Here is a 72,089-nt window from a genome sequence, read left to right on the forward strand (position 1 = left end):
ACTTTGTAATACTTCCTACCTCTTTTTTGGTCATAAATTCTTCCTTTCCCCATAGATTTGATAGGTAGATTATTCCTTGCTCTTCTAATTAGCTTTTGATGTCACCCTTTATGTCTAAGTCATGAACTCATTTTGACCTTATCTTAGTTATATGGTGTGAGATGTTGGTCTATACCTAGTTTCTGTCTTACTCTTTTCTAGTTTCCGTAGCAGTTTCTGTCAAATAGTCAGTTCTTATCTCCAAGGCTGGGGTCTTAGGGACTATCAAACACTAGGTTACTATCGTCATTGACCACTATGTCTTGTGTACCTGATCTATTCCACTGATCCACTACTCTACTTCTTAGTCAGTACCAGATACTTTTGATGATTACTGCTTTATAATATAATTTGAAATCTGGTATTGCTAGGCTGCCTACTTTTATATTTTTTTTCATTAATTCCCTTTATCTTTTCTTCTTCCAGATGAGTTTTGTTATTTTTTCCTAGCTCTATCAATTAATTTTTGATGTTTTGATCGGCTTGGCACTGAATAAGTAAATTAGTTTAGGCAGAGTTATCATTTTTATCATATTAGCTCGGCTTACCCATGAATAGCATTCTTATGCTCTCTAGTGTTTTTCATTGGAATGAGTGTTATATTTTGTGAAAAGACTTTTCAGCATCTATTATGACAATCGTATGACATCTGCTGGTTTTGTTATTGATTCGGTCAATTATGTTGATAGTTTTCCCAATACTGAAACAACCTTGCGTTGCTGGTAATATCCCACCTGGTTGTAGTGTATAATGCTCTGATATGTTGCTGTAATTGCTTTGCTAGTATTTTGTTCAAAAATTTTACATCAATATCCATTAAGGAAACTGGTTTATAATTCTTTTTCTCTGTATTAGCTCTTCCTGGTTTAAGTACCAGCACCATATTTGTGTCATAAAAGGAGTTTGGTAAAATTCCTTCACCTATTTTCCCAAATAGTTTATATAGCATTAAAATTAATTTCTTTAAATGTTTGGTAGAATTCACTTGTGAACCCATCTAGTGCTGGGGATTTTTTTCTTACGGAGGTCATTAATGGCTTGTTCAACTTCATTTTCTAGGCTGGGTTATTTAGGTATTCTATTTTCTGATCTGTTAATCTGGATAATTAATATTTCATAAATATTCACCAATTTGGCTCAGGTTGTCAGACTTATTGACATATAATTGGGCAAAATATTTCACAATGATTTCTTTAGTTCCTTCTCCACTGGTGGTTATTTCACCCTTTTCATTTTGATATTGGATATTTGGTTTTCTGATTTCTTTTTTTTTTCTAAATCAAATTAACCAATGACTTATCTATCTTATTTTTTTTTTAATAAAATCAGGTCTTGGATTTATTTGTTAACTCAGTAGTTTGCTGTTGTTTTTAACTTTTAGTCTTAATAATCTCACATTTGATTTTCAGGATTTCCAATTTGGTGATTAATTGGGAATTTTTAATTTGTTCTTTTTCTAGTTTTTTTAAGTGTCATGCCCAATTCATTGATTTGTTCTTTTTCTATTTTGTCAATGTAAGAATTTAGAGAAATAAAATTTCCCCTAAGTATTGCTTCGGCTGCACCCCCTAAATTGTCGTATGCTGTCTCATTGTTGTCATTATCTTTAAGGATATAATTCATTTTTTTTCTACAATTTGTTCTTTGACCCATTTATTCTTTGGGATTAGATTATTTAGTTTCCAATTAATTTTCAGTCTGTCTTTCCAGTGCCCTTTATTGAATGTATTTTTATTGCATTATGATTTGAAAAGAATGCATTTAATAGTTCTGTCTTTCTACATTTGATTTTGAGGTTTTTATACCCTAATACATGGTCAGTTTTTGTGTAGTTGCCATGTGCTTCTGAGAAAAATGTATTACTTTCTGCTCTTCAGAAGGTGACTGGATGCCTAGATGGCCTAGTGATACACATCCTATCTCTTCACGCATTGGTATTTCAAATGCAATCCACTCTTCATTTAAATTGTAATTATAAATTTTTGACTTCAAAAATATGAAATACTTATAGTTTTATGGCACCACTAGTTTAAACCTACAAGAGACCTGAGAGGCCATCAGGTCCAACCTTCTCATTTTATAAATGAAGAAACTAAGACTACAAAAGTGTCAATAACTTGCCCAGGGTCATTGTTATAGAAAATAAAAACATCAAGCTATATCCAAACAATGATTTATTTAGCAATGCATGTGGTTGCTGAAAAAAATTGGGTCCAAGGCTCTTGGTCAGAGTAAGAACCTGGAGGCTGATTGCTTTTTGACTTTTTTAATTTATTTTTTTAATTTTTTTCTCAATTACATATAAAAATCATTTTAACATTCTTTTCAATTTTGAGTGCCAAATCCTAACTCTCCCTCCTTTTGATCCCCTACTTGAGAAAGTAAGCAATTTGATATAGATTATACATGTGAATCATGAAAAAACATGTTTCCATATTAATCATGTTGCGAAAGAATGGACCAAAAAAAAAAAAGAAAAGAAAAAGAAAGTTTATTGAATACCTTATGATTTCTCTTTCCTATTTATTTTTTTTGTTTCTCTTGAATCTTGTATTTGAAAGTCAAATTTATATTCAGCTCTAGTGTTTTCACTAAGAATTCTGAAATTCCACTATTTCATTGAATGCCCACTTTTCCCCTGGAGGATTCATCTCAGTTTTGCTGGGTAGGTTATTCTTGGCTATAATCCTAGATACTTCATCCTTTATAATATCACATTCTAATTTAGAAGCTGCTAAATTTGGTGTTGTTTTGACTGTGGCTCCATGATATTTGAATTGTTTCTTTTTGACTGCTTGCAATATTTTCTCCTTGACCTGAGAGCTCTGGAATTTGGCTATAATATTCCTGGGAATTTTCATTTGAGATCTCTTTCAGGAGGTGATTGGTATATTCTTTTGATTTTGATTTCTGGTTTTAAAATATCAGGGTAATTTTCCATGATAATTTCATGAATATGATGTCTTTGTTCTTTTTTTTTTATCATGGCTTTCAGGTAATCTAATAATTGTTAAATTATCTCTCCTTGATCTCTTTTCCAGATCAATTGCTTTTCCAATAAGACATTTCACATTTTCTTCTATTTGTTTTCATTATCTTGATTTTGTTTTATTATTTCTTGATGTTTCATGAAGTCATTAGTTTCCAATTGCCCAACTATAATTTTTAAGAAATTATTTTTCTTCATCGAACATTTGTCCCTCCTTTTTCATTGGCTAATTCTATTTCTTAAGGAGTTCTTTTCTTCAGTGAATTTTTGTACCACTTTTTCCACGTGACCAATTCTGCTTTTTAAGGACCTAAGGATTTTTGTGCCTTTTGTTTTCTTTTTGGCCTATTTCTTTTTTTAAGGTATTATTTTCTTCAGTATTTTTTGTGCTTTTTTTTTTTTTACTGAGCTGTTGACTCTTTTTTTCATTATTTTCTTGTATTACTCTCATTTCTTTTCCCAATTTTTCCTCTACCTCTCTTATTTGACTTTTAAAATTCTTTTTGACCTCTTTAAAAATTCTTTTTAAGCCCTAGACCAATTTAATTTTTTTGAGACTTCAGATACAGCAGGTTTGACTTGTTTGTCTTATTCTGAATTTGTGCTTTGATCTTGCCTATTAACATAGTAACTTTTTATGATCAGGATTTTTTGTCATTGTTATTAGTTCATTTTTCCAGAATATTTCTTTACTTCTAACTTCCTGGGGTGGAAGGACCATTGTCCCAAACTTTTGTGTGTGTGTGTGTGTGTGTGGTAGCTGTTTTCAGAGTTATTTCTAGGCATCTGTAAGTTTTCAGTTCTTCTAGGGTTGAATGATCTAAGGAGAAGTGTATTTATTACTCTCCTCCTGTGCTCTTGCCTGTGAGCAACAATAAAAACTCTTTTTTGCCCTATAACTGTGACCAGGATTCCTGCTCCCCTGTAGCTGCAGGTTCGTGTGTGCTAGTGCCCTTCTTTCCCTTGGACTGCAACCCTAAATGGTACGGGTTATGCAACAGAGTATTACACCAAATGTCATCAAAGGGACCCTTGCAATCTACTTCTGACCAATTGTTCAACCACCTTACCATCCATGGGATAAGAGTTCCAGAAACTGCCATTGCTACAGCTGATTCAATCACCCCCAAAACTTGCTATTGGTTTGCTGGGACACGGTTGGCACTGGTTGCAGCCTGAAGTGGGTTGCACTCTACTCTCACCCGGTGTGACAGACTTTTCCTGCCAACCTTGTAAGTTGTCTTGGATTGGAAAATGGTTTCATCTCATCCTTTTCTGTGTTCTATCACTCCAGAATTCATTTTGAGGCATTAATTAAAGTTGTTTGGAGGAGAATGTGGGGAAAGTTTAGGTGAGTTCCTGCCTTTTCTCCTCCATTTTCCTCTTTAACTTTTTTATATAGTGCCAAAGAACAGGATTGTTTCAGCCAAGCTGCAATTAGTTCAGAGCATGAGTTGATTTCTAATGAATGGGAGGATTTTACAGCAAACATTTGAAGGATAGGAAACTCAAACATGTCAATGTTGAGAACCAAAACTTATAATCACAAAAGATAGGACTAGTCACAAAATAGTTTGACCAATGGACTTCACAAAGTAGAGTTCTAACAATATCCCCCTTTGGCCCTAGGGCTCAAAGCAGAGAAAATTTGATCTAAGAAGAAAAGATGAAGCGGGGAGTAATCTACTTGCACAGACATTAGAGGAGTGCAGTCGGCCGTTCTGGAGGAAAGAGGTGAACCGCAAATAAATAAGAACCTGAAGAAAATTGTAAAACCCAGGACACAAAGCAGGAGTATGGTGCAACTAAACAGGGAGCCCTCAACCAGGACAGTCACATGGGTCCCACCGGGAAGAGAACTGAATGCCGACAAGGGATTCATCAATAACCTGCTGGAGAATGTGTAGGGAAGGTTGAATGTCCCCAGATCTGTTGATATATGAGCAACAAGTTTGGTTAATCATAGCACAGACACACTCTCAGAGGCAGTAATAAGGTTTAGCAACATGCAATTCTGCAGGATGACCTGGGCAAGGAAATAAACTTTGATTTGGGGACTAGAAAGAACCATCCATTGTTCTGGACAATCTATGCCATGGCAGGAATGCCTCTGAATGGAAGAACAGTCCACAGGAATTTAATCCTATCTCCATGTTCAAACATGGAGGTTTTGGAGTTCCTGTTTCTGGTGGTACCATCAACTCCTTAAGTTGCTTGCAGAAGGATAGCCCAGCTTCCCCAATGTATAGTTAAAAATGAAAACTGAGGGAATCAGATATGGAATTCCAGAGGAGCCAAACCATTCAGGGAAAGGGAAATGAAGACTGATGACCGCAAATAAAAAACTGCCCCAGGGTTAACACACTGAGTGGTCTAATATCTAGAGGAGGAAAAAGGGTACTGGAGAATCTAGTTTTTGCTGCACTTTTATAAGGTGAGAAAGTGAGTTTGGCAAAAATGGGTGTTCTGAGAGGTATGATCCATGCAGCTATACCTATATATAGTGAGTAGTGTTCACAAATAAAGGACTTCACAGTTATGCTATCAGTCATTGTGATCTGCTTGAAATGAAGGAAGTTCCACAGGAGTTTTTTTCTAACAATAGATATAATTAACCTCTACAGAGGGGATTTTAATGCCACCCGACCTGGATTTGTATGCAGTGGAGGTATTACCTATTTCTACAGGGTATTGGATAGGCTGTGGAAGGTTATGTTAATATGTGAAGAGGCATTGGCAGTACAGTTAGGGAAAAGCTTATGACACTGTTCCATAAAGAAGGGAAGGATGGGCTGGAGGGAGAGTGCAAAGGAGGCTGAAAGAAGTTTCTGATCAGTAGTCAGGGTGCCATTTGGGGTTACTAGTTGTACATGCCAGGGTTTGGGTTTCCCACAAGTTGTCCTTGGCAGGTCAAGGAAGAACAAAGAGAGGTTACAGGTCAAGCATATTTTCAGGGTGAAATTATTAAGCAGCCAACAAAACCACTTTGTAACTGGCCAGCCTCTGGTTAGTGAAGGCCTGAGGCTGTTGGTGCAAGCCCTCTACTTCATGGAGACAATACACTGTGAGGAGGTTGTCCAGCACAAGGTGGTAAGGTCATGTATCCTTTAGACAACTTTTGGGCAGACCTAATTTCTGCAGGCCTAGATTCTTTTAGGAGCTTTACCCCTGGAGTTTTTGCTTTGCTGTAATCCTAAATACTCCACCTCCTTTTTGCGCCCCTGTAATTTACTTTTGGAAACTTTGTGCCCATTTTCAACCAATCAGTTCATCAGATGGAGGCTGTCCTCTTACATTCTTGTTCAGTCATTGAGGTCAGGAGGAAGTCATCGGCATATTGGACGAAAGTGGATACAATTGCCCAGGTAATGGAAGGTAGGTCTTCTTTTAAGATTTGGGAAAACAGGATGGGGTCTCTACATATCCTTGTGGCATTACTGTCCAGGTTCATTATTGGTTCTTCCAAATGAAGGCAAACAGATATTGGGCATCAGGGTGTACTGGAATACTGACAAAGGCTGAACAGAGGTTTACAACAATGAAATAGGTCACAGTAATTGGGATTAAAGATACTATGGTTGCTGCGTTGGGGAGTACAGGGTGCCTAGGAACCACAAATGTGTTAAAAGCTCAGAGGTCTAGGACAAACTGATACATAAATTTTCTGTCTGGCCCCCTTTTTGGTTTCTTTACAGGTAAGAGAGGGGGTATTGCAAGGAGATTTGCAAGGGATAATTGTTTTCTATGCTGTTAAAGATTCTATTATTGTGGCAAATCCTACCATTCTTTGCAAGTGAGTATTGGGGAATAGATAGTGGCATCCTCTTTTTAACATGATGATTACTGGGGACGCTCTTTTCAACAGTCCTACCTTAGTTGAACCCTGCCCCAACAGAATTGCTGGGATTTGGACAGGCAATTCTGGGTGGGCCACCTAGTTCCCATTGTCTAAGGAGACAGTAGCACCTTCTGGTAGGATGGGGAAAATATGTAACTTAGATTCTGGGGATCCTGGGTGTGAAGGTGTGTGGGACAGAGACCACTACTCAAAATCAAGACAAAGACTTAGATACCTTGAAAGCAGAAAGGAGTTTATTGCTTTCTCATGAGAAAGGGTACTGCCCCACATTGCACTAATGGCGCTGGCCAGGGAGTACGAGTTGGTTACAGAAAGCAAGGCTTATTTATACACTAACATGAGGTCCTTCACCCTAACGCTTTTTCCCTTATCCCATTGGCTGGGATTCAGGGGGCACAATCTATTCACAGAAATCTTTCCCAACAGCAAAGAACAAAGGCAGTTACACAAGTTTGCCCAGAGACAAGAAAAGGCGGGAATTCTTGCAGTTTAGGTTGGGGATAGGGCATATACTGTTCTTTTTGCTACGTACTTAAAAACAGGGTCGGGGGGGCAGGGCAGAGTTTGACAAGATCAGAAAGGAATGTGTTTCAACAATACAACTAAATTCCTTGAGAAGGCCATCTACAACAGGTGCCTCCAATTTCTCTCCTCTCATTTTCTTCTTAACCTCTTACTATCTGGCTTCTGACCTGATCGTTTAACTGAGACAGCTCTCTCCAAATGACCAGTGATCTCCTAATTGCTGCCCTTTGTTAGAACTGTTAACAAGAACTATTAACTCTTTGAGGAGGCTTCACTTCTGAGAGATCATTTCTCACAAAGTGATTGGGATAAGGGGACTTCACAGACTAGTGTCATGAGATCTGCAACAGAGTATAGGGACTTGAAAGTATTCATCCCATGAATCCCTTCCCTTCTTTTCCCTATCCTTCCCACCTTCAGTTTCTACTCTGTACTGTGAGAAGTTCCTGGTGCCTCCTCCCATCTTCTTTTTCCTATCCCACTTTTTTCATACAATTCTGAACAATGTGGTTGAGTTTTCCACAGCAAAAATGCTCTGTACTAGGTGACATAGGGCTGTGATTGGCATTAAGTAGGGAGATAAACATAAGTTAAATTTCTGAGTTTTGTAATTGTTTTTCCCTCAAAAAAAAAAAAAAAGAAGTAGCACTCCCCCTTAGTCCTATGGTGTCTTGTTTTACCAGCCAAGACGTTATTTTAAGGAATAATCCCTACTCAGCAGTATCAAACCTTAAACTATATCATAAGGGGACAGCATTGTTAAAGTATAAAATGGGGGCAGCTCGGTGGCTCAGTGGATAGAGTTCCAGCCTTGTCAGGAAGACCTGAATTCAAATCCAGCCTCAGACACTTGATACTTATTAGCTGTGTGACTCTGGGAAAGTCACTTAACCCTGATTGCCTCACCAAAAAAAAAAGTATAAAATGGATAATTTTAATTATTTTAATTAAAAATTTCTTGTATAAATAAAACCAATGTAGCCAAGAACAGAAGGAATGTAAAAATTAGGAAGAAATTTTCACAGACCATCTCTAAGATGTGATTGTGTTGGAATGCTGCTATGGTACAAGAAGTAGCTGATTTAAAAAAAAACATGAAAAGATTAGAACCAATGAAAGAAGATACTATCTACTGCCAGAGAAAGAGATAGCAAGTGTAAATATGCATAGTAAAGTTTTACATATATGTATATGAGAATATGTGTGTATATATGTATATGTATGTATGTGTGTGTGTGTACTATATGTATATAGTTAACAGGATTTTTACTGAGCCAGTCTCTAACCTGAGAATGCTCAGAGCTGCACGAAGCAGGCCTAGAGACAGGAGTGCCAGTAATCAAGTAGTTTAATTAATCAATTTCAGAGTGAGGAATGTTCTTAGCTGAAGTAAAAGCACAGTTTATATACTTAAATCACAAGTGCGAAAGGAGGGGTGAAAATGGATTACAAACAATACTTTAGAAGTTTCCTACCAGAAACCCATAAGGTCCAGTGATTATGAACATTATCAGAGTTTTGATTAATCAATTTAAGCTGCACTGTGAGCCCTCTCAAGCCAGAGCCTGAGAGGCAGCTCTTGAAAAAACTGAATTATTAGCACATTCATTAAACATATATTGATTAATATGAAAATTATAAATTCCTTTCTCACTATGTATGTGTGTGGGTGTGTATACATATACATACACATACATCTGTGTATATATGCCTGTAATACATATACACATTATGAGTATATGTATATATATATGTATATGTGTATATATGTGTATGTGTATATACATATATTTAATTGTAGCCTTCTTCAGGGCAAGATGAAGGGGAGTGAAGTAAAAAAAAAAATTAAAAAGTACACAGCTGAGAACAAAAGAAAACCTAGAAGGAAGCACACAGAAAAGCAAGCACAGTAGCTTTGAAAACAATGTGTAGTATCTATCATATAGGTTTTTTTTGAAATGGAAATTTATTGTTTTATATTGAATCCTCTCCTATGTTCTGCTGTGTACAAGGAAATGTTCTTTTTTTCTCTTCTTATTTTGTATTTGTTTAAAATGAATAAAAATTTTATCAAAACAATTAAAAAAAGGAAGAAAGAAAGAATCTCTAGTATCAGGGAAACCTGGATAACAAAGGCCTTGCAGATGCTCCTGACAACTCAGGGATTCTGGGGGTCAAGGCCTGAAAATCTGTGGAAGCTATCATGTAACCTCTTAAAATTGATTGGTTCTCACAGCACATAGACCTGGGCATGACCCCTGTTGCTGATAGATGAGAATTTGAGACCTAGAAGGTTAAGTGACCCACCTGAGGACACAAAGATGAAAGAGTTACAATTCAAAGTCAGCTTTTTTTTTTGCCTTTTTAGTAGTATCTAACATGTAACAAAAGATATTTAAGAAAAAAAAATAAGGCTGTACCATCATCTAATTCCTCAAATTCCTTTTGTTTTCTTTTTTTTTTCCCTCAGCTGAGTTACCTGAGCTACCAGAAGCAGACCATCCAATAAATAAATAAATGAGTGAATGAATAAACAAACGAACAAACAAACAAACAAATAAATAAAATAAAAAGGAGTACTAGTTTCTGGAATAGGTCTGCCAATCCGTACCCTGCAGATAAAACTTCCATTGTTTATGTTGGCTGCTGCCTTTACAAATAAACTAAGCCAGAAGGGTACACTATTTACCACTGCTACTTTAAGAAGTCTGATCATATTGTCTGTGATTGTGATCTCATATGAAAGCTAAAGGTAGAATAAATATGTCAGTCCATTTCATAAGCTGAGAAGGGCAAGCATGTTGCTTTTAATGCTTCTTCTATTCACTGGCTGTGAAGGTTCACTTCAATTTTGCCTTAGTTTTGAAAGAAGTAGCAAATTCTTTATAGAAAACTGAAGAGAAAGCAAATCCATGTTTTCTACTTCTAAACATTTTCTATATACCACATGATAATAAAGATCTCAGAATCTTATGCTCTCCCCTGCTCGGACCAACTATGAAGGATTGACGTTAGTTCTGAACCCCCACAATTTAATAATAATGTAACTGAACCAGAGAGCATTCAGAAGAGATCCCCATGAATAGTAAAAAAAAAAAAAAGGCCTTGGGTCCAAGTAATATGGGGACCAGTTTAGGGAATTTGACTGCTTGGACTGGAGAAAAAGAGAAAGAGATCATAGGTGATATAAAGTTGTTGCAGATCTGTTACCATAGGTGTCTGCAAAGACTAGACCAGTTGTATATTGAGGTGAAGGTGAAGGACCATGGCAATGTTCCCCAGGGGGAGGACATTCACTTGGTTTACACTTCATGAATTATTACGACTATCATTCTGAGTATCTACTTTTGTTGGCTCCAAAGGGAAACACTAATAAAAATAGGCAAAAATACCAAGAAAAAAATTGAGGGTGGTCATCAAGAAAAATTTCCTAATAAATAGAATTGTTCAACAATGGAAGTAGAGTTCTTACAGGAGTTCTTCAGGCAAAGTCTGGAGGACCATTTGTCAGGAGTATTGTAGGGGAAATTCTGAATCAGAAACAGCTTGGACTTTACAAATACATTCTTACAGTTAAATCAGAAATTCCAGCATGTTGTGCCTTTCCCAAGCTTACTTGGAAAGTTCATTTCAGAATCAGAATAAAAAGACAAGATGTTCATCAGATGGATAGAGAGAGAGAGAGAGAGAGAGAGAGAGAGAGAGAGAGAGAGAAAGAGAGATACGTACAGATCGGATAGATGGATGGATGGATGGATGGATACATGGATAGAATGAACATTTATTAAGCACTTACTCTTAAGCACTTATAAGGAACTGTAAAGACAAGTAAACCAGTCTCTACTCTCAATGACCCTAGATTCTAATTGTGAAGACTGCTCAGAAAGTGTTTCTCAAAAAGAGAAGGCATACTAACTGGGTAGCATTGGGAGGAGATAGCCAGAAAAAAAAGAGGTGAAGGTCTGTGTCTGCAAAAATAAAGTGACAGCACATCTTTAAGAACCCAGAGTGGTTTGAATGTCCAATACTCAGTTTCCAGATCTTGTGTCTTTCCACTATACTTTGCTTCCTGAAAAAAGTGACTCTGTGGGGAATACTTTGGGCTTAGGGCACAGGCAGAATAATTTTCCCTTCAGATTGCCTGAACTAAGAAATTTTGTATGGCTTAAACTGCCTAAAAAGTGTCAGTCAGCCACATTGTCCTAACACCATGATCCCCTTCTAGAGGGCCTAAAATTCCTGCCGTTAGTCAAACCTTTGGATTAGGTGAAAAAGGCAGTGAAATTGTCCCCCAAAATCTCATATCAAAATATGTACTTATTATCTATTAGGGAATGGAGAGTCCTTGGGTTCTTTTTTATCCCTTTCTTATTCAAACTCTAGCAAAGTGAGTGTTTTAGATTAGTTTATTATAACCTTAAAAAGGAAGAGATTGAGTCCTGTGGAGGAGAGCACTGGCTTAGGTGTCATCAGACCTGAGATCTAGGCCACGATATTCTACCGTATTGACTTGGTGTCTGAATTCTCTAGAACTCACTTATCTCATCTACACAATGAGTGGATTGGAGTAGGAACCTTGACTTAATGTAATGTTTATTGATTGATTACTCCACATTACTTAAAAGTAATGTATAATCTGTTAAGATAGAAAGTCCCATTATCACATACATGTGTACAAATATAATACACACATATGTTAATGTTGATGAAGCTAGACATGTATTCCATATATATTGGCTATATAGAAATGCAAATATTTTCCATATTAATTGGTTCCCTTTAAAATCTTAGAGTTTCTTTTTTTAATTTCATTTTCATGGATTCAAAATTACCTATTGTATCTTTTATGATTGTCTCCATATATTGTTAACTCTTCCTACTTACAGCTGTGAAAAGTACCAAAATTAGTTCTTTCATTTATTTTAATGTTGTGATTTTTAATATTGTTGGCATGTCCATTTTGCGTTTATTTTGTTATATGATATAATATGTTGGTCTAATCCTAATTAATGTCAAGTTGCTTTTTAGTTTTCCTAGTAGTCTTTGTTAAATAGAGAATTGTTGGTCTCCTCCCCCAAATATAGGTTCTCACAATTATGGAACACTGAGTTGAGTATTGAGTTTGATTGTGTCTTTGTCTTCCTTGTCTAGTGTGTTCCACTGATCAGTGTTTCCATTTTCAAACCAGTACAAAATAGATTTGACATTAACTTTTTGATATCCTAATTTGAGCTCTGGAAGTTGCCAAGTTTTCTTTAAACTGTTTTTACCTTCCACTGCTTATTTCTGCTTTACAAGGAAGTGCAACGTATGAACTTTCATCACCCATCTTTGTAAAATAATATAACTGAGTTTATATTCTAAATTAGTATTTTATTTGGCTTCCATCTCTCTCTCTCTTCCTGGCAAGTGAATCAAATGTTTGCTGATGAAGGCACTAAGATCTTTTCAGGCTACTGAATGCTTTGATACCTTGAGGCTCAGGACCTCTCAGGAATCTACTCAGGATTTTAAATGAATATGGATTCCCTTTGTTGCAAGCCCTAAAGTGTTTCTGGCTCCATGAGACTTAGGATTTCTGATGAAGGTGAATTTCTTTTGACATTACGTTGTCCACATAAAGCCCATAGCTGAAGCTATGTGAATGGACAAGTTCACCAAAGGATACAATAGAGAATCACAGAAGAGTCAAAGGTTGACATAAGAAAGAAACTCTGGGTCTAATCAGAAATAGACTTCCCACCCTAGGGAAGCAATTTTGAGAAACTTCATGGAAATGATAGGCAGGATTGAATGACAAAGACTCCTTAAAGGAAAATGGCTGCAGAGGAAGGATGGCCTCAAAACTAAATTGACAATATAGTCAAAAAAGAAATCAATAAGGAAGAACAGGGACTAGCATCCAAAGAAAGTCAAGCATCTCCACAGGAAGCTCTCCAATGAGCTGAGATTTTCAAAAGACAAGTTCAAAAGAGGGAGTATAACAAAGGGTGACGGTGAAAGAGTGGTCCTCTAAAACTCCATCAGGAAGGCTAAAACCCAGAATGAATGGAAGCTTAAAAATGCAATGGATGAGACTGAACACTTTTTTCAAAAGTATTTTCAGAGCAGGAAGGAAAAGGAAAGGGGTAGAAACACTGAATGAAATATATCATGCTATAAGAGGAGACAAAAAGAAACAGAATTTTTCTATACCTGTTTTATTTCTGCATTTATCAGAGAAAATGACCTTTAAAATGGTACAACGGCCCAAGGCCCTAGAGTTCAATTTCTCGATAAGACTCCCTAGCTCTAGGCTAACACAAGACAGGATTCAGTCCTTGGGGAGAATGGACATTAAAGAGAATGATCGGGGTGTTTCTTAATACTTCTAAGCCTTTATTATTTTTTATACCCCAGCCCCAAGCTTGAAAATTAAAGAAACCTGAGACTCAACTCATGTTCTTGATCTACCAAAAAGAGACTAGAATGATACTCCTTATACTATATGGATAGATAGATAGATAGATAGATAGATAGATAGATAGATAGATAGATAGATAGATAAAGATATAGACATAGTCATAGGTATAGATAGATAATGTGAGGGAAACTGAGGAAGATATTCCCCAGCCCCCTCGTGAAACCGCCTCATGATCTGACATAAAGAATGTACAGTGCAGTTAATATGCATGGCCAAGGTTATCACAGAGATAAAACATTAAGTAACCAACAAACTATGTTACCTGGGAAAGCAATTCTTATCTCAAGGAACATTTTTCTTGAGAGAAATGTGTAACTGTCCAAGGACCTGATCCCTCCTTGGAGACTTACACAACAAATAGGTATTTGGGGCTCTGATCAAGCCCCAACCTTTGTTAGAATGTGTGCATATCCAGGACCTGAGCTCACCAAGATATGTACACAAAACAAAATATTAAGATTGTTTTTCCCTGGTTTACACAGATATAAAAGGGGCATCTGAGAGGGGATTTTTTGGAGTACTTTGGTGTCAGAGATAGGGACACCGAATCTCTGTTGTTCAAGGACGGAACACGTGCACGGTCCTTGTTGCTGTTTAAGATCAGGATGCTGCTCTTTTGGCCTCCGGGTCAGACCTCTTGATCGTCTCCAGTCTCCCCAGTCTTGGTATATGAGCTCACCTGGTCAGTGAGTATATATCCTTTCTTTTCTTATTCCTCCTTTTCTTAATTTTGATTATTATTTATTGCATTGAATATTATTCTTATCTTTATATGCTTGTGTTGCCTTAATCATTATTAATCATTGTAAAATAAATGTGATCGTTAAGTTTATACTGAGTGCATGTCATTATATCTTGAGATCCGAACCTAAGTGAAAGTACTGCGCAGTCTGTAATCCTTTCAATTACAGATAGATATAGAGAAATAGATATAGTTTCCCAAACAAAATAAATGAACACTGACAAAGACTTCAAATATAAATCAGAAATCTAGAATGCCAATTAGAGTCTCCCAGGATATTAATACCCAAAAGATTAAGATATGAAATTTTGACAGGTTGAATGATGATCAATTCCACCTGTATCTTGACTCTACTTGCAGTTTGGATCTTTCAAGGTTAATACCTTCTGTCAAGCTAGATCATGGTTTATACTAATCCCCCTATCTGTAGCCATATTCTCTAAGAAAGGTGTATATGCAGAAAGTTCTACCTATAATTTTTGAGTTCCAACTGAGGGACCCAGGAACATTCATGAAGGTGACTCAAACTCTGGAAGCATCCATCTCAGATCTATTATTCACTGACACACATACACACCAACACAAAGGAATACAAAATTCAAAAGGGAGCCAGGACCTTTCAATTCAACCACATATAGCCAGACAAGTCTTTTGATGCCATGTATGAGGAGTTGCCATTGCTTGCATAGCAGTGGTAGTGATTGTAGGTCAAGGCCTTCTTTTACGTCCTTTAGAAACTTCTAAGTCACACATTCAGAAGAGAAAAAGGTGCTAATGAGAGAGAAAATTAACACTGCTACTGAGTGGACTACTCTTGTTCAGTGTCAACTACTCTTTATCATGGAGATTTTTCCCTAATATTTTCATGGAGATTGAGGAATTACACTGTCACAGCAAAAGCCCTTCAGTGTTAAAAATATTTGTCCTCAAAAGTGGACAGGGAAACCATTCAGTTTTAAGCATATTTTAGAAAGTGTGTTTTTACTTCCATTATAATGAGAAGAGATGAATTAGAAAAGATTTCTTCTAGTTAAGAAAAAAAAATATCCAAAATAAATAAGGAGATAGTAAGAGAACACAAACCTGACCTAAATAGGTTCAAGTATCTAGAACTATTTGAATCACACCTCAGGATAGTGGGGAAAAATTTTTGAAGAATTTTCCAATCTATTTACAGAATCTAGTGTCAGAAATCGTAAAGGAATTTTGGAGAATGGGATCACTTCCAGAAGAGGAAATACTGCAAAATAACATTCCAATACTCAAAATATGGAAAATAATTAAATCCACAAATATAAACAATTGAATATGGCTCAGTCCTCTGAAGAGTTCTTCAATGGATTAATTGAACAGAAAATCTCAGAGTTGAGGGGTTGGAAGGAATATGAAAAGAGCCCTACCTTTGGAGTCAGATGATCTGGATTTGTATTTCAACCCTGCTGCTATTATCAGATTATCTCCAAGATTTCTTACAGCTTCTCATTCAGAGGAATATGGATCTAGTTGAAATGGCCTGTTAGCTCTTCTTAATTGATAAAATGAAATGTTCTTCCTCTGTGTCTTTGCACCAATATTCCCCCATGTCCGTATTGTACTACCAGATTACCTCTACCTCAAAACATCCTTAGTTTCCTGAAAAAGTACAGCTCTAATGTCACCTTAGATGATAACTTTTTCCTAATGTAGTTTCCCTAGTTGTTAATGTCCTTTGCTAGGTGGCACAAAGGACAGAACACTGGACCTAGAGTCAGGAAGACTCATCTTCCTGAATTTTAATTTGGCCTCAGAAACTTACTAACTGACCCCTGAGCAAGTCATTTCACCCTGTTTGGCTCAGCTTCCTCATCTGTAAAATGACCTGGAAAAGGAAATGACAAACTACTCCAGTATCTTTGCCAAGAAAACCCCAAATGGAGTCATGAATAGTCAGGACTGAAAAGTGATTGAGAAGCAGCTGGAGCAACAGTGTCTTCTCCCTCTTAAAAAGTATTTCATATGTAATTTCCATAAATTTATTTGTGTATTAATACTCCACAGAAACTTCATCTAATAAACCTCTTGAGGACAGGGAGTGTTTTATTTGTATTTGTTTAAACATCATCATTGTTTTTCATTTAATGACTTTTTTTTAGATTTTAAAGATTAGACAGCTGAGGTTTGAGTAAGTTAAGTGACATTTACAGCATCCAATATTAGTAAATATCTTGGGTAAGATTTGAAACTATTTGTCCTTGTCCTCTAGCTTAGAAATCTGTTCACTACACTGGAGCAAGCTCGTTCTAACTATAGAAAATGCAATGAAAAAAAATAATGATCTTAAAGAAATACAACACATGTTACAGCGGAGATTCCTCTGGTATATGGGTTAGACAAGATGCCATCCTTTCAACTCTCAACTCTTAAATTCTGACTTTTAAGGTGAAAGTTGATTTTCTGAATTATATGGCCACATGTTTAATCTAGAGGTAACTACATGGCAACAATGGATAGAGTGTTGGGCCTGGTGTAAGAAGGAGCTGAGTTCAAATGCGGTCTCATATACTTACTAGCTATATCACCTTGTGCAAGTAAATTAATATCTCTCTGCCTCAGTTTTCTCAACTGAAAAATGGACATCATAATAGTACCTGGCTTACAGGATTATTATAAGGTTTAAATGAAATAATATTCATAAAACACTTAGCATAGTGCCTGGAACATAGTAGGTGTTTAAACAAAGCATGTTTCCTTCCTTCCTTCCTTCCTCCCTTTCTTTCTTTGTGTAATAGTGAATAGAAATGTGGACTTGGGGTCAGGAAGACCCAAGTTCAAATACTGCATTTGATACTATTTACGAAACTATAGACAACTCATTTAAGCTCTCACTACCCCCTACTGAGGAAGCAAATGATAGATAACCTTTCTAAATCTATTTTTAAATAATTTTATAAATTGGACACAATGATATGTATAGCAACTACTTCTTGATGTGGTTAAAAGGCACAGATGGTATAATATATGTAAAGCATTTTGAATACTATAAAGCATTGTATGTTCTGGTTCTTGTTATTACAGAGAAAGATGTGAAGGGTCTTTTTGAGAATGTCTACTCAAAAATGTCTCCTCCAACCACTTGGCATAGTGCCTAAAATAACCACCTTTAGAAATTATTTTTTTTTAATTTAATCATCTTGCTGTCATAATTCACTAGCTATTAGAATGTGGATAGACAGGAAAGAGGTCATATAGTATCCATTATCAGCCATTAACAAATCTGCTAGCATCGTGCCTGGATCTCATGACCTCCTACCCAAGCACAACTAAAAGAATTAGTAATTGGTCAAAAGGTGTTTTCAAAGAAAACCTATAATTTACCGGAGACGCAGGATAGTCTTTTATTTTAAAATAAGTTTGTGCTGATATTTACAGTTTTTTATATCATCATAGCATCCCATGTATCCCTCCTCTTACCCCTCCAAGAGAGTCATCCCATATGAAAAAAGCACTTTTTAGAGAGAAAAAAAAGTGTCAGAATCACTGATCAGTATATTGAAAACATGTCCAATGCGTGACTCCACAGAGGAGTAGGATAGGAATGTTTTTTCATATATTGTCATTCAAGTCTGTGTTAAAATTATATCTTATTCTGATCCCCTTGATCACCCCTCCCTTTTAGTCTTTATAGTAAGTAGGTTTTAGCAGGAAATCAAATTGTAAAAGGAAAGCTGGAAGTCACCATAGCAAAGACCAAAGGGTGTAATTTACAAATTGTATCACGCGTTAACTAAAATTCATATCCTAGAAATATGTTTCAGAGCAGGGGAAATCATCTAGGTGCTGCTTGTCAAAGTTCTGGAAATATGATATATGAATTCTAGACAAAATCCAGACCTCCATTGCTCCAGACCATAAGACCATCAAAAGGATGCTGATAACATTGGGATGATGACTTTGAAGTTTTACTGATAACTTTGAAATGATTTGAACATGTTAATGATTGAACTCTAACGTGTCATAGATAGGAATTGGGCTCTTTTCCCATCTCCATCTCTATCGAGTTCATGCTGCCTAGTGCTCCCAACTCTAATACATGATATTCTCTGCCTTTTCCCATTCCGTCCTCTTCCACATGCTACCATCTTCACCATCCCATTTCCTGTATCCACACCACATTCTACTTCTGAATCCCTCCTCACTTTTGTCACTTGTCTCTGTGCCTTATTAAAGTGTGATTGCAACCTGGTTTCCCACTGCCAATCCTGGACTGTAACAGTGAGTATCCAAAAAACTATGAGGCCTGCCCCATCACATAATTTTGCAAATTAATTGTCAATTCAATGTCCCTCTTCGTCTTAAAAATTTTTATTACACTTTTTTTTTCACTGTGTCATTCTTTCCATTTACATTATTGTAATTACTGTATTTATCATTTTCATGGCTTTGATGACTTCAGTCTCAATCAGTTCAAGTGTATCTCTCCATGCTTCTCCATATCAATCACATATATCATTTCTTATATCACAGTAATACTCCATTATATTCATGGATCACAATTAGTTTATCTATTTCCCAGTTGATAGGCATCTATTTGGTTTACAATGTTTAGCAATCACAGAAAGTGTTGCTATAAATATTTTGCAGTATACAGGGACTATTTTTTTTTGTATTGAAGGATTTCTTTGGAGTGTAGGCCCAGTAATGGAATCTCTGGCTCAAAGGGTATGGATATTTTAGTCACATTATTTGCATAATTCATAATTACTTTCCAAAATGGTGGGACCATTTCACAACTCTATCAACAATGTATTAGTGTGCCTGTTTTCAACAACCCCTCCTGCATTGACTATTGCCACTTTTTTTTTAATCTGTGTCTCTTTGCAAGATATAATGTGAAACCTAATGCTTATTTTAATTCAAATTTCTCTTATTATTACTGATTTGGAACATTTTTTTCATGTGATTGTAAACACTTTGCAGTTTTTTTTTTTTTTGAAAACTACTTCTCCATGGCCTTTGACCCAATTATCTATATGGTCTCTATATTTCTATACTTATATGTCTATATATAGACAGTTCTCTACATAAATTTGCATTATACAAATTTGAATCCCTAGCCACTGGGTGGCATGAACCCAGTAAGGTTAGGCTCCAATTTGGGCTCCCAAAAGACAGCACAAAGGGAGGCAGTGGCTGTGCCTGGTATGGGGGCCCTCCATTCTTGGTATTAAAATCACTCAGGCTACTGGAACCACAGAACAACAGAGGGGGTGGGACAATACAGAGGCCAGAGAAGGAAGGAGATCTGTGGAACTTACATTAAGTGGAAACTAGTTATCAGTCTCTGTCTCTGTTTCTGTCCCTGTCTCTCTCTGTCTCTGTCTCTGTCTATCTTTCTCTGTCTCTAGGTCTCTGTTTCTGTCTGTCTGTCAGTATCTCTTTCTCATATGTGTGTATATATGTGTGTTTGTTTATTTATTATGTCTTGGTTACCAAGCCCTTATCAAAGAAAATTGATATAAAGATTTCATTTTCTCATTCAATCATTTTCCTTCTTATCCTAGATGCAGTCATGTTGTGTTTGCAAAAGCTTTTCAGTTTCAAGTAATCAAAATTATCCAATGTATCTTTTGTAATTGCCTCTATCTCTTATTTGATTAAAAAAAAAGCTTACCCATAGCAGTAAGAAATAGCTAGCAGGGTTATATACCTGTTTCTCTTCTATTTTTTTACAATGATCTATAATATTAATGTCATGTGTCCATTTAGAATCTACTGTGGGATGTGGTGGAAGATGTTGCTATAAGCCTAATTTTTACCAGACTGCTTTCCAGTTTTCTCAAAAGTTTTTTTTTTATGTTTTCCACTTTATCAAACACTGAATTACTGAGTTCTATTGTTTCTGAATCTCCCTTATTGAGTCTATTCTATTGATCTACCTCTCTAGTCTTTAAATAAAACCAGGTGTTTTTGATAACTGCTGCTTTATAATATAGTCTAAGTTCTGGAAGTGCTTTTCTCCCTTAATCCTTACTTTTTTTTTTTCATCCTTTCATTCTTATTCTAGATCTGTGGCTTTTTTTTCTATTTTTTATTGTTTTGTTAAGTTCTGTAAAGTATCCCTTTGATAATTTGATAGGTATAGCATTAAAAGTGTAAATGAATTTCAGTAGCATTCTGGTTTGTATTATCTTAGCATAGCCTAGCCATGAACACTGAGTACTTCCTCTAGCTGCTTAGGTTGTTCTTTTCTTTTTGAAGGTTTGCCTCATCATTGAGTTTATACCAGTGTAGGCCTTTAGACAGAAATTGGATTTGGAGTAAGGCTTTTAAAGATAATATATAAGCACTGGAAAAATATAAATAAGAAAAAGAAAGCCAGTTGCTGTCCTCAAGGAGTTTAGAATTTAATGGGGAAAGACAGCACAAAAAAATTGGAAAGAGAAAAGTGCATCATGGCAGGGTACCTTGTATCAATGTATAATATTCCCTGGGGTCCAAACCTAGCTAATGAAAAGTGGAGCATTAGCTGGAAATTTCAGATCTCAGTCCTCTAAGCTTTGGGAGAAATTTCAGTCTACCCCTCAGCCCTCCAACAAGAGGGGAGAAGAGGCTGAGGAAGTCAAGAAGGTGCTGAGTATCCAAAGTATTCCAAAGCTGAGCTAATGAGCTCATCCTGGGTGGAGCACCATGTTCTGTGCAGTCTAGACCCAGGAGAGCTACTGATGGAAAGTGGAGAGCTTCAGGCTCAGCTTTCCTTTCTATAAATAGAGAGTTATACCAGTCACTAAATTCCTAATTTCCTTTCAGCTCTGAGTGTAGTATTATTTTCCTCATTTTGCAGCTGAGGGAGGAGGGTACCTAGTTTTTGTTCTTGTCTTGTGGCATCACAGATAATAAAAACCTCTTCAGTAGATTCTGAATCCACCATCAATTCATAGAATTATAGCATTATCCATCTAGATCTGGAATCTGTCTTAGATGCCATCTAGTCCAAACCCTTCATATTGTGGAGGAGGGATCTGAGACCCAGGGAGATTAGCTAATTGTTCACAATTACAAAGGTAGAATTCAAAAGAGGTAAAATTTGAACCTGGGTCTTCTGACTGCAGAGCCAGTATTCTTGCCACTATAGTTCTTGACAGCAAATCCAAGGACCTGTCCTTTAGGCAGCTAGGTGCCAATGCAAATGGAGGTCTAGCCTGGAGTCAAGACTTGAATTGAAATGCTGCATCAGATACTAACTGTGTGACCCTGGGCAGGTCACAATCTCTCTCCCTCAGCTTCTTTATCTGAAAAATGCCACCTTCCTTCCAGAGTTGAGAGGATGAAGTGATATAATATATGGGAAATGATTTGCAAACATTAAAGTGTTATTAGCATTGCTGCACTGGAAGCAAAGTGAATTGATTAAAACACATTCCTGACCTTCCACAGTACCTAGTACAGTATTTTGTACAAAAAAAAAATTATGTGTTTAATCATCTCTTTTTGAATTAACATGAAGAGAACCTTTGATTCCTTCACTCTGTACTGAGACACCTCCGTTTAGGAAGGAAAAAAACAAAACAAAAACGATGAATCTTTTCAACACCAGGACAGCAAGAAGAAACAGTATTCATTAAAAGTTAATGATGTCGCATGAAAATAATGAGAAATACAAATGGAATTCACATAGACATATTATCTTTGTGATGCATGGCAAAGTTTAATACATAATCAACATTAAACTACAGTTCCAGGGGCTATTTTTATCTCAATGTGCTTTTCTCACTTTTAAATCAAAACCCCAAGGTTCTTTGCTTTCTCTGCCACATGTTCTATGCCACTAGGGATAATATCATCACCTGGGGACATGGCTGATGATGTAAACATACATTGTGGTTCTTCAATCTTGTGAGAATCTTTTAATTTTCCATAGATCACTTTATTTATTCATTCCACTAGACAAGGCTGACCCCCGGGGGAAATGGTGGTCAATAATATCTATCTTTGGTATTTCTCTAGTGACAAAGCCTTTTATGGCCTATCCATCCCAAACCAGAACATTATTTCCTTCTCATTTGAGTTTACTAGCAGCCTCCATGGAATATGAAGTAAAACAATGAGTTAGAGGTGCTAGTCTTACATATAACCATTTACCTCTCAGTGCATTATATTTCACTCTAAGTGTTTGTAATATGTGTATGTATATATACATGTATGTATGTAGTATATGTATGCATGCATATCTGTATACATGTGTATATACATATACACACATGTATGTGTATGCACACACATACATATGCACAGTCAAGTGCCCAGGTCCCACTATTGTAGAGGAAGCCTTTCTTTATTATCTAGTTAATGTTTCTCTTACTTAATTTTACATTGAGTTTCTTTGTCTCTATAAAAGCTCCCTGATGGCAAGTACCACTTAACTTTTTTAGTGTGTGTGTGTGTGTGTGTGTGTGTGTGTGTGTGTGTGTGTGTCCATAACACTTGAAACTGATTTTTATACAAAATGAGTACTTGTTGGATTTTTTGAGTTGAATTCTTTTTAAGTGTATATTTTTTTTCTAAAAAGGAAAGAAGAAAAATATATATGAAGAAACAAAAAGTTCCTTCCTCTTCTTATACCACCAGGAAATATATCCTTTTCATTTTCATTTATTTTCCGTTCTAGGGTAAGGAAGCTTGTTTTGTATGATTTTAATTATCCTACAGAACTGAATATTTGGGGTTCAAACTATATTAATGTATGATGATTATGATGATGACAATGATATAGATAGATGATATGTAAAGATCATATATATATACATATATATATATACATACTTCTCTCTGTGTATATATACAGATTTATGGGTCAACTATATAGATATTAATATGTGTATGTAGTAATTGTAAAATTACTAGTATGTAGCAGTAGCAGCAACAGCAGCAGCAGCAGCAGCAGCAGCAGCAGCAGCAGTAGTAGTAGTAGTAGTAGTAGTAGTAGTAGTAGTTCCTAATGCAAAATTTGATATAAGTTGGAGGCTGCACTAATTTAAACAGCATCAACAACAACCATTAAGTACAAGAGCAAATCCTGGTTTCTTTTGTCAGCATGGTCCAATACTATATTTCCCAAATGCCATTCCGTGGCAAATACATTTACTGATCTACACAATTTCATTAGACTTTCTCAATTTTAGCATTGAAATTTTAGATTCACTTACTGATCAAACATAGATGACTTAATTGGTGTCTTGATATTTGTTTTGGCTATAGGAATATGGTCTGTAAAGATGATATGGAGAACAATGAGTATCATTGTGATTATAGCAAAACACTATTTATATATTGGGTATTTCATGTTTTCCAAAACATTTCCTCATACATATGTGGAGGCTAGCATTTTAGTGCTATGCAAGATTTAACATAAAAGCTACATTTTTTTTTTTTTGGCTAGCAGACAATTAAAAAAAATGGACCAGAGCATTTTAGTCACTGGTCTTGCTTACTTGATAATAATTATTCACACACACACACACACACACACACATTGACACATACACATACATGCCTACATATTTGTTAGTTGGTTGGTTGTTGTTCATTCTTAAAGAGAATAAAAAATGACATCACGATGTTGGGGTTGGTGTACAATGTGTCTGGCTGAGGTTGATCAGACTAATATGAGGTCCAAAGACTCTACCACAGTTCAATCATAAATAGTCCATATGAACATCTGAAGTGGAAATATTACTACCAAATTTATGCATCTCACTTTTGTTTTGAGCTACCACAATTCTACTTAACTCAAAGAGTTTAGTGTCTTCTTTAATGCCATGCTGAGCAGTCCTGTGTAAGTGTCTCCCATGTCTCACAATCAATTCCAGAGTTCTTCAGAGAGACCTTGAGAGTGTCCTTGTATCATTTCTTCTGACCTCTGTGTAAGCACTTGTTTTGTGTTAGCTCTTCATAAAATAGTCGTTTGGGTAAATATATGTTTAACATTCAAACAACATGGTCAGCCCACTGGAGTTGTACTCTCTGTAGTAGAATTTGAATGCTTAACAGTTCAGCTCAAGAAAGGACCTCAATGTCCAGTGCCTTATCCTTCCAGGTGATCTTCTGAATCTTCCTGAGACAATTCAAATGGAAGCAATTCAGTGTCCTGACACAGGACTAGTATACTGTATAGGTTCCATAGGTATACAACAATGAGGTCAGCACAATGACTCTGTTGACTTTCAGAGTGTGTATGTGTGTGTGTGTGTGTGTGTGTGTGTTTATGTAGATACATATGTAAATGTGTATATATTTGCATATCAGCTAGGTGGTGAAATGAATAGAGCCCTGAGCTTGCAATCAGGAAAACTAATCTTCATGAGTTCAAATTCACCATTAGACACTTACTAACTGGGTGATCTTGGGCAAGTCATTTAACCCTGTGAGCCTCAGTTCATTATCTGTAAAATAAGCTGAAAAAAAGAAAATGGCAAACTACTCCATTATCTTTGCCAAGAAAATCCTAAAAATGAGGTCATGGGCAGTCAGACATGACTGAAATGACTGAACAACAACAATGACCCGCCTACTTTTTTTAGTCATTTATATTGCTTTTGTATACTAATCAAGCAGGATCTTGGGCAGTGTATGTGTGGGATGTTTGGAGGACGATGTTCAGTCTGTGAAATGTGTTTTTGGTTCATAGATACATTATTCGAAATTTAAAATAATTTACAAATCTCCACTTCAAGAATTATTTGTGAACAATGATCTTGAATCTATGCGGCAAGAAAGGCAGTCAAAAAGAGACAACATGAATTTCCCTTGTTTCCTGGCCATTATTCTGATGACTTTGAGAAGATTTATCCACAAACTACACCAGATCTGGAGTAAAGTGTCTGGGAATTTAAGTACTACATTTTTTTTTCCTTTCACAATAAATGTGGTGTCAAATAGTTATTGTCACTATTTGATAGAGGAAACAAGTAACCTCATTGACTAGGTCAAAGTCGCATAGCAAATCAGAATTAGAAATTAGAATGAATATCATCCATATCTCCACCCAAGTTTCAATGCTAATTTTTTTTTTTTTTTTTGGTATTTTAGCTGGCCAATTCCTTTCTCTTATTTTTTTTTTCAAGTTCCCTGATTTTATTGTTATGGGCATCTCCTCCATGGACATAAGATGCTATTTTCTCTTCCATACCCTAGTAGATAGGTTTTCATGAGTACCTAGGGAAAAAAAAATAACAAATAAATCCTCATGGCTAGCCATCTGGAGGAAGTCTTTTAAAAATTAGCTAAGTTGGTGTGAAGATGATAGATGTGCATTTTATAGGAAGACATATGATTGAAGCTCTTTGCAGGTAGAAAGGTAGTTAGTACATGCTGGAGATTATACTATTCTCCCCTGGCCTTAGAAGACCCCAGGTTATCTCCATGCCATGATGACATAGAGGAAAGTAAACATAAAGCCAAAAATATCAATTCAACTTAATTCATTTCATCAAACATGTTAAAGCTCCTGTGTGCCCAGTACTGTGCTAAGCATAGGTATAAAAGGACTAAGGTAAAACAACTGTGGCTGACAGGAAATTTAGATTTTCCTGAGTAAGAAGACTTAAAAAAAGATCCATAGGGGAGGATATGCTCATAAATAGGTGTCTATAGGTGCCTAGCAAGATACTTCTGCCAATTATAAAATGCATCACAATCTTTTTTTTTCTTTTTTTGGTTATTTATCACAACAATACTCTCCATTAAACCGGCATCACAGAAAGTTGAGTAAGTCCCCAAGGCACAGTCATGATGATTTTTCATGAAATTAGATTTTTACCTGCCTATCCATCCCTAGACTTGGAGGGGAGTAAATAGGATGCCAGGAGATAGGATTGGCACAATGGTGAAGTAAGTGAAAGATTTCTTGGGTATCATGCATCGAAATAATCTAATTCCAAATCCCAAAGCAGGTAACATTTCTTGTTGAAGTCAGCTACCATGACCACATAGTCATCTTGTCACTCATGCTTCACTGACCCACTCCTCTGTTCCACAACTCTGTAGGTGAAAAGGCATGTTTGACCCATGTGGTTTATCTTTCCATGCTACATCAGGGGGAATGAGAACTCAGTAAAAGTGCCAATTGAGAGGCTGAAAAAAGCTTTACCTTAAAATGTCACCTTAGTGATCTTCCATTAAGAATGACAGATTTCCTTTCTTGAAACTGCCCCCAAAGGGCTCAGAAGAGATATTCCCTTTCAAAAGGCACATAGTATCCTGAATTTCAAATGAAGGGCACTGAGTAAAATTTAAAGCCAAGTCAAGAGAATCTTTTGAAACATCTTGTTGGTGAGGCTTGGGGGCACTTCAGCATTTTATTTGGTTGTAATTCTTAAATGTTGACTGGGTCCTGTCTGTCACCTGGGCTAGCCCTGTGCGAATTGGCAGAACTCTGAAAGAACTATGTGTCCTCCAATCGCTCCCTTACTTGGCTGCTAATTCTTCTAATTGGAGTGATTCTGTTGGATTCCAATGTTGTTTCCAATAAGACCTTATTTTCTTGGAGATTAAAAGACTAGGAACCAGGAGGCCAGCACCCTATCCCTATCATTTTGTCAATGTTTGACCTTGACTAAGTCACTCAACTGTTAGTTATCCCAGTTCACCCACATAGGGGTAATAATTCTTGTTCTAATTAGAGTACTATATCAGATTACTACATCAGAGTACTGCAAGAATTAAATATGACATAGTATGTGAAAGCACTGTGAAAAGTATATTATCATTATTGTTATTATTATTATTACTTTTGCCCTATTAGTTCATATAACCATCATTCGCTTATGTTAAATACTTATCCAGTCTAATGTCTATTTGGCAGTGGCAGTGTAAGGTTCCCAAAGATAACATTGGAATCACATACAAGTCCTACCTTTAACACACACAAGCTATGTGTTCCTGGGTAAATCACTTAGCCTCTCATTGTCTCTAGATAATTTTTAAAGACTGTTACAGATAAGTTGCAAGCCTTCATTGCCAGATGGAATTTCTGCATGGGATTTTCCCACACATATAAAATTAGTCCTCTGCATCATTAATTTGAATTGAGTTCACTGAAATACCTTGGCATCTTCCTTGTCCTCAGTTAAATGAAAAAAAAAAGTTAGAAAGAGTAGCTGGACCATACAAAAAAGTATAGGAAAATGGTCTGTATTTCAGGTGTCAAATAAATTTTGAGGGTACTGAGGGATCAGTTTTCAAGACAACTGAAAAAAGGTTTAACATCAAAGGTTTGGGGGAAAAACAATCTAAGAATTTGTTACTGTCTCAATCCTCCCCATCAAGAAAAAATGGAGAATATTAATAACTACTGACACATATCCTTACTTTCTTGTCTTTACAAAGATTTAGCATGACTAATCTTCACATGCATCAAAGACATCCTTGAGAAAGGAACAAGGGAATGGGCTGACTGCTAAAAATGAAATTCAAGAGAAGAGCACAGCATTAGCATCAGAAACTTCCTAAAAGGTGTAGAGAATGAAAGATGCAGCTATGTTTATCTTTTATTTTTTTTAAAAAAGTGCTTATTTAGTTAGTTCCCTACATTTGAAACATTCTCCATCAACAAAGTATATTCCATGCATAAGTTAAAATGATACAAGTTGTCTTTCCAAATGTAACAGAGAGAACTTCATTCAGTGACCCTTTCATTATTAATCAGTCTTTTCCTAAGGACCTCCTGGAAGAGGGAACTCACCATTCCCCAAACCTCCACCAAGGCTTAAGTAGCCTTTGGAAAAATTGGGCCAAATATTATAAAATGAGGTCTGGGACAATCAAGGAAAAAAAATTCCCTCAAATCAATTTTTAAATGCAAATTCAGTTCTGGGGAGATAGAAGAGAGGAAGAACTCAGTCCAGCAACACTGTTCTCCTTGTTTTTTCTCCCATATAACAAATTGACTTTAATGCCTGGGATTCTTTCCCCCTCATTTCTACATCCTGGATTCCCTGGCTTCCACCAAGACTTAGCTCAGACTTCTTTGGGAAGTCTGGTCTGTGCCTTTATTTCTATCCCTATTTCTTGGAAAACTTCCTGGCACATAATAGAAACTTAAGACAAGAAATGTTTTTTTTTTTTTTGTTTGTTTTTTTTTGTTTTTTTTTGCTTTTTTGTTTTTGTTTTTTTTTTTTTGCTCATTCATTGGAAAAAATAATCTTTTGGGGTGAAGATGTATAAGAGAATTGAGGATATCACCATATGGCATGGAGTCAGTCCTTAACCTATTTTATCACTACTAGAAGTAGTGCAGACTAGAGCATGGAAGAACTAAAGTAGGGTAGAGAGGAGATGAGGAAGTGGAAAAGCTGAATTAACATTTCAACTGGTATCTTTCTATTTTAGCTAATTGTTCTTTTTAACTAAGTGCAATATCAGTTACTTGTACCTGCTAAAGGAGTATAAACGTCCTCAGGCCCTCTGAATTTCAGGTTCATGGGGCAAACCTATTTCTTAGAAAACTCATTTCACTTTTGTAATAGAGAGATATAATTTACCCATATAATGGACTCCGCAAATAGTAGGTACTTTAAAAAAATGAATTGAATGCATGATCCCTTAAATGGGTTTCCCAGATCTTCATTCCTATCCTGGCTGCTCTGATGACTTCATATCCACAAAACTGTCTCTAAAAAACAAAAGAATGTCCTCAAAGAAATTTATGATAAAAAATGTGGACTAGTAACTTGATAAAAGTGAGAAATAATCAATGGATAGCCCATTTCTGTGTTCTTCTGCTATCCTTGCCATTTCTTTTCAGGTAATCAGGGTTAAGTGACCTGCTGAGGGTCATGCAACTAGTAAGTATCTGAGGCCAGATTTGCACTCCAGTCCTCCTGACTCTAGGGCAAGTGCTCTATTCACTGTGCCACCTAGCTGCCCCTATCCTTGCAATTTCAAGAGAGAATAAGGAAGGCCTTCATGATGGATGGACTTTCTGTGGCAAAATAATGAGAGGGCATGAGAAAGAGTCAAATCAAAGAGTCAGGCCTAATCTATTTAGAACCTGAATTCCTAGAGGGAACATGCCAGATCCATTCCAATATTTGAGCAAAGTCTTCCTGCATTTCAAGAAATAAAATGATGAATCTAAATGATATATAGGTACTTGGACCTGGTTAATTCAATACATCCATGTGTTTTATTATATTCATTTTCTTCCAAAGGAGTAACTGAGCTATAAGCCTATTTTTCCTTTTAACTTCTAGGCAAAACAAGTTTTGAAATGCAAAGAACTCTAATTATGATTTACTTGGTTTTTTTTTTGCATTATAAGAATGAGAAAAATATAAGAAAAAGTTCCAAAGAGTAGAAGTCATTAGCTAAATATCACATGGATATTGAGAAGTACTAGTATCTGTCATTTTTTCTTCCATAAAAAGCATATTAAAAATAATCTTTGAGAGACATGGCAGAGTGATGAGGGTACTGGACTTGGTACCAGTATGACCTGAGTTCAGATTCCGTCTTTGTCACTTACTAACTGTATGAGCTTGGACAAATCATTGAACCTCTCTAAGATGGTAAATTCTAGAGGTATTGCCTCTGTGCTAGCGAAAGTGGTTCCCTTACTCAGAAAAGCACAAATCATTGACGTATTGCTGTATTGACATATCAAACCAAGAACTCATTGAAAGAGAAATAACATTGTATTTCCTGACTAAAGAAAAAGTCGCAAGAAAATATCAAGGAAGGTTTTTAGATAAATTGTTCCTTTCTCAACTTACCGCTCGAAGCAACTTGTGGGAAACTACAGTCCTCAAGTGTAAATTTCTCTATAATGTGCCTGGAGGTCTTTGGTGGACAACAGTGACATAAATCTAGTAAATAAGCCAGGGAAACTGAAACAATAGGCTAAGAATTACAGTGGAAAGAAACGGGAGGGATCAGTATATTAAGATAAACTTCTACGTGGAGCAGGGACTGCTCCATAGCTTGCGGTGACAAAAGAAAACAATCATCAACAACACATGGAAAAATAGAAGAAACGGAAATGCTTCAGTGCCTCTGGTTGGTTTCTGCTGCCTGTCATCTCACATATGTCTCTTCCGTCTAATTTTCTAAATTTTCTAAAGTCTAAAATATTTTTTTTTGTACTCATTGTTGGGAAAAATTTAAAGATGCCATTGAGAAAGTTGTGAATATAACATCTCCACACACACACATACACACACATGGAAGTAAAATCCCCTTTTTCCCTTAAATATAGGAATACTTTGACCACATAATTCCTTTTCATTTATAAGTGAGTGGTTAAGGATTGTTAGATACATAATTCTATTATTAGTAGTTAATAATTCACTGTATGAGTAGGATTATAGATTTAGATCTAGAAGGCTCCTTAGAGGCCATGGGCTGTGCCAGGGCCCTTGTTTTACATGTAACCTTGTTATTGTCTGTCCTTCATTTTTGAAGAGCACCAATGACACCATGGGGTGTTGGTTTCATGTGTTCCTGAATTAGATTTAAGTGAGGCAGAGCTGCACAAAGCCATCAGCCTCATTCTCCCTTCGAGAGTCCAGTGGCAGTATAAAAGTCAAGATGACTGGTCATAGCCCGGGATACAGTGTATGACCTTGGAATCTTTGATGTCTGACTAAGCTTTAAACACTTAACAACGCCTACTTCTTGGCTGTTGGAATGAATTGTTGTCATCTGCCTATTATACCAAGGGAAGTCTTCAAACTCTTGGGGTAAACACAACCCTCCCACAACCCACCAGTGGTTTGTGGCCTGTCATTTACTGTCAACCTGGTTTAGTCCATTTGCCAAGATGGTTTAGTAGGGTATAGCCACTGCAGATGCTACAGCTTTTTGGAGGCACAGGTAAGAGTTGAGTGCCAGGTGGACAGTAAAGGTGGATAAGCAGCCCTGAAGAAAATCAACAAGCTCTCATGTTGGAGGTACTAGTCTTCCCTGAACACCCATATACTCTACATGTAACCTACAGACTCTGGAGGTCCGTATACACTTTTCAGTTATGTGATATTTAATTCCCTATCCACATGCTTTTGCTCAGGTTGTCCACCAATCCTGAACTAAACTCCTTCACCTCAGCCTTTTAGAATCTCAAAATGTTTTTGTCTGTTTGTTTGTTTTTATAAAGCTAATTTCAAATGTCATCACCTACATGAGACATTTCTTCATCTCTGCAGCTGAATGAAAATATAAAGTGCTTAAATAGAGTCTTATTTTAAATATATTTTGTCATCCTTAGACAAATGTTCAAAGTGGTGAAAGTTTCTCTACAGTAGTTGACGTCTTCCAGAAACAACTGTCTACAGGATACTCCATGCTGATTGTAGCTGAAGTTCAAAGGGTATCACTGAAGGTCAGTGAGGTTTTATGAATGTTAACAACTTGAACTACTAGTTCAAGATATATTCCCCCAGTATCATTTGCCAATGTCACTGATGTGTCTTCCTAATATAATTCATAACCAAATATAATCAATTAGCTTTAATATATGGATATTTACTTTTTCCACAACATTTTTTGTAGGACTTACAAAACATTTACTTTTTAGTCACTCTGACTTTCGTTGGATGGCCAATAATAGGCCCCAGTCCAAGCCATTATTGCTTTTTTTTTTTTTTTTGGTTTTTGATGGCTTAGAAAGAGTAAAAATAGCAATTGTTTTCTCCTCTGGACAGAAATTCTAAGGGTCTTTCCCTCCCAGACTGATAATGTTGTGATGATAAACTGGGCCATCTTTTGTCTGAATTCTTACCTAGCCCTTAGCCATTTTATGGCCAATGCCTCTAACAAACAGAGACCCGGGAAAGACCTTCATTTAAAAAGGCCAGGATCACCCACTGTATCCTGAGCCATCACCAGTTGAGTTGACTCTTGTCTTGTCACTGGACTCCAATGACTCTGGAGGAGAGAGTGAGGCTGACGACCTTGGGCAGCTCTGCCTCACTTAAACTCAATTCACTTGTAAGTCAAGCTATCCCCCTCATGATGTCATTGATTCTCTTCTAGAACTGAGGATGAACAACAAGCAACAAATCCTGTTTAGGGTTTTCTTGGCAAAGATACTGGAGTGGCTTGCCATTTCCTTCTCCAGCCCATTTTACAGATGAGAAAACTAAGGCAAATGGGATTAAGTGACTTGCCCAGGGTCACACAGATGATAAGGGACTGAAACCAGATTTGAACTGGTGCCAGATCCAACACTGTATCTGCTGTGGAACCTAACTGCCTTATTCCAAAGAACAGAAGACAGAAAAAGGAGGTGTTCTTAACCCACACTTAGGTTTGCTAAGGAAGTCACTTAATCAGTGGGTGGAGGGGGATGAAAAGGGAAGAAATGGACTCTTCCCCTGGAAGCCCAAAGCTCTGATAGTTTTCTTAACACCTGCTGGCAAATAAGAAAGAAAGATGATGTGTTTTTAAGTGACGCCTTTCGTGTGTACTCAGTTCTGGCTCAGCAAAAATCCCCAAAGCCCCAATTTATCATGTAGTAGATGCACAAAGCACCAAAATATCTATTCCTACTTTACAGTGGAGAGACAGGTCCCTAGATTCCTATTAATTACAAATATCCAGAGACAGGTGCACCTTATCTCCACCTGAATATGGCCTTTGTGTAGGAGATTATATCAGGCAGAGTGTAGTACACATCCTCCTAAGGTCTGAGTTTTCTTTGGCCAGTCCCCATTTTTTATAGATGAGGAAACTAGCTCAGAGGGATAGCATGACTTCCCCTGGGTTACATGATTAATTCATGTCTAGGAGTAGATTTGAATGCATTTCTTCCTGATTCCAAGGCCAGGGACCCTAGAGTTGTCTACTGAAAAAAAAATTGCATGATTCCAAAACAATTTTATTTGATTCAATTTGATCAAGTAGGAACAAAGAAATCACTTCCTACATTTTTTGTTTGTTGAAATATGCAAATGAATACATTCATGAATGAATGAATGCTATTTTCCAAGCACTGTGTTAGATGAAAAAGATAAAAGAAAAAATGAAACAGTCCCTGTACTCAAGTAGTTTGTGGTCTACCGGAGAGGTATAGGTTCAGATAGATGGACACATATTCATATCATGGACACATGCATACCTATATGCTCTAGGCAGCTGGAGCAAGCAGGATGCAGGATGTGAGATAGGAGAGAAAATGCAGGATGTGACCAGCCAGAAGAAGTGATTGAAGAAGACTGCTTTGAAGCCCCCACTGTGGACTTTGTGAGCTTTCACAAAGCACCTGACATTCCAGGACAACTCTCCCCCTCCTCCATTCCTATGCCCTTTGCTGTGACATCCCTGGGCAGTACTCCTCTTCCTACTTTCCTATTCTTCTTGCTTATTTGTATGACAAAGGTATTTCCATAACCTGATATCCCAGGAATTCTAGAGCTGTGCCTCCCTTCCCCTATCTTGTCTAGCTGTATATAGACCAGACACCTAACCCCTATAATTGTTCTGCCTCCTTGTGGGAGCCTAAGCTTCATCTCTCTCACATGGGAGCAAGCCCACTTTGCTGTGTCATCCCAATATATGCTTTTCTTTAACTTGGAGAACTGTCTGAGTGAATTTCTTTCAGGACAATAAAACCCACAGGTCTATAGTTCATCATTTCTGGTGGCACCCAAATATTCTTGGGTGCACCCTCAACTCATCATACACATATAAGTAAATATAAGATAATGATAATTTTGAGAAGTAAAAAGAGGCTAACAACTTGTATAAACAGGGAGGGATGCTTTCCATCTATCTATCTATCTATCTATCTATCTATCTATCTATCTATCCATTCATCCGTTCTGTGTGTCTGTGTGCATGTATGTGTTTGTGCATTGTCCATTACTGGAAATGTGTGTCTGTACCCTGAGTCCTTTACTTTTCTTTCAAGAGGGGAGAAGTATATTTCATCACTAGTTTTCTGTAATCCTGAGTGCTCATTGAACTGATTAGAGATATTAAATCTTTGAAAGTAATTTTTTTCTTTAAAATGTGGGGGAGGGGGGAAACACCCTAATACAAATAGCAGTGATGTTCAGGAAGTTTGTTAATGGCAGGGAAATCCTCTCTTTTATATCTGGAGCCCAAGCCTCTAGCAAAGTACTTGCCAATTAGAAAGTGAATTGATTTATAATTACTAAGAGCTAGCATTATATAGATCTCTAAGATTTAAAAAAGCACTTTCAAAATATTATCTTACTTGGTCCTCACAACAGTAGTGGGACATAGATGTATTATTATCCCATTTTACAGTCAAGGAAACTGAAGCTAAGAAAGGTTCAGTGACTTTCCCAGGGTCAAACAACTGGTAAATGTTTCAAGCTGGATTTAAGCTCAGGTCTTCTTGACTCCAGGTCAAGCATTTTATACAAGCTACTTAATTAGACGGCATGATTGAGGAGGAATTTGCTACATTTTTTTTTAATTTTCACACCTTTTTCTTACCTCTGATATTGCCACAATTCTGATGTAGTTTCTGGTCATCTCACCTCTGTCCTATTGCGATAGCCTACTGGTTGATCAGACATTTTTCCCTCCTCCAGTCTATCCTCCATTTAGTCATCAAACTTATCTTCCTAAAGTGAAGGTTTTGATTGATAAACTGATGAATCAAAGGATATGAACAGGCAGATGAAGATGAAGAAATTAAAGCCATCTATAACCATACAAAAAAATAGTCCAAATCACTATTGATTAGAGAAATACAAATCAAAACAACCTATCATATTGGCCAGCGTGACAAAACAGGAAAATGATAAATGTTGGAGAAGATGTGGGAAAGTTGGAACACTAATGCATTGTTGGTTGAGTTGTGAAATGATCCAGCCATTTAGGAGAGCAATTTGGAACTATGCCCAAAGGGCTATAAAAATGTGCATACCTTTTGACCCAGCAATAACACTTCTAAGGCTATATCTCAAAGAGATCATACAAATGGGAAAAGGACTCACATGTACCAAAATATTTATAGCAGCTCTTTTTGTGGTGGCAAAGGATTGGAGATTGAGAAGATGCTTATCAATTGGGGAATGGCTGAACAAGTTGTGGTATATCAATGTAATAGAATACTATTGTGCTATAAGAAGTGATGAACAGGAAGGCTTCAGAAAAACCTGGAAAGACTTGCATGGTCTGATGCTGAGTGAAGTGAACAGAACCAGGAGAACGTTATACACAGTAACAGCTATGTTGTGCCATGATTAAAACTGATAGACTTAACCCTCCTCAGCAATACAAGGATCTAAGACATCTCCAAAGTTCTTATGATGGAAAATGCTATCCACATCCAAAGAAAAAACTATGGAGTTTGAATGCAGATCAAAGCATACTATTTGTTATTTTTTTTCTTCTGTTGTGTTTTGTTTCCTCTTTCTGGTGGTTCCTCCTATTGGTTCTAATTCTTCTTTACAACATCACTATGTGAAAATATGTTTAATAGGAATGTATAGCCTATATCAGATTGTGTGCCTTCTTGGGGAGGGAGGTGGAGAGTGATTGGGGGGAAATTTAAAACTCGGAAGCTTATGGAAGTGATTGTTGATAAATCAAAATAAATTAATAAAAAAAAAAATCTTCCTAAAGTGAAGTCTGACCGTTTCACACACCCACACCCACACAAACCCACACCCACATACCCCCTACACACACACACCCACACACACACACACACACACACACATGCTCAATAAACACTTATGCTTCCCTATCATCTTCAGACTCAAAAATAAAATCTTCTGCTTGGTTTTCAAAGCCCTCCACAATCTGATCCTCCTTAGGTTTCCAGGTTTCTTAAACTTTAACCCCACCCCCAGGTATACTTTGATCCAGCAAATTGACCACCTGACTATTGTTCAGATAATACAAACAATCTCTTGCTTCTACACATTTGGCTGTTCCTTAAGCATGGAATCTCCTCATCTTTTGCTCCTCACTTCTCAGACTTTTTGTAGGGTCCAGATCAAATCTCACCTTCTTCAGAAAGTCTTTCCCAATCTTTATTGATTCTAGTGTCTTTTCTCTTTTATTTCATATTCATCCCACAAAAGGATTGTTTGTACATAGTTGTTTGTGTACTATCTCCTACATTGTAAGTTGCTCTGGGGCATGGTCTATCTTGATAGTCTTTCTTTATATCTCCAATGCTTAGTTCATTGTCTGGTACATAGCAGGAGTTTAATAAATATTTATTAACTATATTTCACCAACCTATATATTAATTCATTATTGCTGGAAAATTAAAAAAAAAACATATAGTATTCCATAGCCACTCATTTTTCAGTTGAGCTACTGCTACATCTATATATCTTGTGGCTAGGGACATCTAGTTAGTCAATAAACATTTATTAAATTTTTACTGTGTGCCACATATTTTGCATAACATTAGGGGTATTTAAAAAGGAAAATAAACAGACAAAAGCAATCCCTTTTCCTTTCTACCATGAAAGGGCACAATTACATAGAGAAAGAGGAGGCAAAGGAGAAGGAGAAGGAGAAGGAGGAAAAGGAGGAGGAGGAAAGAAAAGGGATGAAAACTATAATTACAGGATCTTAAATTTTACTGCAGAGTCTTAGATTCTTAAAATCGAACCACTGCTCAGATTCTTATAATTTAGCCAGTAGCTCACTAACATTCAGACTCCTAAAGAATCTGCTGAATATGGTGGATCTTTAATAAGCCTTGTCTTTGGCCAACAGAAGAAGGCTTGGGTTGAATTCTTTCTGGCAGGAACCTCGTGTTGTGATTTTGGGGACCCCACACCCCTAAACCTCATCATTTGGTGGCCTGTACAGGGAAACTGCCTAACCCCAAGTTCTTCTTCAGCCAAGATTGGAAGGTATGTAAGCCCCTCCCCACCTCCTTTCTTGCTTTGCAGTTGGGGTCACTTTCCAAGCAACTAGGAAGGCTTGGAGGTGTTTTTTGGGCAGCCAGTTATGAGACTGTCTCGTACTTGACCTGATACTCTCAGAGTCTCGGTCCACTGGATTGGGTCGAGGCCATGGACCTAGGTACACCTTCCACAGCATAGAGGACAAGGACGAACTCCTTACCTGGAAGCGTATGCCCAATTCTGTCAATTCTCTGGGCGCTAAGGAATTAGGGAAAACTGCAGTTGCTTTTTGGTTCCCTAAGGCTTACTTACTCCCTTCCCTCTACACCCCTGAATCCTCCTTCATGGAGGTTATAGGGCAGCTAAAAATATTTTGGCAGATTCTGGAGGTTTTGTGGTTGATATGAAGGAGTTTTGAAACACCTGTACAACCTGGTCACTCCTTTCCCTTGAATCAAGAGTGTAACTGTTAACCCCTCTCATAGGAGAAGAGGGTTTCAACCTTTACCTCTCACCTTTGATTTCACCCTCCCCCACCTGGGAAAGGAAGGAGGGGAGAAGGGCAGCAGCTACAGCATCGGCCTCTCTGGCAATGGCTTTGGGCCCTAGGGAAACCTTTGCCTGGAAGTATCACCCAGGTTCAACACATCCTGCTCAAAATAAAGAAGCTGACCTCTGAACTTGGATAAGCATGATCTTTTAAAGATGTAGTTTTAACTGTTAATGATCAGATGTTGATTCTCTGTGTAAAGTAACTTAGAAACGCATTTGACAAAACTGAAGTCACTTGATTAGTAATGGGTTTGTTTCAAGTTTCAAATTGGTAAACTTTTTGTATCAGTTATGTCAAGCAACTTTTCCTAATTTGGTTACCACTAAAATAATTTGGCTATTGTTTGTTTTAATTTGTAAACTTGCCAAAAAGCTTGTTTGGGTTTTGTCTTGCTAAGAATTTGCAATTATATAGGAACAATCTCTAACGATTGGCTTTTTATACCAGGACAAATTTAAATTTGAGATGTAAATCCTGGAAAAGTTTTTTTTTCCTAAACTGCGATTAGTGAAATTTGCTCTTTCAGGTAAAAGCTCATAGGGTTTTATTTTGAGTGGTCTGATGGGTCATGATCCATTGATAATCAATAATCCACCATCTGAGAGAAATACCACAAGCTACTCAGAGAACTTGATACTGGTGGGAAGTCAGCATCGGGAAAAGTTGAGAGGACAATTTTAACCTCAGTCTAAGATGGGATCCTCTTGGCTCAGTTTCCCCATTATGTTCCTTTGAAAGGGGATGTTACCAGATGGGGTTGGGATCTAGACCCCAGAAAGGAAAAACCCTGGACTATCCCACAGGGACAAATCTCTGGCATTCCCCTGAGGCTATGATTGTATCAACTTGCCTTTCATTGTGGCTACACCCAATCTCCCCTCCATTTTCTTGCCTCCCTATGGCCCCAGGCCACTTCCCACCCTAGGTAATTTTATTACTACTTGGCCACTCCTAGATCCCTCCCACAGTCTTTCTCTATATAAGAGTCATCTTGTCTCCATTAAGATGCTGGGATTCTTATAATCTAGCCAGTGCTCGGATTTCTAAAATCTAGCCACTGCTTAAATCCTTATAATCTAACCACTGCTTGGATTCTTGTAATCTAGTCACTGCTGGGATTCTTATAATCTAGCCACTGCTCAGATTCTTAAAATCTAGCCAACACCTTACTAATGTTCAGACTCCTTAAGAGTCTGCCCCATATGATGGATGTTCTAATAAACCTTGTCTTTGGCTGAAAGAAGGCTTGGGTCGAATTCTTTCGGGCAGGACCTGCGTGTTGTGATTTTGGGGTCCCAGTGCCCCTAGACCCCTGAACCACATCATTACCCACCTGACTATTGCTGAGTATGGTTATGAGGTGGATTTGATATTACATGGTTGGAAAACTGAATTATCTTAATCCAAACAGAGGTAAAGATGTTTTATCCTCTAATATGTAGTCCCTGCTTTATATCTAGGCCCTGCAGTCTTTTCTGTCAGATTTGTATCTTCAAGACTATAAGTTAGTATAGCAAACAGTGAGCACCAGCCAATGTCTCCTCCATTGTTCCCTGGATGCAGCCTGTGCTCAGTTCCGTCAGCCTCCTCTTTGGGACCCCCTCAAGGCAGGGATAGCTTTATGCCCCTTGCCAGCAGGAAGCAGTCTCAGAAGCTAAGGCCTTTGCCCCTTACCCCAAAAGAATTTGGGCCTCATTTGTTTGAGGGGGGAATGATAAAGATGGGAGCTAGACCCCAAAAAGGAAAAACCCTAGACTTTCCCACATGGCCAAATCTCTGCTGTTTGCCTGAGGCTATAATCCCATCAACTGGTGTTTCATTGTGGCTACACCCAATCTCCCAATTCATTTACCCTTAACCTAGCCTAGCCCTCCATTGTTTTACCTCCCTATGGTCCTGGCCATTTCCCAGCCTTAATCCTAGGTAGGCTCCATTCTCCCTTGGCCATGTGGTCCAGGTCACAGGTGTTCTGCTCACCCCAGCTTCAGATCTTCCTTAAACCCCTTCTCCAGTAATCTCAAACTACTTGGCCACTTCTAGATTCCTCCCACAGTCTTTCTCTATATAAGATCCATCTTGTCTCCATTAAGGTGCTTAGATTCTTAAAATCTAGCCACTGCTCAGATTCTTATAATCTCACCAATAGTTCACTAATGTTCAGACTCCTCAGGAATCTGTCCAATATGGCAGATCTTTAATAAATCTTATATTTGGCTGAAAACAAATTACTGCAGAGCAATAATCACTAAAATTATTAAATTAAAATAATGTTTTACTCTATTTATATACTGTATATATATGTATATATGTAGGTGTATATGTGTGTGTGTATATATGTATATATATGTATGTATGTATTATGTATATCCACTAAAATAATTATTTCTACTGAAAAGAGTAAGAAATCTGTCTATATTAGAATAAAATGACAGAGTCAGGGTCAACTTTTATACAATATTGTTATTATTTTATGGGCATTATTTTAAAAAATTAGGATTGGAAAGCATAACAAAGTAAAATGAAGTTAATACTTTTAAGTTTAGTATTTTTTTCCTATAACTATTTATCTCCAAGAAACAGTTCATGAGATATGCGATACAATGATAATAGCCAAAGCTTCCATTTCTAGGGGGGAATCTAAGTCTTATATATAGAAAAAAATAACATTTCCTTATAACAATGTTTTTAAAAATTAGCATATATTATTATAATTATAATTAGGATTATAAATTATTAGGGTAAGTTTCTAAATGATTTGACAGTTCAAACACTTGTGCTTTGTTACATAAAAGATTCAATCTGTGCAATTTCATATTTTTACTCCTTAATGGATTTTTCAATAGCTAAACTCTCTTCTAACTGTATTATGCCTATATTTTTTATTTGTCAACAGTTGTTATATGTTGAAACTTTAATTGCACGAAGAAGATAATGTACTACCTATTTTAAATTCAAACCTGGGGTCTTTTAATCTCCTACATCTTATATGACAGATCAATTAGTTAAACACAGAACCTGAACTGTTCAGATGTGTTAAGTTTTTTGTTGATTTTTTAAATGGTAATACATCTAACAAGATGCATTCAGGAACTATATGAATCCAACTTTTAAATACACATTGCAGAGGTAAAGACAGTTTTAAATAATTAAAGAAACAATTGATCATAGGTACATTTCGACAAATTAACAACAACAATGCTACATAAATTAATTTGCATCTTTATTAATATGCCAATAAAAATGCCAAAGGAAAATTTTATAAAGCTAGAAAAAAAGGTAAAATTTGTATGGAGAAGCAAAAGGTCTAGAATTTCAAGGATAATAATGAAAAAAAATATAAAAACATACGGAAAGGAATGTCTATCAAATACCAGATTTCAAACTGTGCTGCAAAGTAGTAAACATTAAATTTAATTGTTACTGTTCAAAAATAGAAAGTTCACTTGGTGGATTAAGTTAGAGGTATGGCATATAAACAGTAAAACAATGTTTGATAAACCCAAATATACCATGTACTGGAAAAATGACTCACTATTTTACAAGAAATCTCTGGGAAAATTGGACAGCAGTCTGGCAGAAATTTCATTTCAACCAACATCTCATACTAAATTTATACAGGATGAACTCCAAATGGGTACATGGCCAAGACTGAAAAGGTCACATAATAAACAAATCAGATGAACAAGAAAGAAATTATCTTTGAAGTAGATGAATGGGGAAGATTTCTTCACTAAAAATAGTAGAGAGGATCAGAAAAGATGAATAAATAATTTTGATAAAGTAAAATTCAAATTATTTTTAAAAACAAATCAAATATAGTTAAAATTAGAAAGGAAAGAGGTTAAAAGTAAAATAATCTTTGCAGAAAATTTCTCTGATAAGTTTCTGTTTCTCTCTACATATATACATACAAGTGTATGTGTATATATGTATATATGTATATATACATATTTGTGTGTATAACTGGTTCAAATTTATAAATCTGAGTCACTGTCAAATAGTTTTAAAAAAAGATAAAATTTGTCAGTTTTCAAAGAAAGAAATCTAAGCTTTGAACAAGTATGTGAAAAAGTACTCAAAATCAGTAATTAGAGAAATGTAAGTCAAATCAACTGAAATTTTATCCATCCACCTGTCAAAAGTGGAAAAAAAAACGGGGGAGGAATGAAAATTTTTGGAGAGACTAAAGGAAAACAGGCATACTACTGTTCTGTTGGTGGAGCTAGGAATTTGCCTAGCCATCTAGAAAGCAATTTGGAACTATACATTCCAAGTTTCTGAACTCTCCATACTCTTTGATTCACCTATACCACTTTTCAGACTATATTACATTCCAAAGAGTTTAATGCAATAGGAGTGCACACACACACATATATGCATATATGTATATTATATATAGACATACACATGTACATAAGCATGTATATACCTTTATGTGTACCTCATACATTCATATAGTACCCAGGCAGTTAGGTGTCATGATAGATAGAGTACTAGGCCTGGAGTCAGAAAGTCTCACTTTCCTGAGTTCAAATCTGGCCTGAGACACTTGCTAGCTTTGTTACCCTGGACCAATCACTTAATCTTGTTTGCCTCAGTTTCCTCATCTGCAAACTGAGCTAGAGAAGGAAATGGTAAACTATTCCAGTGTCTTTCCCAAGTAAACTGCCAAAAGTGGGTCACAAAGAGTTGGACATGATTGAGAAAAAAACAAACACAAAACTATTTTTGTGGCAGCCCACAATTGGAAAGTAATTGGCTATCCTATTAGGGAATAACTAAGAAAATATAGTTTATGAATGCAATGGAACATTATTACACCTCAAGAAATGAAGAAATGGATAGTATCAGATGAAAACTAGCAAGTCTGCTATGAACTGATACAGAGAGAAATGTGGATTGGAAGAATTTATATAATGATAATGCATTACACAAAACAAAACAAAACCTTTAAAATACTTGAGCAATATAATGATAAGCCCTGAGTCTTGAAGACTAAAGAAGAAACATACTACTCACCCTCTGCTTGAGAGGGGATGAACTTAAAACGCAGAGTAAGATGTATGTTTCCAGGCATTGCCTATGTGGGAAGTTACTGAACACGCAAAATGAGAGTTTTGTTTCCTTTTTCTTTAGCCAGAAAAGTAGGACAGATGGTCTCATGGCCTTATGAATAATAGTTAACATTTACATAGCACTTACCATGTGCCAGGCACTGTGCTAAGTATTTCACAAATATTGTCTCATTTTATCCTCATAACAACCCTGGAAGGTAAGTGCTATTATTATTTCCATTACGCAGATAAGGAATTCGAGGCAAAAAGAAGTTAAATCACTTGCCCAGCATCCCAGTGCTAGTAAGTACCTCAGGTTGGCTTTGAACTCAGGTCTTCCTAACTCCAGGCCCGGCACTCTATCCACCATGCCACCTAGCTGCTTCAATGCACTTGGGATTTCACTCATTTATTTATCGTTTATCACATAGATTTTTCTTTTGATCCACATTCATTTTAAATCAGTAAACATCAATTAAGCACTTAGTGTGTTGAGAAAGGCTAAGCTTGGGGAATAGACAGAGATAGAAGAATCAGTATCTCCTCTCTACAAACAGTACATCAAATCTAGAAATGAGATAATAACAATAACACTAATAGAGGTCACTTATACAGTTGCATGTAAGCAAACCCATGGTATTTCTGCAGACTCTACTTCATTCCCCTTCCCCTAGGATTTGTGTCCTGATTATTATAATAATTGCTGGCATTTATGTAGGACATGAACATTTGTGAACGTCTTTACATATATTTTTCATTTGCATCTCCCTGAGGGAGGTAGGGACACCAAATATTTTCAGAGGTTATAAGGCATGGTAGATAGAACACTAGACATGGAGTTAAATAGCCCTAGATTAAAATCCTGCTTCTTCCACTTATTAACTTATGTTACTTTTGGAAGGACATTTAAACTCTGAACCTTGGTTTCCTCAACTTTGAAAAATAGATAACATGCATATAGAGTTAAAGTTTTGAAAAGCACTTTACAAATATTACCTCAATTTAATCTTACAACAACTCTGGGAGGAAGGTATTATTGCTATTTCCATTTTATAGATTGGGAAACTAAGCTATCAGGGGTTGTGACTTGCTGAAGGTTATGCAGAAAATAAGTGTCTGAGGCTATATTTAGATAAGCCTGACTCCAAGCTTAGAACTCAATTAATTTCCTGTGCTACCTAGCTGCCTTTAAGTGGGTATAATAGCACTTGTAGTGCCTACCTCACTGGGCAGTTATTGATGAGGATTATATGAAATAAATTATATAAAATACTGCATGTGTAATGATCATGAATTTCTCTAAAATATTTTTAATTTATGGAATAAGATAAGCATTTCCATAACAGCACAATAAAAACAAAAAGCTGATTGCGCATGAAACTGCAAATCTACTACTCACAACTTGCTATTACTTTTAAATATACAACAAAATTATCATAAAAAATTTTTTTCTTCCCTCCCCCCTCCCCTTCCCTACAGATAGCTACCATTATACCCAAATAAGTGTGTGTATATAGATGTATATGTATGCATGTATATTCACATATGTACACACATATACATATATGTATATGTACACATTTACTACTGAATACATACCACATATACATATACATACATATGTGTGTTTGTGTGTGTGAAATTATTCTATATATACTTCTATTCCTCAGTTCTTTCTCTGGATGCAGATAGCATCTTTCTGCATATGTTTTTTGTAGTTAATTTAGTTGTTTTAGTGATTCTTAAAATAATATTATTGTTACTGGGAAAGAGGCTCAGGTAAGTGATTTAATCTTGCCCACACGGCTGATAAATGTTATAGGCAATACTTAAGCCCATGTCTTTACAACACTAAGTTCAACACTGTGTACATTACAGTATATTGAATTCTTCTATTACAAATGTAATTTACATGTTACATGTGTATGAATGGAAAAACTGGGACATACTGATAGTTCTTGAAATTCTTCTTTCTAAATAGGCAAAGCTGGGTGATCTCTTCAATGCTGGGTCATCCAACAGGAAAGTCTCCTTTAAAAGATTCAATTCAATTTAAGAAACAAGAAATTGGTGACTTATGTGGAGACAGCCTGCTCTTCCAGAAATCAGTCAACCAATTAAATTATTGAGCATTCCTTTCGTCAGTCTATGTCCACTAGTCCTAACATTGAAGTGAAATAGCCCCTTACTAAAGAGACCTCATGCAGCTAGAGGCTTTGGCTTTTAAATCACATGATCTGGGCTTGAGAAGCAACCTTGTGACTTGATAGCATTGCAACTTTGATTAAATAACATTGTCTTTCAATCTCAGTTTTTTCTTTAGTAAATTGAAGGAATACATGATCTCTACTGTTCCTTTGAGAATCAGATCTATGATTCTAATTTAGGCTTAAATGTTAAATAAACTACCTCTAAAGGTGTGATCCTTACAGGGATTTGGCCAGTCAAAGAATCTTAAAGGATGTGGTAGACATTGAGTAAGCAGAAAGGATGCAAGAAGGAAATGCAGACTGAAGGAACAATGTTATTTGGGAAGTAGGTGCTCCTCTGCTTGGCATTTAAAGTCCTTTGTAGCCTGGCTTCAACTTCTTTTGATGATTCTAATGCATACTACTCCCCTTACACACTTCTCAGTCCAGTCAAAGAGGATTTCCTGCTGTTTTCACATAGAACACTCCCTCCCACTGCTTTTCATCTGGCTGCACCCATTTTAGAATGGTCTGGATCCTAACTTTTGCCTCTTAGAATCCTTAATCACTTTCAAAGCTCAGCTCATGTCATATCCCACATGAGGTCTATCACATTCAACCCAGCTTCTAGTGCCTTCCCAACAAAGTTGTTTTGAATTTATTCCATATGTAGGGAGATATACAGATATAGATAGATAGCTAGTTATTTATCTATCTATCTATACACACACACATTATCTTTTTTTTTTCATAAAAAGTAAGCTCCTTCAGGGAAGAATGCTTCAATTTTATCTCTAACCCTAGTTCATAGCAAGAAGCCTGGCATATCATAGCCCCTTAAGAGATGTGTTTAGACATGGATTAAATTGAATTATGATTCTACAGTTCAAATCTTTTCCATGAAAATTATAACTCAGAATTGGTGAGCAGAAGAAATTTCATCACTAATGCTATCTCTACTTCCCAGAAGTTGGACACTAGAAGTCTTACCATATGAGAATTAACCCAAATTTCTGAGAAAACAAGTTCATCCTAATGCATATTAGCTAAATTCAAGTTACAAGATTTAACTAAAGTCTATAGGAAGATGAGTTCACTGCAAAACATTTTTTCCCTTTCTTTTTGTTCCCCCTTAAGCAATTTAGACTGGAAAGAAGAATAAAGGACAAGAATGTGTTTCTTCTAAATGCTATTATGTTCCCCAAGCTCTGCCAGGAGAAGATGGGGTTGAATATTTCAGTGAACAAAATTGAAGCTAATGCATGGGCATTTTGTAGAATAATGGGCACATTCAGAGAGAATGTCAACAACATTGTCTGGGAAGGTCTTTAAAATACAAAAATAAGATCTGGGTAAATTTGGAGACTTTTCTATAGAAAATGTAATACATGCAAAAGAATTGAATCTATTCACCTTCAAGAAATTGATTTTTTTACTAGGAGAGCAAGACTGTGTGGTGTGGCTTTTTCTTCCCTTTTAATATTTGTTATGACTAAGTTCTGATTCACAGCAACCATATATAGGGAAAGTCCCCATTATTAGCCCAAAGTGGCCTTGATATTAAAATGAACAATAATGAAGATTTTCTTCTTCTCTTCTTTTTGTTCAAAAATTTTCAAGATCATCATATCCATGAATGATTTGTTGAGTGGCGTAGAGACTATGGAGGAATAAGAAGTGAATACTAGTTACTGTTATTGTTATTTTTATCATCATCATCATTTTTATTGTTTTTCAAATTCAATGGTAAAGTTCAAAATCCAAATTTGAGAGTTAGAAGGACTTCAGCAGCCATCCATTTCAATCCATAAGCAAAAGAAATCCTCACTTAAATATATCAGACAAATGGTCATCAAATCTCTACTTATAGAATTCTAGCAAGAGAGAAGATGTTACCTTATAAGGCAACCCATTGCACTTTGGGAAAACTCTAATCATTGTGAAGATTCCCCTGATATTTTGTCTAAATTATGTGTTTTATACCTATTGTTTCTACTTATTCCCTTTGGGACAAAATAAAATCAATTTAATCTGCTTCCAGAGCATTTCAGACCACTGAAGACATCTACCATGTCATCTTCATTCTTCTTCCTAAGGCTAAAAATCATCAGTTGCTTCTACAAATTTTCTTCCTACATCATGGTCTCAAGGACATTCACCATCTTTGTTTTTTACCTTTGAAACTCTCATGCTTGTCAATGTCCTTATTCAGTTCTTCCACTCAACACTGAAATAAGTATGCCCAATGTGGCCTAAAGAGTTTTACTTCTGTAAACTAAACCTCAACTAATTCAAGTTCACATCAACTTTTTTTTTTTTTTGCAACATGACACTCCTGACTCACATTGAGCTTCTTATCCATTAACATCTTTATATTTTTTTTTCAGAACTACTCTCTGGCCATGCCTGCTCCATCCTTTACCTGTGCAGTTGATTTTTGACCCAAATATAATATTTTACTATTTTTTTCCTATTGAATTTTATTAGAAGCGGAAACTTTAGAGCATCAAGATCATTTGTGATCAGATGTGGTTATTCATTGGATGATTTATTCTGTGACATTTAGGGCAGTAATTATAGAAAGGCTGGAGAAAGGTGTTCTCATGTAATGACTAAATATTGCAAAATATTAGTGGATATAGTTTCCTTTGAAATTCATAGATTAATAGAAGTAATAGATTTAGAAATGGAACTTAGAAGTTATCTAGTTGAACTGCCTCATTTGAGAGTTGAGAAAACTAATATTCAGTAAGGGAAATGATTTGCTTAATATTACATAACTGGTTTGTGGCTGAATTTAGGGCTTTCATATTGAAATGATTGCTTTCTGATTTCAGGGAATTTTAAAATGATGAAGAAGCCTTATTGGTTACTCCTACACATTTCAGTTTCTTCATTTGGTGGCAAATTCCTCTTCAAATAAATGATTTCATGGTAACCTTGCATCTATGCTAGTAAAGGTGATGAAAAGGATTTGTATATCTAAAGGAGAACTTGTATATTTTTTTAAATTTTATTTATTTTTTTTATGGTACTTTTTATTTATTTTTTTGTTTTCAACATTTACTTCCACAAGATTTCTAGTTCCAAATTTTCACCCCATCTTACCCTTCCCCTCACCCCAAGATGGCATGCCTTCTGAATATCCCTTCCCCTAGTCTGCCTTCTCTTCTATTTCTCCCCCCTCTTCTCTTATCCCCTTCCCCCTCAATTTTCCTGTAGGCCAGGATGGATTTCTGTATCCCATTTCCTATATTTCTTATTTCCCAGTTGCATATGAAAACAGTTTTTTTTAAACACGTGTTTTTAAAACTTTGGGTTCCAAATTTTCTCCCTTCCTCCCTCCCCACCCATCCTCATTGATAAGGCAAGCAACTCAATATAGGTTATACATGTGCAGTTATGCAAAACACTTCCATAGTAGACATGCTGTGGAAAACTTACTCTATTTCCCTTAATCCTATCCCGCCTCCCCCCATTTATTCTATTCTTTCTTTTGACCCTGTCTCTCCTCAGGAGTATTTGCTTCTGATTACCCCCTTTCCCAATCTGCCCTCCTCTCTATCATCCCCCTACTCTCTTGTCCCCTTCCCCCCCTATTTTCCTGTAGGGTAAGACAGATTTCCATACCCAATTGAGTGTGTATGTTATTCCCTCCTAAAGGAGAACTTTTAAAGAATATTATTTACAATTAGTTGGAGACAGGAATGGAGCACTGAGGACCTCCAAATTTTTATCTAACAATAAAAATAATAGTGACAACAACAATAAAAAAACAAGCATTATTTAGTACATTAACATTTGCAAAGGACTTTATAAATATTGTCTCACTTTGTTCTTATAACAACCTTGAGAGGTAGATACTATTATCCTAATTTTATGGATGAGGAAATGGAAGCATTTAGCTTCAATAAATGATTTGCCTAGGATGACACAACTAGTGAATATTTGAGACTGGATTTGAAATTAGGTGTTCCTGACTACATTTCTAGCTCTCTATCCATTTCACCACTTGTGAATGATATTGTGAGATGATTTTGTAATTATCCAGGAGGTAGCTCCCCACATTCTGATGGTATGGCAGCTCCAAAGACTGCAGTTCTCTATCATTGCATAAGAAAAGTCACATATCTGATGCATGTTGGATGTGTTCTCTTCTTTTGGAGAGATTGCAAGCTGATGATTGGTGGGAATCAAGGTATTACCTACTATTTTTGATACTATACCTAATCTTTAAGATTTTTGAATGTAGTAATTAGTTAAGGGAGATGATAATATGAAGGTGAAATGCTGTATGGTTTACTTAAGTTTTGCTAACAAATGGAGCATGTGGGAAGCATGTGGTTCATCTTATCTAAAATGCTGAATGCAATGAGGCCACTTAGATCCAGAAGGACATTATATCTGTGAAATCATTATACATGCACACACACGTACCTACATATTAATGTCTTGCCAGTGCTACCGCTTATTTATTATATTAGCCATGAGAACAAACTCCAAAATCTAAAAGAAAGTTTTGAAAGAATTTTATTGGGGAATTTGGCAAAGAGAACTAGAAAAAAATGTTTGACTCCTTCCCTCGTCTTTGTGAGGCTATATTATGTAGAGTTCAGACAAAGGCATAAGGACATTTGACTTGGCCTCACATAGGCAGTAGGTAATTTCCAGAAAAGGGAGGTTTGAGATGTATATCAGCAAGAAGGTATAAATATTCAGATTTGGATAACTCAAAACACAAGCTTTGTGTTTACCCAAAACAAGGTATGCATGGGATCTAAGCATTCCCTAAAGCTATCTGACTTTCCTGGAGTGTCTTTGAAATTCATCAGACTGAACTATACTGTAAGTTTTGAGTTAAACAATTTCTAGACACATAAAGCTAGGTTCAAATGATATTAATAAATAATACATAATATTTTCATCATGATTAAAATTGGGTGAAAACCTATTCTCTGCAGATCAAAGCTATGGGTTTTCCAAAAGGTAATGAAGGAATGCAAGGAGATTCTGTGCAAAATTGATAGAAAATATAGAATTCAGGAATGCATGATAAGAAAATGAAATGGGAAAATCTTTTAACTCAATTGAGAGATGAGAGATAGAAAGCCCAACTGCTATCTTGGTAACTATGAAATGTTAAAAAAAAAAAAGACTTAAAGGAAGGCCCTGAGCACATACAATAAAGCATCTGTGAAAGACATTTGGAATATCATGATCCTAAATTGCACAGGATGAGAAGCATGACTGGAATATCATTTTTTATTATGGCAAAAAAAAAATGCCCTCAGTGATCATGTCAGAACTAATATGATTATCATAGTGCAATGTAATTTAGATCAGAAAGGTCCATTTAAAGATCATCTATTTCCTTTTGTTATTACTGTTCTTCCTGTTGATTTATCTGTTTATGATCAAAGTCTTTGAGTTTTATTATTCCTGAGATCTTTTATAGTTTTGATCTTTTTTCTCACTTATTTTCCTTATCACGCACTTCCTCACTCCCTCCCTTCTGATCACTAGAAGGGACTTCTGGTTATTTGAATATGGTTTAATAAAGTTTTTTTTGTTTGTTTGTTTTGTTTTTTACTATAAAATGTCAAAATAACATTTCTTAACTGACCAAAACAACAACAAAAATCAGAATATTTTATAAGCTTGCTATCATTCTATGACTCTATGATTTCATGAAAACAATTGAATTGGAGTTTCATTTTAAATCTAGCTATGTCCTTGACTCCCCATATTAATTCTTTCCCTTCCCTCAAGGACTTCTCACTGACAATGCCAATGTCATCAAGTTTATCTTTTTTTTCCTCCAACAATTGATGAGTTCCTCTCCAAACCTCCATTTGAGGAAGCATCAACATCATCCTTGCTAACTTCTGAGGTGGTGCAATCTCTGACTCTTTGGACTAATTGCCCCCATATCTAAGTTCCTCCAGTACCACCACACACACATACACACACACACACACACGTAAATGCATGCCTGTGTGTTTGTGCTTGCATGTGTGTTTGTGCGTGCATATATACATACATACACACATATGTGTGTATGTATGTTTGTGCAAGCATATGTATGTAAATATTTGTATATATGTACGTACATGTACATATATGCACATGGAGAGAGAGAGAGAGAGAGAGAGAGAGAGAGAGAAAGAGAGAGAGAGAGAGAGAGAGAGAGAGAGAGAGTACTATGTATGTACAGAGCAGCAAATACCAAACAAAATCAATGAGATTTCTTTGTGGCAAGAGCAGCAACACCCAGGCAAATAAAGACCCCCTTCATTTAGGATATGACAACAGAGTTGTATTTTCCAGGAAGCTAAGTGGAGTTGTCAACTGAGAACATTCCACACAAAGACACAGAGGCAAGAGAATACTGTAAATGGAAAACAGAAAGTGGCCAAATAGCTGAAATTTAAATGGCATGAATAAGATCAGTATAGAAAGAAAGATAGGTGTTAGATTGATTGCAGGATCTTCAAGTTGTGTCCTCACTGATTAGGCAAGAAACCTTGGATCTTATAATCATAGAATTCAGAAAAGGATAGAAACATGGATATCATCCGGTTGATGGGGTGATGGGACAAGGTTTAAGTGTGTGAATTCATTTCAGTCCCATACCACCCTGTACCCTGACATTTTGGGGTTCCCAGTAACCCAAACTGCATCACAGTCTTACCACCTAATTCTACAAAAGTGGAAAATAAGAAACAGAGAAGTAAGGTGAAGTGAATTACCCTACTTCATAGAAATTGTATATTCTATTAAAGTAATTTTGCATAAATTCTAATATAGTATGTGAAGATAAGTACATTTATAAAATATTTGGGAATTAGATTTTAGAAAATCTTAGATTCTAGATGAAGAATCTATCCATCTATCCACTTATCTAGCAATCTAATAATTCATTTAATTCTAAAGGAAATACCAATCCACTAATGATTTTTAAATGGGATCATAAAATGGTTAAAACAGTTTTTTTATGATATCACTATAATAGTCCTAATAATCTAGATTAGAGGAGTCAGAGGGTGTTGATAGAATAATCAGAAGAGGATTGGGGACTGGAGAGTGTCTGAGCTGGCACAGAGTTTGTATGAGTGCAGAGGAATGGACTCTAATAGTCTCAATTCAATTCTCTTTAAAATCTAAAGCTAATCAAAAATAATAGTAGGAATAAGGAGTAGACTTATAATTTCATTTGTATAAGGAATTCTTAAGTGAGGCAATTCCCTTTACCAATGCAGGTTGACACTTTCTCTACAAATCATGTTGAAAGTTTACATAGAGCACTGAGAGGTTAGGCGCTCTTCTCAATGGCATACAGTCAATATATTTCTAAGATAAAATTTGAACTCAAGTCTTCCTGGCCTTAAAATGTATTCTCCACCCAGTACAACATACTGACTCTTTTAATTTAAAATATATTTGTTCATCTAGATTATCATTACCTTTGAGACCACAAACCTAGAGAAAAATGGACCTGCAAGGACATCTAGTTCAACTCCTTAATTTTACAACTGAAAAATCTGAAGTCCAACAAGGGCAAATATGGTATTAGAATCAGGATATTAAAATTGAGGACCTTTGGCTCAAGAACCAGAAACTCCTCCACCATAACACACTATCATCGTCTTTGAATCCTCATAACAGTTTTGTAAAGTAGGGATTCTATGTGTTATCCCCATTTTACAAATGAGCATACTAAAGATCTGGAAATTACATAACTTCTCTAGGGTCACACAACTGGAAAAAAAAAGTGCCAAAAGCAGTATTTAATCCTGGGCTCACCAATCTTTTCACTAGACCATTCTCTTAGATCCAGTGACCATGTCCCTTTCACTTCACTTCACCCCATTTTCTTCATGTTAGCTAACAGAAACTACTTACTTTAAGTTGGAGATAGTTTTTGGTATTTTTTCCATCCTTTGGGTTCCTTCAAGACCTGAGTGCTTTTTAAAAATTTATCTGTGAATACACCACAGTTTATGTTGAATCACTTCCAGGGCATCATTCAATGTAGAAGACATAGCCCAGGTATTGCCAAACTGTTCTGGGCAATCAGCTACTACAACTTGTGAAAGATATTTTCCCAACTCTGTTATCATTTCTTTCTCAGCCAGGGAGTCTTGGCCAAACTGTATCTTTTATCATCCAATAAATCAAAGGGAAGGCAAGTTGCTTTGGAAACTAGTAAACAAGGATTGTTGTTAAGAGCCCTATTTCATTAAGAGAATCAATAATGTTTCAAATCACACTTTCCCTTCCAGGGGCTAAAAATGTTTGAGCAACCCCATTGTCTCTCATAATGCTCAAAGTGGGAATGAATTCCTGTTATTGAGGAGGGCAAACTGGTGTGATGTCGACAAAACCTATCTTTTACTGATGAGAAAAATGAAGCCTATGGTGGAGAGGAGGAGAAGGTTAATAAGTAATGAACAGAAATGTTTCACCAACAGCAAAATCTTGTTTCATGGAATGGATTGGGATTAATTTGTTCTCTGTCAAGTTTTCCAGAAAGTTGGAAATGAGAAATTATTGAAAAAATGCATCTTATGTGAATATTGATGGAAAAGAAAACTGACTCTCATCTCTCCATTTCCCTTTTGTTCATTCATTCATTTACTCTTTAATTCACCAAATATTCATTAAGTCCTTGCTGAGCTCAAAGCACTCTGATAGATAGTTTGGGAGAAGCAAAGAGACACAGGTCACAATGAAAGCCTTAAAGGAAGACTAGGTATTATGTATGAAGATGATGATGATGATGAGGAGGATGATGATGATGATGATAAAGCAAGCATAGCAAAATATTTCAATGTAAAATAAATCTAGCCCAATAATTTGTCATATCATGAAGAATTTGCTTCACATTTTGTCACCACAAGCTTCTAGATAATAGGTTTTATATGCAAAAGAAATATCACAACTATCTTTCTAAGAAATTCCTATAACAGCTTCAGGAGAATGATTATGATGATTGACTACCTGAACCAAGCTCTGCTATTTGAATTCACAGCCTTTTGTATTAAGAGCTAAAAGATACTGTAAGAGATCAAGTCATTGAGTCCAAAGCTCTTCTTCTACAGACACTACAAGTGAGAGTCAGAGAACATGGTATTAAGATAGATATGTAAGATTAGGGCTCTAGAGGTCATGAATCTCTAAAGCCACCACTTCTCTGAGCTTTGGTTTCTTTCTCTGTAGAGGGAGAGGAATGAATCAAAGGCTCACTTCAGTGCCTTTCACCTCTAATATTTTAGAAGAATGATGTATGAGATGTGACTTGTCCAAGGTCATGTAGCCTCATTTATTCTGGGATGTTACACTTCCTCACTTTTCATTTATTGAGAGGGACTCAGGGCAAAACTATATTTGTTTTGATCAGGCATATCTGAGCAACAGCAGAATCATTTTTGTAACCATCGTGGTAATAACTGATGTCTATGTTGGCCTTTTAAAGTTTGGAAAGCAGTATAGATACAGAATATCATTGGCGCATCATAGCAATCCATTAGGCGGCTACTACATGTATTATTATCTCCATTTTACAGATGAGGAATTGAGACTGAAAGAAATTAAGTATTTTTATCCTAGTAGAGGTACTCCAGGCCTTCAAATTCATTTCTATTCCAGTAAAATTCTAGTAAAACTCCCTCTTAGGGCACATAATCTTTCTTTTATGGAGCACTAAGTGGATGTAATGGGTCTATTCCTCTCCGTAGTTTAATCCTGAGTTCACAGACTTAGCTCTAGTTTGAGTCCCTAGTCAACTTTTCTTTTTCTTTTTTTTAAAATTTACTTCATTTAAAAAAAAACAATTATAGAATTAAACAGACATTTCCATAACATAGTACAATAAATAGATGATTGCACATGTACTATGCATAACTTGTTATTCCTTTCACATATATATAAAAAAAAACTATCACATAAACTTCATTTTTTCCCTTTTATTCTTCCCTTTCCCCTACCCTAGGGATATGTAAAATTATTCTATACATATTTCTATTTATCAGCTCTTTCTCTGCATGAAGATAGCTTCTTTCTTCATATGTCCTTTATAGTTAATTTGGATATTTATTATAGTCAAAATAACTTATTTGCTCAAAGTTGTTCTTAAAATAATTTTGCCATTACTATATATAATCTTCTCTGCTCATTTTGCTATTCATTATTTTGTGTTAGTTTATCCATGTTTTTCTAAAACCATTGAACTCATCATCTCTTATAGCACAGTAGGATTCCATCATAATCACATACCACAACTTGCTCAGCCATTCCCCAATTGATGGGCATCCCTGCAATTTCCAATTCATTGCTACCAGAAAGAGAGCTGCTATAAATATTTTAGAACATATAGGTTCTTTTCCTTTTTCCCTAATCATCTTTGGAAATAGAACAATTAGTGATATTGTTTCCATGGATACCTAGGTGCTAATAACTTGTCAACACATTATTGTCTCATCACCTGTGATAGAATCTAATGACAACAGTAATCTCATTGGGAAGGGATGGAGACCAGATTTCTGCTCCTAACACATCTAATAGCAATAGTAAGGAAGATACTTCAGATATTATTGACTTCATTTTTATACCAGATGATACCGAGAGTTAAAGACTTGAAGTGACTTTTCTGTGGTTGCACAATTAGCAAATATACAAGTTGCAGTTGGGCCCGGCCCCTCCACACTGACTTTAGTTCCAATATCTTGTCCAATAACTTACCCGGAGGCCTACTCATATCCATATATCATGTATATTATCATACTTGCTAGAGATTAATCAGAACAGAATTGGAGCCCCAAGTCCTTCCATTTCACATAAAATTATCTTAGTGGTACCTAAAAGAGGTGTCATTAGTGAGTGAGGCACTCAGGGAAAGATAGGAGGTGGGATTTCTCACCACCACTCTACCACCACCACTCAGAGTTTGACATAGATAGTCCCCGACTTGAAGTTCAAGATCCTTGGAAATATCAGTACCTATAGAACTACTAAGCCCACTTCTGATCTAACCCTGCCAGCCATCCACCTGAGAAGTAACTACTTTGAAGAAAGAGCTAGCCAAATCCACTAATTACTGAGTATCTGTCAAGCACAAGGCAGACAAGCAAGCCTAGCTAAAGAAGCAAGGACCCTGGGAGAGCTGGGTGGCACAGTGGATAGAGCACCAGCCCTGAAGTCAGGAGGACCTGAGTTCAAATCTGGCCTCAGACCAAACACTTGACACTTATTAGCTGTGTGACCCTGGCAAGTCACTTAACCCCAATTGCCTAAAAATAAAAAAAAAAAATGAAGCAACAACCCATGAAGGAGGAAAAAAAGGGTATCAAGGGCCAGGTGAGTCAAGCCACTGTAACTGCCATGTCAACTGTCATCCCTCCTCAAACATCAGTTGAGACATTCCAGGGACCTGAATCCCAAATCCTGGAAATAGCAGTCTACTCCCCAATCCTCACTGAATGTTAGACTTGGTTCAAAGCTATTCTCTATATCTCTCACTAAGCTGAGTAATCCCTTTGGAGGAGGAACCCACTGTCCTTGATACTACCAATACCAACTTCTCACCAACTGCCACCTGGGGTTGAAGCTCCTTCCTCCTTAGAAACCATAGCTATACAAGACACAGAATTGAAAATTTTCAATTATAATCTTCTTGAGGAAATGACATCTTATTTGATACTTCATTATAATGACAATGAAACTCTTCTATCTGAACTTCATCTGAAACCTATTATATATTCTTTGTTCCCTATTAGAATGTAAGCTCCTAAAAGTAGGAACTGGGGACTGTCTCCATTTTTCTAGTTGTATCTCAAGTGAGAAATTGATATTGTGTTTCCAATGGAGTAAGCTCTTAGTAAATGCTTTATTTATCAGTCAACAAACATTTATTAAGACCTGATTGCATGCTAATCACTATGCTAAGAGAAGACAACATAAATACAACCAAAAAGGACAATGCCTGCCTTCAGGGAGTTTGCATTCCAAGATGATAACATATAAACATATGAAAGGAATCTGAGAAGCAGGAATGGGTGGGGGAAGTACCCAACTCTATCATGGATTTGAAGGAGAGAGGGAAAGTACCCATCTCAGTCATAGAGTTGATGGAAGCAAGGAGTCAGCAAGATAAAGTAGAAGACTGGAAGACTGGCATGGGAGGAAGGGTCCAGATTGTAAAGATTTTTAAATGGTAGATAAAAGATTATAGTTGGTTAGATATGGATGGTGTTTGACAGTGAGGAGTCAAGGATGAGCCCTAGGCTGATATTTGAATGATCGGCGTATGGCAGTACTCTTTACAATAATAGGTAAGTTTGGAAGAGGGGAGGGTTTAGAGGGAAAATAACCCATTTAGTTTTATACATTTTGAGCTTGTTTTCTATAGGACTTCTAGTACAAGATATCTAATAGGAAGTTGGAGTTTCAAGATTAGAGGTAAGGGGAGAGGTCACAGATGGGTAAATACATCTGAGAATCATCTGCACAGATTTGATAATTGAATCTATATGACTTGATGAGATAACCAAGTGAAATAGTATTGATGGATAAGGACAGAGAATTGTGGGACATCCACAGTTATCAAGCTGGCTTGGATGAAAATCCAGCAAGTAAAAACATTATCCATGCTACTAATAGCTCTAGAAAGGACAAGAAGAATGAGGAATGTGAATTGATAAAGGACCATTACATTTAGTAATTAAGAGATCATCAGCAAATGAAGTTGGAAGGCAGGAATCAAAGAGTATAGAAGAGAAAGAAAAGAAAAAGATAGAGCAACCAATGGTAGTCAGGCTTTTCATGGAGTTCATCTCTGAAAGTGAATAGAGTTATAACAAGTTAGTTAGGAGGGATAGATAGATAAGGCAAACTTCTTTTTTGGGGGGAGTGGACTTTTTGAGGATAAGTATTTGAATCAGTGTGATCTAATATGATTACCAAGTGAGATATTATACAAGGAATAGAGAATAACTTCTTATTGAATTTTACTGTATTCTGCTTATAATGTTGGGTATTTCTACCCCAAATCCAATTGATGTAAACAGAGAAAGCAAAAAATGAATCTATCAATCAAATATGTAAACTGGGTCAGAATATTTTTTAAACAATTGGGAGGAGTGAGGTGCTTTGATTATTTGAAAAAGACAGATGATACCACAAAGGAAATATCTTGTGATTGCCAGAAAAAAAATAAGGGAAAAAAATCAAACTAATGAATGAACAAATAAACATTTGTTCCTATCCACATCAGTTAAGAATCAAACATTTCCCCAGCAGGCCACTTGAGTTTTCAAGAAGCCATACCCAAAGATTCCCAATCAAATGTATAAATGCAAGACTTCCCTCAAGGCCCTCAATAGTGACAATGGCAACCAAGTATACCTTAGGAGAGCATTAGAAACTGAAAGAGATAAACTAAAGACAAACCAGAAACAATAAGTAAAGGAAGCTTCAAGATTGCACAACAGCATCAACTATTATAAACAGAAGAGGGCTACATCTAAAGGGAAATTCATGAGGATATTCCAAAAGGAGATAAAACAATGTCTTCAAGGAACCAGTTTACCTTTCAGCCACACATGGTCTCTAAGTTTGAGCCCACTTTCCTCTGGGACTTATTATATGCAAAGCAGAGTATACTCCTAGGTTTGTTTCTTTATTTCCTTTATGGAGGGGAGTTGTTTCTATAATAACTATCCTTATTATAACTGCTTAATAAAAATAAATTTCTTGAGTTTAGCTAATAGTCAGGAATATACCAGTTGGAAGATTATGAACAGCAGTACTAGAAACTGATGTGGTTTGGGGTTTCTGGGAACCCCAAAATGTCAGGGTACAGGGCAGTGTCCAGCTAGAAAGAATTCATACATTCAAATCTTCTTCCAGTCAAAGTAGCAAAGTTTATTGTAATATCAATAGTGCAATAATGTGGGCTAGATTACTAGTGGATCTGCCACTTTATGGGGGTGAGACTGGTAATTATATAAAAAAAAGACAGTGAAAAGATCTGGATGGGATTAAGGAGTGGTAAGTCATCTAGGGTGATCCAGTGAAAGGATTTAAATAGTATCAAAGAGTGGCAAATATCCTAGGACGGGCCAAGAGAAATTGTGAAAGGACTGTCTGGTATTTAGGTTGGGCTGGAGTGGGGCGCAGATGCCTTGGGAAAGATGCCAGTGATCTGGACTGCTGAAATGTATGGGCAAATATAGGGACTGAGTTGCTTTCAAATGCATGCATGGTCTTTTCCTTTTAGGGGTCCAGGTACCATTCTTTTTATGCCTAGAACACTGAGGGATAAAGTACTCAATTGCTTCTGGATAACCTGCCTTTGCCTAAGAAGTTGGAAAAGTGGTATAATATTGGTTTGCTGTGTAATAAGGATGATGATGATGATGATGATGATGATGATGTTAACTAGCATGTACACATCACTTCAAAGTTTGAAAAAAATATTTGTATGTTAGCTAATTCTATCCTCATGAAAACCTTAATATCCCCATTTTATAGATTAAAAAAAAACTGAGGCAGATAGAGGTTAAGTAATTTGCCTAGGGTCACATATTTGGGGATGTCTGAGAACAGATTTTACCTCAGACCTTCCTGACTTGGAGTCTAGCACTCTATCTACTATGCACTTATGTGCCTCTGTTTTAGCTTTGCCCTCTGAAACAGAAGAATTCAAATATAATCTGTCTTCTGCAATGTAATTCTTCAAATACTTGAAGACAGCTATCATGTCTCCTCTTAAGTCTTCTCTTTTCTTGATAACCAATTCCACTTCCTCCCGGTATTCATCATATCTCTATTACCAGACCCCCTCATCATCCTAGTCAGCTTTCTTTGAATATGCTTCATTTTATCAACATTTTTTTTCTTACAGTATAGATTACACAGTTGAAAATGATACATCAGATATGGTGTAACAAAGTTATTCCATGCATATCATTAACCTGCCTCATCTTTCTCATCATCAACACTCTGATTCATTCTTATAATGCAGTTTTAGAATCAAGTTAGCTTCTTTTGTTACCACACCACAGTGGCAACTTTTTATTTTTTTTAGTGAATCAATCAATAAACATTCATAAAGTGCTTAATATGTTCCGGGAACTAAGTCCTGGGGACACACAAAGAGCTGAAAATAAAAATATTTCCCTCAATAAGTTCACAATCTAACTAGTGAGACAATAAGCAAACAAATACATACAAACATATTATATATAAGCTGTCCAGGGAATAATTAACAAAGGGAAAGCACTAGAATCAAGAGGGATTGATAAAATCTTCTCACAGAAGATGGGGACTGAATTTATCAACTGAAAGATAGAGTGTTTTTTTTTTTTTCCAGAGAAATACTGTCAAGATATGTGTCTTCAATCTTATATTGTGAAGGTATTATTTTTATTGTAATTGATCATCAGAGCAATACACAGTAACATGGTACTAATAATATGCAAAGTCCTTTTTTTGTTGCTAGAACAAATTTTAGGAACCCCATTGAATTAAAAGAGTCTGAGTAATTTGTCCATCATCACTTAGGAAAACAAATTGTAGAATCAGGATTGAAACCCAGCCCTTGCTCACTCCTCTATTCTTTCCAATGGACTTTGTTGCAAGGGGAATATAATAGAAGTTTCAACAGAATGTGACCTTATGACCTATAATGCAGAAGTTTGACTTATACCCTCAGTTGAAAGAAAGTTCTTTAGGCTTACAAAGTTCTTGTTCTCGCAGATTCCTGATCCAAGTTCCTGGGTAGCATCCACAATTTGAATTCTTCACGAATGCAAGAGGATATAGTAGACTGTTCATGAATTCTTCATTGTTTGTAGCTGTACACTAAATAAAAAATGACTTTGGCTTTTGGAGTTTAGCTTCCTAAACCCAACAACTTTTGTTGCTATTATAGCAAAGAAAAATTACAATTCTTTTTCTTTTCTATTTATTTATTTATTTCCTGCTATCCTTTAGGACTTGGCTTCTCATGAAACTCAGATGACTAAAAGAAAACTGGAGAAAGCAAAAGAAAGTTTGATTCATGTTTTCTGAACCCTGCTAGGAATGTTAGTCTCATCTGAGGAAATTGAAAACTATTTTTTTTCAAGTCTGTATAAAGAAGGATCATTTAAAAATAAAAACAGAGATGGATTGGGTGTTAAGAAATACAGGTTCAGATTCTGCTCCTATTATATAGCTATGTATTCATGTATTAATTTCGTCAACAGTGTGAACCTTGGTTTCCTCATTTAGATCTAATAATTCCAGAGATGATTGAAGTAAGTTAACAAAGATTTCTAAAACTCCATACAATGCAAAAAAAAAAAAATTGCATGTTCTCCTGCCAGTGTAGAGGGTAGAGAGTGGAAAAAGGGTCAACTAGACTTCAGAGTATACCTACAGGAGCTGACCTAGCCAAATGGCCTTAATATTGGGAGATCCATTCAGATGGGGGCAGATTGCAATGGGTATGTGTGATGTGGCAAACCAGTGGCACGAATGCTTCAGAGCAGTAAACCCTCATCATTCATGCACTCAGGCCTGGCTGGAGTTTGAGTTACTTTCCATCCAAATTATCATATTAATTCCTCTGAGATCCCTATGAATTAGATAGCAATTATTAGCCCTATTTGACAATGGCGCCATATCTTGTCTTTGTGAGTCAGCAAATTACTTAGAGCAAATTGTGCCAGGAGTAACAATGAAGTAATGATCTCATCTCTTTTGTTGATTCAGATTTGTTTTGTTTTTTTTTGTTTTTCAAGGGAGGAAATTGAGGTGCATAATGATTAAATGAGTTGTCTAAAGTTATCAGACCAATACCATTCTGCCATTCTGGTGAGAGTCAGCCTGCCATAGGAGACTGCCAATTTGATAAAGAGGCAATCCAGCCTGGGTTCAGGTTCCACCTTTGACCATTATTAGTTGAATAACTGTGAGTGAGTTACCTTCACTTTCTATCCCTCACATTCTTCATATCCTAAGATCTGAACTTGGGGTTGTGTTGAGGTTCAAAGAAAATAATGAATATAAAATGCTTGATAAATTTTACAGCCCTTTTAAAATGTCTGTTCTTAATCAGAAGTCTAGTTCTCTTCACACTATTGAAGGGCAAGAGGCTTCTATTTATATGGTACATATAGAAATGTGTCCATTTGCAAATAGGCTTCATTCCTGCAAATAGCCATAAGTATCCTGGCTAAACCAGGCCATCCCCAAACTAGCAACTTCTGACAATTGGCTGTTAGTAAGTAATGAAAATTGCCTCTGACTCACAATAGGCAGAATTATGCAGACTAATTATCCCACTAGAATATACTTCCAAAACATTAGGTCTTTGAAAATGTTATTTTAATGAATTTGAAAGGCAAAAGATTGCAAAATATTCCCACTTGGGAAAAGGTTTGTTTATTCTACTCAAATGAAGCCAGAAGAAATTGTCCTGATAATTCTGAATGAGTCTACATGATTCTTCAAATATTTCTCACTTTACTATAGGCAGATAGATAGATTTGTCTATCAATGGAAAGGCTTTCACTTTTGAGCCATAGACAAGGCAGGCTCTATACATTCCTAGTGAAAGCCTGTGATATAATTGAAGAGGTTTCAGTACACATTTCATGATACGCAACTTCCTTCTGAAAAGACTCCAAGAGAACCTGAAATTCTCATCACATCAGAGATCACTTTGAATATAATATGTTATACAGCAGAGGTTTCAAACAAGGGAGCTACACTCCTGAGTGTAGCTAAACTAGGTTAAAATTAAATCGATAAATATATAATAAAATGAATAAAAATATGATAAACGTAGATAATGTTAATTTGTACTTTTGGAAGTCATTATGTAGCCTACAATGATCTCCATGTATGACTCAATGCCTTCGATTCTATTTGTTTGACAATTCCAGTATGGCAAAGGATTTGTGATCTCACTAATATGGTTATCTGCATGAATAATGCAGATCATAAATCATTCATATTTATCCATCCAACGTAACTCCTTTAGTTGTCCTCTTATAAGTTTGCCTCAAAGGTGGATCCAATTCATGCATGTTGGGGGGGAAAAATAAAAGATGATGAGATATTCACATGATCCTAGACATGTCCTGTCCCACTCTCACCCTGCCCCAGTAAATCTGAGTTCAAATCCATCCTCAGACACTTAGTAAATTTACAATTCTGACAAGTCTCTTAATTTCTGATTGCTTCAGTTTCCTGAGCTGTAAAATGGGGATAATAATAACATTTACTTTCCAAGGTTTTTGTGAAGATCAAATGAGATAATATTTGTAAAGTGCTTAGCATAATGCTTTGCACAGCAAATACTTATTCTCTTTAATACTTATTCTCTTTTCCGTGTGTGTGTGTATGCATACATGTTTTTTATATTACTTCAGAACTTCAGGTTTTCAACTTAACTGTTTCAGAAGTTAGAACTATAGAGTTAAGTGATTTGCCTAGGGTCAAAAAGCCAAGTGTCAGAGGTGAGATTTTTATCTAAATCTTCTTGTTTTACAAGATAGCTCTCTAGCCATTATACCATTCTAACTCTCATGTTTACTGAAGAGATATGAATATGAAAAAGAAAATGCATAGCCTATATCTTCTTGGAGGTCACAATTTAAAGATAGGAGGATTGTAACATGAAATAGGATGGATGTAAATGTATATGAATAGGTAGGTATCAAGGCTCATGTATGTATTGATTCTTATGAAATATGTATTGACTCTTATGAAAAATGTAATATTAAAGGAGGGGTTAGGGAACATTGAGAACAGGAAACTGTGACCACATAATGACTGAATAGAATCTTCAAATGCAGGTCCTGCTACACTAACTTTTTGTTTGTTTGTTTCTTTTGACAGTATTACTAGATATGTAGAGTATAAGAAATCTTTAAACATAGCTTATTTAGATTTTGGTGAAGCATTTTACAAAAAAAAAGTCTATCATGCTTTTATTGTGGGAAAATGACAGTTGTAGGATAATAGATTATATTACAGTTTGGCAGATTGAGGACCGATTGAGTTGTAGGACCCAAGGATTAGCAATTGTTGATCCCATGTCGATTACAGCAGCAAAAGCACCAACAATGGAATTTTACCCAACATTTGGGTTCAACACATCAAATTCACTAATATAAAATGAAAGAGGCATAGCTAGACAGTGGTTCATTCAAAAAAGTTGGTTATGGGTTCAGTGTAAGTCAACAGAGTGTTAGGGCCACCTATTGCCCATTAAGATGCTCATGTGTAAAATGGGGGAGATCATAGCATCTGCCCCACAGGGCTGTTGTGAGGCTCACATGAGATTATGTATTGAAAGCACTTGTCAAATCTTAATACCATATAGAAATGTTAGTGATGGTGATGCTAATTACAACATTCATTTTGAGTACCCCTATTTGGGAATCCGGAAAGTGGAGAGTCATCAGAATGTTGAAGAGCCTCACTTCCAAGCCTTTCTCATTTCCCTCATTCCCTATCTTCCTGGTCCCCAAGATTGACAACCTAAGTGTCATCCTTTCATAATAGCCTTTCATAATAAGTCTGCCTTCTGCTTGCTAGTATTTTTACAGCTTTTACCCCAACTTACTCTGTGATCCAGTCACACTTGCTATTCTTATCAATGCCAGTCAATTAATATTGATTTAGGTTCTACTATTTGCCAAACATTATGCTAAGCATTAAGGATATAAAGAGAGGGAAAAGACAGTCTCCACCCTCAAGAAGTTTGCAATCTTCTTTGTGTAAGGCACTCCATCTACTAACTCTGGGCATTTGCACTGGCTGTCCTATATACCTGGAATTCTGCCTCTCTTTATCTACTTGTTTTTTATCAAGTTCCAGCTAAAATCTTACCTTCTAAAGGAATCCTTTCTTGAACTCCCTTAATTATAGTACTTTCCTTCTGTTAATAATCTCCAAATTATCTTGTATATATTTATATTTTGTACACAGTTGTCTGCATGTTGCATCCCTGTTTCACTGTAAATTCTTTGAGAGCTGAGGCTTTTTTTTTTCACCTTCATTGTAACCCAGAACTTAGCACAGTGCCTGGCACATAGTGCCTAATAAATATTCATTGGCTGTTTCACTAACTGTATTTAGACATAGATATTGATAGATAGATATTGAGATAGAGATAGATTGATCGATAGATAGACAGATAGACAGATAGATAGATAGATATGGATGGATAGTACATAGCTGTTTGCCTATTGTCTCTCACATTAGAGTATGATTTCCTTGAGTGCAGGGAATGCATTTTGCCTCTAATGTATCTCTAGTTCATACTGCCTGGCATATAGTGGACACTTAATAAATGCTTGTTGATTCAATGACCATATGGGAAGTGGTTGAATAAGATGGGAATGTTTGTCCTAGAAAATAGTTGTCCCTTGAGGACATAGGATAACTCTTTTAAATTTTTTTGAAAGACTGTTGCATGAAAAAGGGATTAGATTTGATTACAGAGGGCAGAATTAGGAAGCACAGATGGAAGGAGGAAAGAAACAACTCTGGCTTGATGTGAGACAACATATTTTAGAAATAAGAACAATCCCAAAGTGGAATGAGCTGCTTCACGATGAAGTGGCATCCCTTATATAGTTGCAAGAAATCCTGCCAAAGTCCTTTTGTGTGTTATAGAGGATATTTCTTTTTTATCCATGTAAAGATTGCACTAGGTAACTTCTTGATTCTGATTATCTGTGGTTTTGATTCCATTACTATTATTGTGGAAAGAAATTCCATTGTTTACAATTTAGCACTCAAATCAGTGAAAGGTCTCTTACTCACCTCAGTTACCAGCCAAAGCAAAGAAAAGTGTCATAAAGTAAATTGAGAAGTTTCTATAAGGTAAGCTGTCTTCCAAAGATAAGTCTTTTTCCACTTAATTAAAGTGCATAGGAAAAAAAAAAACATATATTGGGTGGCAACCACTCAAATAAGTCTCCCCTTGGTTATCTTCCATGAGAAGTAGAAAGAGACTTCCTAATCTGCTGGGAGTTGGAGATGAGGCAAATTCTGCCTTTTGGTTGGCTTTATCTAAGGACTTTCATAAAAGAAAGCAAAACAGAATTTGGACAGAACTATCTAGCATTTGTTATGTAAAAAAAGGGAAAATATGGGTCTCTCTCCCTCTGCCATCATACTATTCAATATTCTTCGTTGTTCTTGGCACAGTAGAAAATATTCAAGAAATGTAAGACTTTATCCTTTCTCTCAAGGTGTTTATTCTGGATTTGAAAGGCAGACAATTAGAGAACAAATAACTCAACTTAGAAAAAATCAGATGTAAATGTGAGATTCAGAGTACTGAGGAGAAATGTATGAACATGGATTGGAGAAAATTATGGAAGGATTCTCAGAGAAGGTGGAGAGTTGAGTTGATCCTTGAAATATGAAAGGGAATGACATTACATGAAGAAAGTTCCCATGAACAAAGCAGAGAGGAACGAGATAGTATTTGAAGAGACAATTAGAGAGAAAAACCTGACTGGAGCTATTGGCACACTTAGGGAAACAGTGGGAGATGATCTGCTTAGATGAAATGGGATGAGCTAATGTAGAGTGTTGAATGTCCATCTGCTGGACTTGGGCCTGTATTCAGTGAGGGACTCTGACACCCATATGGAAGGAATGGCCCAAAGGAAGATGATAGAAGAGGATACTTCACTGTCTGCTCCACAGTAGAACATCATAAAGCCTTTTGAGGGTCTCTATACTAACACCCACAAAAGTGCCATCATTTTGGAGGGCTAGTCTTATGTAGTACTTTGCTAAAAAGACAGAAGTGTAAGTTTGTAATAATAAATGAGGCAGATACTATTTTTATTTGAGTAACTTGCTTTTTCATAGTCCGTGATCACTACCCTAAAGGAAAGAATTAGCATAAAACATTCAAATACTCAACAATATATATCAGACCATAAGACAAATAGGCATCTCTTCCATTCATAAAGCATTTTAAAAATGATTAAGTGTTCATAGTGTATTTGATGGCATCCCCAGATCCATAGAAGTGGTGGTATTTTTGCTAAGCTCAGAGAGAACACACTCATCTCTTATTCCCTTTCTAGAATCACAGGTTATTTTAGAACATGCATTTATTTATGTCTTCTTCCTATTACAAAAATAAGAAAAACAACTGCAAAAACAAAGGCTTTCTCCCTTCTTGAATGGATAGATTAAGGTAACAAATACAAGAAATTCTGACATCAATCTCTGAGAAAATTTTAGAGATGATTTTGAAAGACATTTGTTTTTCTATTTACAAAAGGATTAGGTGTTCACTTATAGCCAACTTCCATAATTGTCTCATCCTCACTGACCCTCACATTATTACCACTGATTTCATTCATAACTAAAATGTGGGACTGCTTGCATTCTCTAGATCCTTATTCCTTATAATGATATTATGAGTTTTGAAATGTGCCATTCAGATTTAAAGAATACCAACAGGTTCTCTCACCTGTTATTATTGCATGAAAAGACCTTAGATCCCTGTTGAATAATCTGTGATTCTCTGACCTATAGAATAAGGAAGAGCTTATTGGAAACATCATTCATTCAGTCAATAATTATTTATTTATTAAATACCTACTATGTATAAGACACTGTGCTTAGCACTGGGGATACAAATGTGTACAAAGTTATATGGTCCCTGACCTCAAGGGGCCTACAATCTAATGAGTCAGAATGAGGCACAAAAGGATGCTTAAAAGCAGAAGAAACATGGCATGAGGACATGATGGAGTTGATGCCAGAGGAGTTTAGCTAGGTGGCAAATTAATAGATACCTGATTTGGGAGCTTGTCTTTAAATGGTGGTTTGGGGAGGAGTTGTTTTTTTTTTTTTCAGCCACAGACAAGGTTTATTAGAACATCTGTCATATTGGGCAGACTCTTAAGAAGTTTTAACATTAGTGAGCTATTGGCTAGATTTTAAGAATCTGAGCACCTTAATGGAGACAAGATTGGCCTTATATACAGAAAGACTGTGGAAGAGATCTGGGAGTGGCCAAGTTTTTGGGGTGATTGGAAGAAGGGTCTAAGGAGGATCTGGATGGGAGTGGCCAGTAAGCTGGGGTGAACAGAACACCAGGGACCTGGCCCACTTGGCCAAGGAAGAATGGAGTTTAGATAGGATTAAGGGTAGGATGGGGAGGAGTTCTTTACAGAGCACTCCAGCTTTCAATCAGAGGGACAGATAGGACTGAGGATATTGATGAGATATGACTACCAAGACTGTTACAATCTTTAAGGATGATGAGGATTCTGGTGATGAGGTTTCTGGGGATATGATGGAGTCTAAAAGGGGCAGGTAGGTGGGAAATAACAGTAAAATTAAAAAGAATAACCAAAGATTTTCACTAATAGTATGAATCAACATGTACTATGAGATGACAAAACAATCAAAGGATATTAGAAATAGCAGGAAAGGATCCTTAAAGACATTTAGCCAAATAACTTCATTTTACAGCAGAGGAAACTGAGGGTCATGACGACCAAGTCATTTATCCTACAAGTAATAAATGTCAGAGGTGGAATCTGAACCCTGGTATTTTGACTCCAGAGAGGATACAATTTCCAGTGTACCACAATACAAATCTATGCATGATGCCCCTGCCTTAATACAAGTATAATATCCAAATAATCAGAGGAAATAGACCTATTGTATTACATGTTTATTAAAACATAATTAAAGTATTATTATATATATATATTTTTTTCTGCACATAACATTTTAAAACAGAAACTGGAACACTGGAGTGTGTCCAAAGATGGAGTACCAGGATGATGAACAGTGTGGAAACAATCTAATCATTTGAAGAGCAGCTGAAGATTTTGGAGATATTCCATCTGAAGGGAAGAATGCTAAAGGGAGCTACTACTCTTGTGCTTAGAAAATTTTGTGGATCAACAAATTCATCAACATGAATACCCCTTCTGCCAGAGCCAAGGAAATGGCAGCCAGATTTGTTCATATAATTCATTTAGGCAGCTTAAGGCCATTTACCTATCACTTGACTATGTTGGAGGACACTTTAATATAACTTGAGTATGTGGCCTCATAAATGGTGTGAGTTAAAGAGTATTGAAAAGTCCCTGTTCTCCATGAACTACCTTCCTTACTGGCTTGTCACAGTGCCTGGAATTTCCATCATTAAGACCACTCTGTTATATCTTCTTGGTATTTGAGGAATAATGCATTTTGATAATTAATATACTAGCTGAATTTAACTTGTCAGATTTGTCATCCATTGACACCTAGAAGATAATAGAATGAAGAGGGAAGAAGTGGGATAGAGTTAGGAGGGTTGTTTTATGTTTTGTTTTGTTTTGTGGTTGTTGTTTGTGGTGGTGGTGGTGGTGGTGTGTGTGTATGTGTGTGAAGTAAATTTTTAGAGTTGTAGGCAATGATTTGTTAGAGTTAACATGTATTCATTCATGAGAATGGATTGCTGTATTTTCAGCATGAGTATTTGTACCTAGGCAGCTAGACGGCACACTGGATGGAGCACTGGGTTGGAATTGTTGACCTGAAAGTTGATTAAAGAGGCAACAAGCTAGGTGATAAGTAAATTCATATTGTTTATTCCTTTAAGTTAGCAACATCTACATGGAGCTAGAGTTTTAACTCTGACTGAATCAAGAAATTTTAGGAGGACATGTAAACCCTGACTCAGGATGTCTGTGTTACTCAGATTTATGGTCTCCACACATGTTTAACCATAGCATGAGAAGGGAATTTTCTTATTTGAATAGGTTGAGAATGCAATAAAATAGGAGAATGTCAAAGTGTCAATTGAAATTATAGATCCAGGATATCTGTCTTTAGCATTGATAAGAAAAGTCCCAACATTCAAGATAACATCCAGGTCTAAGGTGCCTTAGTGGTCATAAACAGAAGAATGCTCTTGGCCAACTTCAGCTGTTAATACAGGAAGGGGCATCCTTAGTTCATTCAGAGAATAAAGAAAAAAAAACATATCTATTATGTTGGGGTGCTTCTTGTGGTTGATGAATTAAGGCTTTGGTCCTTATTGGGGTTCAGGATCTTAAATATTATCAGAATCAGGGGCTTGGAATCAGGCAGACTAATCTTTCTCATTTTAAATCCAGCGTCAGAAACTTAGTAGCTGTGTGACCCTGGGCAAGTCACTTAACCCTATTTGCCTCAGTTCCTTATCTGTAAAATAAGCAGAAAAGTAAATGGCAAACCACCCTCATATGTTTGCCAAGAAAACCCCAAAGGAGTTATAGTCAGACACAACTGAAAAAATGACTGAACAACAATGAAATTTGCACCTCAGAAATAAACAAATGCAATAAATTAAAGCTCAATTTATTGTTTTGTTGGTTGTTTAGATGCAAGAAAATGGTGGAGAAAATGTTGATAATAGAGATTAAATATAACTGCATTATGTATTTCTCTCCCTGCCCCAAGAGCTGATTGTTAAACATTTAACAGTGCAGCACTAGGTATGGGGGTTCACAGAATCACCAGTAATGTATAATATAATTGAAATTTAAGGAGACAAAAAAAATCATCTGTCTGGGCTTGTCTATGCATTTCAATTCCCATGCAACCATTCAAAGGATTCACCTTGCCAATACAGTAAAGTTTTATCTTCCTACTGTGCCTACCAGTTTAAGATCTTTCACATAAGAAGAATCTGTCATGTGTATTTAGCAAAGCCAATGCACTAAAACTTGAGAGATTAGTCAGATTTCATCATGTGTAAACAACCCAAGTATCTTTCAATTTCCAATCTCCCAAACTGAACTCTGTTTTAAATGAGATCTATGTTCTAATAATCTCAGACTTTTCCCACTGATGATGTCCACATTCATCTGGTTTGGATGCTTCCAAATGAATTCATTTCCCATATAGGAGTAACTGGGGAGGGAGAACTTCTTAGCATTTTAGGTCGTTACAGAGAGCAGTGTGCCACGACTACAATTCTATAATAGGTGTGTTATAATGGGAAAGAATATTCTGCTGTTTGTCATCATGACTTTGGTTAAAATTTTATCTCTGACTCTTAATGGTTGCTTACCCTGGGCTAGTCACTTAACTGCTTTGGTCATAGGCAAAATGCTCAGGCTCATCTTCCAAATAATATGCAATAAGAAGTAATGAGATCATCACTGTCTGGGGGCAGAGAAAAACCTTTGTTTTCTTCTTAAGACCTTTTAGGTGGACAGCCAAAAAAAGTCACTTACATACCATGGTATTTATATCTGCTTCAGTGGAGGGAGTTTCCATACTGAGAGCTCTCTATTAGGAGAAAATACAGATCCCTCACATGTGCATAACAGAATTCTCATGACATTCATTTAAGGTCAATACCAGTTGCAAGTTAGTCACTCAACATAGGCCTTGGCTTATGTACTTCACATGCCAAGCAATGCAGAAGAAATAGTAGTATCATGCAATGTTAGACTTGACAAAGACCCTAGACAGAATCTTTTCCAACTTGATCATTTTTTTTCATTCTTTTCAAGATAATATTGGAAATGACTTTTATACAAGAATTGAAAATTCAACTGGCAAAATAATTATTCTTAGGCTTTCAGATTTCTTATTATACCTAGGTTAGAAAATCTTAGAATAATAACCTATGTGAGAAAAGCCAATTGGAGCAATCTAAATTAAATTTAAAAGGGAGACAAAGGTTTCTGGGTAGTCTAGGAAGGTCTCTTGCCAACTCATCATTTTAGATCTCATTCTTTCCCATCTTCTTCAGATCTCATTCCATTCCATTTTTTTTTTTTGGCTAGGCAATGGAGTTAAGTGACTTGCCCAGGGTCACACAGCCAGTAAGTG

The sequence above is a fragment of the Vombatus ursinus genome, unplaced genomic scaffold, assembly GCF_900497805.2.
Source record: "Vombatus ursinus unplaced genomic scaffold, bare-nosed wombat genome assembly UNPS02015066.1, whole genome shotgun sequence".
Taxonomy (NCBI): Eukaryota; Metazoa; Chordata; class Mammalia; order Diprotodontia; family Vombatidae; genus Vombatus; species Vombatus ursinus.